We start from the raw sequence: 72,089 nt of genomic DNA, 5'->3' as shown, positions 1-72,089 counted from the left end.
AATAAATGGGCTTGGAAGGGTAATACTCTGCTTGGCAGTAGAAAGTAGCATGTCTTGGAACAGGCTAAGCTAAGTTACCAATTTTCTGAGTTGTTGGGTGTGTGGGCGGGGGGCGGGGGAGAGGAGCATTCAATCAAATGTATACCTGCCTGCAACTTTAAGTGGTACAGTCCAGATACCTCCCTTGGTGAGAACTAGGTCAAATACAACCTGTGAGCTCACCCTCATATTTATATATAGACAGTGACTAAACAGGCCATTCATGTCTTGCTACTCTAGCAACAATGGAAACAGAGATGCTTTAGCAGGTCAAATGTGTACCTCCTTACTTTGGCTGACTGATGTGGGTGGTGTCCCCATTCCCTGGGAGAACAAACACATTCTCTCTCTTCTCTTGCCAACAGACTTGAGAACTGAGTGATACAGTTAAACAGGTTTGGAGACTAACAACAACAAAGGTCTGAGATACTGTTTGAAATATTAGAATGATACTTTCATATTCTCTAGTGATAATTTTATTGGTTGCCTTACATTATGCACAGTGGCTGATGTCTCTGCACTTGTTAAAGAGGAAATTTTTCTGGAACACTGATAAATTTTTATATACTCATGAAGTGGGAATCTTTCTTGTAGAAGTCTCAGGACAGAGGCAGCAGGACGATGAGGAGTTATCACTTCCTTTTTGGATGTGGACTTTTCTAATGTACTTATATGATAAGCAGCACTATATCTAGCAAAGCAGACTACTATAGTGTATGTATGGAGCAGAATCTGTTTCCCCCCGAACGAAGACCATTGATGACAATGAAACCAGAAACACAGCTGAGCTAGCCCCTATGCTGTTTCTGACAGTGGCTGTTCTCAAATAATGTCAGAATGCTTAGGGGTAGAAGTAGTTCTGCAGCTCTTATTAGGACTTGTTTGTCATCAATTTTTGGGACGCTTTTGAGATCTACGTCCTTTAATCCATTTATGAGCTAAGGATGATCCCCAGAATCTGATCTGAAGAGCATGTGACCACACTTCTTGAATAGTTTGGTCTGCCCCAGATCTAGGCTTGACAAATCCAGGTTGGGGAATTCCTGGAGATTTGGGGGTGGAGACTGGGGAGGGCAGAGTTTGAGGAGGGGAGTGACCTCAGCAGGGTGTAATGCTATAGAATTCACCTGCTGAAGCCGCCATTTTCTTCAGAACAGATGCTGAAAGATCTTCAAGCTCTATCTGCAGGTTGGCAAGCCTGCCTAGATCCCCTGGAGGTCTGTTCCGCATTGAAACCAGAGTTGAGGGCTCTGGTTTCAATCCTTCCCACAAAGCAAGGAAATTTTAAGCGATATGTTTTCCTGGTCCTTCTATAAAAAAAAAATCTGGTGCTGCCATCCCTCTCATTTTGCTCTCAGATCTCAATTATGTCAACTCAATTAGGTGAGTTGCCACAAAGTTTATTACAAAATTATAAATTACATGCTGTATAGTTCTAAACGCTATGCAGGCTCAGGCCTAGATTCTAGATTTTCCCCTCTCTGGTTACATCCAAAGATCCAAACCCCATTGATTATAGGGCATACTGTATTTAAGAACCCCTGATCATAGCCCCTTCTTCCCCACAAGCATGAAATGGAACATGACTTCCTTTTTTCCCCTCTCGCTTCAGTCAAAATTTGCACACACACACCCCCAGCTGGTCCTGGGGACTGGGACCAGCACACCATGGGGAATTTAGAGGGCTGCAGTGGAAGGGTCATCCGAGAAAATCCCCCCCCCCACACACACACACACCCATCTGCAGAAATCCTTCAGTGGTTCCAAGCTATTGTCTGGTAGATTCAGAGATGACAGACATCCATAAGCATTTGGTAACAAAACCGAATTCAACAAATTGCAAACTCTGAACTAAAATTCTGAATATAAAAATGACTTCTGTGGATGTGAGGTTAGTAAATGTAATAAAAACTCAGCACAATTGCAAACCTATGCATATTTATTATTGAATGGGTTCAATGCAGATAGTGCAATTCTCACCTTGATTGTCTTCCCAGAAGTTATATATTTGTTCAGTGGTTTCATTTCCTGGATTGATCTCCCTAAACCTCTGTTACCTCTGTCCCATATCTGGGTGGTTCGGTAAGCAGCGTATTCTCTTTCACCAGTGCTAGCTGGGATGGGTGCATGGTATACTCCAGGGGCCTGGTATGAAAAATCTGACAAGGAGAAAAAAAACTAGAAAAATTAAATCATTACAAATAGGTGGGGAATCAGTAAATTCTGGGCTTCAGGGGCTTCAGTGGCTGGAATGGTCATTGGAGTCCAAGGTACCATCTGACCCTGTGAGATGTCTTCATCTCCTACCTTGCTGGGTTCTGAAATGAAACTTCATGGGCTTCTTGTGAGACAAACATTAACCAGGTCATTTCCAAGCTACTGGAGCAAGAAGCACTTGGGATTTTTCTTGTGTGAAAAAGTACATCCGATTCCTTAGAGTTATAATTCATGCGTCAAAGGGTGGGGTGAAGTGTGAGACAGCAAAGTTGTGATAATGGGGACTGGCTGTGAATTGAAATGTGACATCACACTCTGGTTTGTTTCAGAAACTCATTAATTTTAAAACAATGTTACATGGTGTTCATGGGCATATTTTCTGGTTTCTTGACACTCTCTCTGACTTAATCTAGTCTTTGCTTATGCTGTTAGTGTTAAATCTCAACTGCCTTCTGTCCCTGTGACCTGATTCTTTGCTATGCCTCTGATTCCCTGTCTCCAGCTGCCTCCGCACTCTGCTTTTTTAGATAATGTGTGGATCTCTGAACAGCCTTCTGGAGGAAATTAGAAAATGTGTGTCTTTCTTGGTGTTTGGAAGGTTATATAAAATGGAACTCTTTAAAAGGGCCTTTGGCTTTTCAAGATGATTGCCTTGTGGGTGTCTTGGGTTTTAAAAGCTTTTTAAAAATGACTGTCATTTTGTTTCTAAGTATTATGTTTTATACTGTTTTAATTGAAGTTATCCATCTTGGGTCTCAGTTATCTGGGTGAATGGTGGGTTTATAAATGTTTTAAATAATTAACAACAAATAAAAAATGAATGTGGAGGGGTAATTTTTGAAAGTATAAAAATTGTTTTTGTTAATTTTTAGAGCTTTGACTCTTGAAAGCTCATACCCCTTGAAATCTAGTTGGTGTTTAAGGTACTACTGGACCCCAATCTTGCTGTTCTGTTAGCTACAATACATTCCTTACATCAAATAAATGGTTATCCATCATAGGCATTGAAATGTGTGCTGCAGGAGAAAAGAAAGTGGTCTTGCTAGCCACTAAGTACCTTTTGCCTGCTCTTAAATGGTAAATTGTGATTCAGTGATTTTAACCTTGTTTTTTTTATAAGTGACATATTATTGGGTACTCTGACCTGGATATCCCAGGTGAACCTGATCTTGGCAGATCTCAGAAGCTAAGCAGCGTCGGCCTTGGTTAGTAATTGGACTGGAGACCTCCAACGAAGACCTGGGTTGCAGAGGCAGGCAATGGCAAACCACCTCTGTTAACCTTTTACCATGAAAGCCCCACCAGAGGTTGCCATAAGTCAGCTATGACTTGAGGACACTCTTCACCACCACCATATTATTGGGTAATTCCAACAGTCTCAGATATTTATCTCATCAGATATTTAGATATTTACTTTCAATCCGCAAAATGGCTTACAGCATAGCTCAAGCCCATAAAAATAATATCATAAATTGTAACTACACAGATTTTAAAAATCCAAATAATAAGCAAAAATAGCCTGTAGACTGTTGGTCAATTAATCATGAAGGCCCTCTGAGTTAAATTAACCTGCTATCTGAAACATATCAGGAAGAGAGCAAAACAGGCTACTTAAGAAACAGAGTTTTATAATCCTGTTGCCACCACTAAAAATACCCTGTCCTGGAGAAAGGTATGAATATGTAATTAAATATTTTATTGCTAATTGCTAAAATAGTTTGAAGATTTGGAAGCATTGATAACGTTAGGGACAAGTAGAGAGGATTGCTATATTAATCAGTTATATAAAGAGTTAAGATGAAATAGTGTAGCAATTACGGAATGAGGTTTATATATTGATAAATACTGAATATAAAGCTATGATAAGATGGAAATGGTCAAATATTGATAATGAGGTAGATTGCATAATGTATTTAGTTTGTGAAGGTAAAGGTGAAAATACTCAGTAGCTGGAATAGTATATGTATTCTTTATTTTAATATTGATTAACTCTGATTAAGATATGTTTTGAGTACTCTGTATTTCAATAGCTCTTGTAGTGCAAAATCCTACCCCTCCTTTGACCCTGTAACTCCCCCTCTTTTTTCTGTAGCCTCTTTATTTTGGAAATATTAAAAAATTTCAAACAAATAAAAAAAGAAAATACCCTGTCCTATGTAACCCCCCTGAGAACAGGAAAACATGAAGCCAGACCTCTATAGATGAGTATGTTCATACAAGAGACCCTCAAGAAATCCTCCTTTGAATGGGATTAGGGCTACAAAGGGCAAGTGCAGCACTTTGATTTATGGCATATTTGGAAGCTAAAAACAGGTAACTGTTACTTGGCAGGTTATCTGAATAGAAGACTGCTGTTAAAGACACAAGAGCAGTGACCAGTGGAAAAAGAGAGGATGCTCCGTGTTATGCATAGGATCAAGGCTGCAAGTGACTGTTTTACAGATAAACTGACTGCAAATGACTTGAACTTAGGTGTGGCTCTGACTTTATTAAGACTCAAAGTGGATTAATTGCTGAAACTAAAATGTGTGCAAATCTTTGAATTCTGCACATTTTATGGATACAAATAAAAAAATGCCTGGTTCTTTGTCATTTTACCAGAGCACAGATTTTTCATCATTTATTATTTCTAGTCCTATTCTGTAAACCCACAAGGTGGCACTGTGGAATATCATCTTTGGCTTATTTAACCTATGCTAGTGAAGCCAGGACAATGTCTTCGAAAAACTCTGCTGAATTTTCCCCCACTCCGTCCCACTGGGGCATGGTTGTAGGCACCTTGGACCTGCAGCCACAGTGAGATGAAAATTATTGAAGGGCTTTCTACTGGCATGAATGCAAAGATCTTGGACTTGGTACTGATGGAGATGTAGTGTGGTATTATTTTCTTCCTCCAGGTTTTATGCTAGTTAGCAAGATAATGTTAGCCGAATTGCCTCAAAGATGGAGAATTAATAGACAATGGACATATATTATGGGATCATAACCTATGTATACCAGGGTCAGAATTTCCGGAGCACGCACAATAACGGAGGAGACTAATACTTTGAAATGAATCACAGCTCTTACTTAATAACTTTTAAACTTACAGAGTCCAAGAGTCACACACACATTCAATACAAAAGATGGAAAGGGTACAGAGACGTTTGCATTAGCAGGAAAGATTGTTGGTGGGCAATACGCACCTGTCCATCGAGAAGCAGAGATTCAGCAGCGAGGAGAGGGGAGCCCAGCAGAGTGACCCACACTACACGGAGGGAGTAGGAGTTAGATCTCGAGCATCTCTCTCTGTGACCAGAAAGGGTCACCTCAAATAGCTAATTTCTATCCTGGGGAAGACCCGGGATGGGTTTCATGCCCTGTTAATGGTTCTCAGGAAATCTAACAAAAGTAATTAATGTGCCACTTTAGCGGGACATAAGAGATCCAGGGTGGACAATTTGAAATCTAATGTTTGCTTTTGTGACACCTCAAGAGGGACAAAAGGGTAGGGAGGAAAGGCAGATGGGAAATGATTGGGTTTTAGGGCGGGCCATGGCGACGCTTCAAGAGGGATGAAAGGACAGAGAGGAAGAGTGGATGGGGACTGATTGATTTTTATGATAGTCTCAGGCTTGATGGGTGGAAGTGATTATCTTGATGTAGGATTAGATCCAGAGGTGCCTTGCTTCACGGTCTTTGTTTCTGGCATCTACATATCAAGAGGCACATCTGGAAAACAGTTTGTGACAAGAGCGCTGGCATGTCATGGCTTCCACAGGAAAATAGTTGTCCTTTTAAACTGCTTCTGGAACATGGCTTCTCCCTTTCTCACTACTGGTCCTGGTTCCTTTAGGGATCTCAGCAGTCACTGGCATCTTGGCAGCAGGTACGTTGATCTGGGCACGTAGTAGCTGTTCCAGAGTGATTGCAGGGACAGTTGCTTGTGGGTACTGACCAAGGGGTTGCCTTGCCAGTCCCATCGAGTTCCCTTTTTAGTATTGGCCTCAGTACCAAGTCATGAACAGTCCATATATATATATATATATATATATATATATATATATATATATATATAACATATTTTGTGCTTGAGAAGAAACTTGTTGAGTCAAAGGGTTTTTGGACTAGGAAGGGGGACTAATAGTTGGTAATGAGGAGGATTTTGGCTAAGTGCTGCGGTGTGAATTTGTATAGGTTTCCCCACTGGGTTTGGGATGAATTTTATTGAGGGCAAGTGTTGGTTCCCACACCACTATTGGGTATGCGGACATAGCCTATTTCCCAACCACATCCTGCTGGTTCTTGGTTCGTTCCATGGCTCCCCAGCACAGGCAACCCTTAGACGGGAGCACTTCACTCTCCTTCCCTCAAGAAAGTTAAAACTATACACTTGATATGATGCTTAAAGGACAGAGTTTATTCTCTACAGAGGCTAAGACCACAAAACAATTCTATACAAAGATGAACACTTAACATTTTACTCTAAGTCAGAATACAACTTAACGCTTTAAACTTATGAATATAAGGCACACTTAAAGCTATAATACTTAACCTAAGTCATGACAAAAGCAAGGGTCCCCTTGGACTGAGCTCAGCCAGGCAGAGAGGCTTCCAAGCTGGAACCTCTCTAGCCGCTTGGCCAGGGCGTCAGCGAAGATCTAATGGCAAGCACCTTCTTTTAAAGGTGTCTTCCAGGCATTGTGCCGTCACTGCCAGAGTGTTCTCATGCCAAGGACTTCATGAATCCTACCTTCCCGCTTGTCAATTTTTCGTTGCGGGGCAGAGGCCTTTCGCACTCGTTCTAGCGTGCTCAGCAAAAAAAGCAAAAGGCTTCAGGCTGGAAAGAACCTGGTGTGCTCTGCAGGCAAAAAGCGAAAGGACCTTGGGGTGTCACGAGGTCCCAGTGTGCTACATTCTTTCACTAGCTTGCTTGTGGGGGAGTCAGAGGAAACTAAAGTTAAGAGAAAGGGAGGGCAGAGGTGAAAAGCCTCCACTTTAGGAGTTTTAAAAGCCTTTTTCGCATAGGCCTGGGTTGGGGAAAGCATTGAAGGATGCAACTAACAGCACAAAAAGCTACTATGACTACTACAAGAATTACAAATATGGCGGTCAGTACTGATTTGAGCCAATTAGGTATTCCAGGTATCCAATCCCATAAAGAGGGGAACCCTCCATCTTTGGTAATACTGTGGTATACCTGTACCGATTCTTTAAGGTCTTTCAGGTGGGTGGCAATTCTACCTGTTTTGTTAATATAGAAACAGCACTCTTCTTTAATTAAGGCACACACTCCACCTTGCTGAGCCAAAAGGATGTCTAAGGCTCTTCTGTTCTGTATGGCCATTCTAGCTACAGAATTAATTTCAGTTTGCATAAACTCTAAAATCGGGTGGTATACTTTTTTGAACAGTTCAGTGGTAAATCAACTTCAGGCATAGTCGTGATCATATACACATGCAATTCAGTGTGACAAGCAAGAGCAGGGTTAAAGGTAGTAGCATTATTTGTACCCAGGTCAACATAGCATACATTTCTTTGGTGTGTAGTGTATGAGTGGCATGTAGTGTACGAGGGGTCTGCAAGTGTAGGCTTCAGTACCCCTAAATGACCAGCTGTTATATCAATTATCTGAGCACATTTACACAACTCCAGGTTTCCTACCTTAAGGCCTGTGTTATTTTGAATACAGAAGGGATAAACACAATCTTCATGGGTTACACGTTTCTGGAATTACATTGTATTGCCCTATAACAGCCCATCTGGCTCCTGGCAGTCCCCATGTAACCTCAGGTGGATCACACCACAAGTGCGAATGGAGCCTCATTTCCTCCTCCCCCCTTGAAATGAACAGTGTATATGTGTACATAGCCACTCAACACTTGCCTTGACACCTTTTCACAAGCATCCTTTGGGGTCCATCAATACCAAAACTCATTGTTGTGTGTGTGTGTGCTCAAATGCAGTAGGTCGATGATTCAGAGGAAGGACTTTGTTCTGTGTCATTTTGTTGCTGTTAAGTACAAAAACAGCTGCCCCACAAACCCATTTCCCCAAGACCCATTGAAAAGAACAGCATATGTGCATGTGCAGCCAACATACACTTCAAGCGTGCAACAGGCCAAAACTCATGATAATGAACAAAACCAAGCAGATATGAACTGGCACTGGCCAACCATGAACAAACCTGAAAGGAGATTATTCAGAAACCCCAGATTCGAAACTGTGAAGGAATTTTTTTCAGTGTGCACCCCTATTGTGCTCTTCAAAGAAAATTGCATTAATTTCATTGTGGTATTTCGGGGAGAGCAAAATGCATTATCCTGAATTTTAAGGAGTGTTGTTGCTAATTCAGGATTCTGTTTTGTGTACATTTTCAGGATTGTGGAATTTGAGGACCATAATTTTTACTATCCTTCCATTCCCTCCCCAGGGGCAGCAGCGGGGGGGGGGGGGCAGATACACAAATGCCACAAAATAGCTCTTCAATAGAGATATTCTCTCTCTCCCTCCTCATTCCTGTGACTCTCCAAACTGGAAACAGTCCAAAATTCTGGGGGATAAATTATTGTTACTTCTGGAATTTCAGGAGCTTTGGGGTTGTTTTGATATCCCCCAGCCAACTTGAAACAGCTAATTTTTATATTAGTTTCTTTTTGAAATAAAAATGAAATCTTGCCCTCAAGTCATAGCTGACTCATGGCAACCCCTGGTGGGGTTTTCATGGTAAGAGACTAACCGCAGTGATTTGCCATTGCCTGCCTCTGCAACCCTGGTCTTCATTGGAGGTTTTCCATCCATTTACTAACCGAGGCCTACCCTGCTTAGCTTCTGAGACCTGATGAGATGAGGCTCTCCTGAGCAATCCAGGTCAGGACTTAAACAAAATTGTCTCTGGACACTATATTCCCTCCATTTGGGGGTTTGGTGGTAGAGAGTGCCCTCAAATCATAGCTGACTTATGATTACTCCTGGTGGGGTTTTCATGGCAATAGACTAACAGAGGTGGTTTGCCATTGCCTGGCTCTGCAACCCTAGTCTTCATTGTATGTAGGTCTCCCATCCAATTACTATCCAAGGCCAACCCTGCTTAGCTCCCGAGATCTAATGTGATCAGGCTTGCCTGGGCTATCCAGGTCAACACTTGGGTATATCCAAATGCACACCCTTAATGGCAAAGGCTGCTAATTCCTGAAGACACTCATGAATTGTTGTGTGCTGGATTCATTCATTTCAACATATTTCTTCCAGCCAATGAATAAATTTACTTGTTTCCCAACATCTTATTGAGAAGGTTGTGGGCTTCCTCTGAAGCAACTAAATGCTCCACATAGCAGAGCACAGCCAGAACTGGATTTATGCACGAGGCAAATAAGCTTCGTTTTGGTGTCCCAGATTATGAGGGGCCTCTCAATAAAAAATATACTAAAGTACCATTTTTGGTAGTGTTATGGGGCCTTTTAAACTCAGGCCTTGACATTTTTTAAAATCTGAGCACAGTGAGCTAATGCATGGGAGAGCATAAGTTTTATTTCCTTTCACATGTGTGCTCTGTTTCTGTTTTTAAAAAAACACCACCACCCTATATTCATCTCCCCCACTCCTCTTCATATGAACAGGCAGACTTATCCATTGCCCAAGAGTGCTTTTAGACAAAGAGAAAAACTTGACCCTTCTCTCATCTCACTGTGCCCTTGGGTGTGTATTTTCTGCTTATTTTTGTGAAGGTGCACACCTGGTAAAGCAGGAGGTCCACCCGGCAAAGCAGGAGGTCTGCCTTACAAGGAGGGAGAGAGAGTGGGGCACAGCAAGACATGCCTCCTTGGCTGACTGCTTCACAAGTGTGCAGTGCTTCTGCTTCTCAGAGCACACGAGCAATGCTTTCCCCCTTTCCCCAAGGTGCTGGGCATGAGGCAGGTTTCTTGGGATGAAGGGGATATTTTTATGCCCAAAGCTCTCTCTCTTTCTCTCTCTTTCACCTCCATTCAGCCTGCTTTCTGTCTTGCAAACAGAACACTTGTCTTATCCACCATCAAACTAAGGCCTGATCTCTGGAGTCAGGTGGGCAAGCAACACTCCTGCTTATGCACAGTGAGAGCTTGACCAGCATTGGGAGAAATGCTGTGTTCAAAAATGCACACAGGGGCAACAGTTCCTGAGAGCAGACTGTAGCTGCAGATATCACAGCAGTAGCTTGACAAGTCAGATTAGACCAAGGCAGTTCAGATCCAAAAATGGAAGGAAATGCCATCCAAAGGAATTACTCACCTGAAGTCAGTGAACAGGATGTGGCAGACCAGATTTTGATAGTTACATTTCAAGTGCATGTCCTTTGTTGGGGATAGGATCATTTGGTGAGACCCCTAAGCATTCATTTCTGTCCAAATGGCTACTGAGCTAGCCAGTGATCACATGCACCTTCCTCACCAAATATGTACATCCTGCGCAGCCAGAACAAGAGAATGAACATATTGGGAGAAATGGGATGCAGTTCTCAGGAGGCTGATATCAGCTGAGATGTCCACTCACTGGCGAAGCCTAGGTTGCCTGGATCTTCAGGTGTAGGAATGGGTCAATGGCAGTAATCAGAAACAGGACAAGACTGGTGGGACAGAGGAACAAGGGAAGTAGAAAATAATAGTAATATTTGCTATTCCATCTCTTGTCACCAGAGGTCCTTCTGGCTAGACTTTTAGCTAAGTGATGCTCCAGTAACCCAGTGCTTATTGCTATACTTCAAAGGAAATTGGGGCAGAGAAAAGAAGCAGATTGTTTGTTTGATGTGGTAAGAAGACCGCCTCTCAGATTCCATTATCCAAAATTCCAAGACTGCAGCTGAGAGGAGGTTACAAGGCTCAGTTCCTTCTACCTGGCCTTCCATAACAAACAATGTTTCTTGCATTAGACATAGCATGAACAGCTGGCAATGCTGCTGTGAATGTTTTTGTGAAGTTCTGAACTTGCAACAGGATGTGGGGAGAGTAATCATGAAGCCTAGTTCCTGTGAGAACTCGCTACCATGTAACTGTGATGACACGGGGCGGGGGTGGGGGGAGACCAGATGCAAACAGAGGCATGCTTTCTGAATCTTGAATGGTTGGACAGAAGAAGGAATTTGGGCAGCTGCAGTTTGTCAGTAACGATGCTGCTGGGGTGAAAAATGTTGCATCTTTTGGATTTCCCTTTTCATAACTATTGAAAGTGCAAGAGCCTAATCCACTCTTTTCCTGGTTCTGTAGTGCCAGAGAAATAATATTACTGGATGAGCTTAATTTCTATGACAATAGCTCAGATATGGATGCTCATGCCTCCCCAAAGGCACCCCAGCCTAGCTCAACATCACTCCGTATTTGGCACCGTGGATCACATTGCCACAGCGATTCTACCTACAGCAAGGACTCAGGAATTACTCAGTGTTCTCTTCCAAGCCTTCAAACCATATATTCGGTATCTGTCAGCGGAAGAGCTCCTTGCTTGCCCATCTCCTGGGGTGGCGGGGGCTTCATTCTGGGCTTTACCCTGTTCTCTTTTCTGTCACACACCAAAACTGATGTCATCTGATGTCATCTATATTCTGATAACACTAAAATACAATCTCTCCACTGTTGATCTGTTACCTTATATCTGAATCTTTGTCTACATGACTTAGGTAAAGGTCCTAAGTCATTATTGACCCACAGGGGGACGTTGCATCATGACATTTTCTTGGCAGACTTTTTACGGGGTGGTTTGCCATTGGCTTCCCCAGTCATCTACTCATTACCCCCAGGAACCTGGGTACTCATTTTACCAACCTTGGAAGGATGGAAGGCTGAGTCAACCTTGAGCCGGCTACCTGAACCTGGCTTCTGCCAGGATTGAACTCAGGTTGTGAGCAGAGCTTGGGCTGCAGTGCTGCAGCATACCACTCTGTGCCACGGGGCTCTCACTTGTATAAAGAGGCTACCAAAATCAAGAAAGTTCTCTCTGTTGTCTCCTCCCCTTTATAAAGAAAGTAGACACCCTGGGGAAAAGACCAGGATCATGGATCTTCCTGTCAAATCCACGTTGATTTTGCATTTTAATGTGATATTTTGTTCATGTTGTTTCATCTGACAGTGAACAGGAATAAACTCAGCATTCTAAAAACATGGAATGTCTACACTGTCTTTTCTGGATATGATGCCAAAGACTATAGCAGCACATCTGCCTTTTTAAAAAACAGACGTGTATTTGTTCAAATGTTTGAATATGTATTGCCTTGGGGTTCAAGAGACTGCATCTACTCCTCTACTCTCCAGAACAGTGTCATGCAGTAGAAGAAAGTTGTGTTCAGAGCTGGCTGCTGTGTAATAAATAAGGACAGTGGGCTGTTTGTAGACTTCATTATACATCGTGTCAACTCATTTCTCTTTTTTCGACCATAAGCGTGGTGAAAAGAAGAGAGGAGTCACATTATACTTGCATGCTTGTATAAAGAGGCTACCAAGATCAAGGAAGTTATCTTCTCTATTGTCTCCTCTCCTCTCCTTTATGAAGAAATTGCTTGCCAAGCCAGAGCCAAAACAGTGATATCTCAAAAAAGTAATACATCAAGCAAGCCAGGTTTTTAGTTGCAATTTGCAAATGTAGAGGTATCTAGAGATCACATACAAATACTGTAAACGTTTGAAAATGTTGTTCTTGAAGAGGATGTTTTGAGTCCAAAAAGTAAAACCTCTGTCAGACAAAAAGGGTCAGGGTAGTTAAACGTCACAGCAACAAGTCCCCTTAATGTCTCATCACATAAACCGCTGATAATTAGAGAGCAGTTTAAATGATGACACCGTCAAGCAGCTAACATTCAGCTGCAGTCAAAACATGAGTTGGCTATGTCTGATCACCCAGCACTCCAGTTTTTACAAGCATGAGGCCAGATGCAACGCCAGGAACACTCACACAGTTATGGAGGATACGAGGGCTGCGTAATATGGGGACCTGACCAGCGCACTTTTTCCAGAGTCACCTTGTTGGAAAGAGGGGCTTTATGAATCAACGCAGCCTTCAGCCACAGGAACATACAGCGACTCTCTACTGGTTTGGGCTTCTTGAACACATGATGAGGCCAATTTGTGTGATTGTCATTTGAAGGGCAGCAAATGTTACCATAAAAGTTGTGGAAAGCAAGTCCTTAGCCATGAATCTGAAGGTTACTCCAAGCGGTTTCATAAGCAGTACAGAACAAGATGCTACTGGAAGACAGAACGGTATTTCTTTTTAAGGGAGCAAAGAACTCCTGGGTCATGCTGCAGTTAAGCTGCATATTACTTCTCATCTCTTGATCACTTAAAGGTGGTAGAATCTGCTAGGCACTGTTCTGAAATCGTTCGATGTGCACCAGAATTTCCACAGCAAGCCAAAGCCTGATGTTTCCTCTGTGGGACGAGCATCAAAGGATCTGCTCTGCTGAGCCTCTGGCTGTGTGCATATGGATTCAAAACATCCTGAAACATTAGAGGTGAGTCATTGGGGAAATGTGCACCTATCTCACTAGGCATCTACCGTTTTGCACCCACAGAACCTTGTTGCTGTCAGCAGGCATTTGGTGTTGGCAAGAAAAGGGAACCCCAGGCTGTCTCCATGCAGGAACAGGCCACAAAAGGCCGTTGATACAGAGATCTGTTCCTGCAAGCACCAGTTACCTTCTCTCCAGTGTTGTGTTTCCCGTTCCTCGTTCAGGATTCAGGAAAGAACAGCTGCAGGGCAAGGAGTATGCCCATGCTTAACCTAGATCCCTGCAACGCCCAGTGCAGTGTTGGCATAGAGACATTCTTGATGACCTCCTAATCAGTGTGTGCATGTCCCCAAGGTCCCTCACAGTGAGAACTACGAGGAAGGAATTAAAATCTTGCTGATGCCTGTAGCACCAAGCTGCCTTCATTGTACACAGTGCACGCCTGTAGGTTAACAGCTTAATTATTCAGTTCCCAAAGACTCAGGATATAAAGAAGTGAAGGACTGTTACGCTGTCCCTCCCTGGTCTTAGGTTTCAGAGGGGGGCTATGAGAGAGGTAGAGAGGTAGAGAGGTCAAAGGTCTGTCTATCCTTCCTTGTCTACTATCCTGGAGCTATACCTTTGAAGTGTAGATTGTTTTCTCAGGGACTTCCTTCCTTCCTTCTTGCACCATACCTTCCTCTTTGTCCCTCTTTTCCATCTTGCTACCATGAGTGCAGAACATGCTGTCCTGAGTCTCCCAGCATCCTAGAATAGATTGACAGATAGAAAGAATCCTGTTTCTGCTTTTTTCTAGCTGCAATGGAGTTTCTGTAATAAAAGGACTCATATTTCTTTTATAAAACTTATACCAAACTCCATGTGCGAGTTTGTTCCTTTCCACACATGCACCCTGAAATGCACACACACACTCGCTTTGCTGCAACTACTATGATAATCTGTTAACACAGGTCGACTGTGTAACCAGCCATTGGGGGTGGGGATTTACACTGCCATCTTAACACCCATCTTATTGAATTCAATGGGCTTAGAAGCATGCAACTCTGCTTAGGATAGCATTGTTGGCAATGTATTGCACAATCGATGCCATTAAATCAGCCCATCTCTGGAGACTGAGTGCTTTTGGTGATTATTATCATAAGGAACATAACCTCCAATTTGCCACCTTTTGCATCACTTTTAAGAGATTGGTTTGTCAACAGAGAGGGTGATTGGGATCTAAAAAGAGAATCTCAAATATGAGTGAAGGATGTAAACTTTGTCATACAGCCAGACCAACCAAATAACTGACACTCCATTTAGAAGGGAGGGCTAGATTGTGAGGGAGCTGAAGATTCTCATAGCAAGGCTCTTTAGCTTTCATGTAAACATTATACAGTGCCTGTAGGCATGGATTGAAATCTCCCCTCCAGTTCCCCTTCGTGGGAGAGGGGCTGTGGCTCAGTAATAGATCATAAACTTTGCATTCGAAGGTCCCAGGTTCAGTCCTTGTATCTCCATTTAAAATGATTTCAGGTAAGGAGCATCATATGCTGTCCCATAAACCACTTCCAGATTAATGGAAGATTGTTAAGGTGCCTGCTGGAAAGCAAAGCAGTGCCTCGCAAGCTACAAAGCCTAGTGCACTCTTATAATTAGTAAAGGCAAAACATGCAATCTACGGTGCTTCTCTTCCAGTGGGTGCCTCACCTGATGTGCCTCTAGGGCATCTTTTCATAGGGCTGCAACTGGGGAGGGGGAGCGTTGCCATCTGAAAGAGAGGGGAGCAATGTTGGTGGCAGCAGAGGAAGTGGTTGCTAGTAGGGAATACTGAGAGTGGCACAGCTTAGCAGGTTTTACTCCCAGCTGCTTATATCATGTCCAGTCTCAACATGCCACCAGGTCACCTCTTCTACCACTTGGAGGGTTCTTCACCAAGGAGGGGTTGGATTTTCCCTGGCCAATGTGTACAGGAACAGGGTGGTGATGTGCCCCCAAGCAGCTTGACTGAACATGATTTGGCCAGGCAGAATAAGGCACCACTTCTTGCTTTCTGTGTTCTCTTACCCCATTCATGTCCACAGTCAGAGTATCACTTAAGCATGATAAAGCTGTCAGTCATCTTGGGGAAGGTTTTTGATTTCTACCAATGGGGAGGGGGTCAAGCAGCAGCAACTTTTTATAAAATCAGGGGTTTTTTTTCTTTTCTAAAAATAGGCATTTATTTAAATGGGGCGTTTTTTCACGTTACATGTGAAAAGTCTTCTTTTGGAACAGCTTTTGGGTGATGGAAACTGGCGCTCTTGGGTGGACCCATCCACCTGGAAGAAAGCACGGGGACTTCATCCAAGGCGGCAAAAGTAGTTAAGAACGTAAGAATAGCCTGCTGGATCACAGCTATGGTCCATGGGTATCCAGAAGTTTGCTGCCTCTGTAGATGGAGGCTCCTTTCAGTCACCCTGGCTAGTGTGGTGGAACTCTTCTCCATGAATCTGTCTAACTTACTTTTAAAGCTATATATGCTTACTGCCATCACTAACTTCCCTGGCAGTGAAGTCCACAGTTTAATTAATTACTGATTGAGTAAAGATTTCCTTTTCTTGGTTCAGAACCTATTTCGCAACAATTTCATAGGGTGTAATATTATGGGCCCCCTCTTGAATAACTCCTTAACGTGGTGAGGGGGGTTGAGTGTGTCAGTGAATCTGAGAGCAACACCGTCAAGAGAGCAGGCCTGGTCAAAACTTCTGGAAAAGTCACTCAAGGTGGAACAGCCGAAGCTGAGACACCAGAATCAGATTCCCTTCAGGAATCAACGGTCACATCAGCAGAGGAGAACTGACTATTCCAATGCTGATGGGAACAGAGAACTTCTTGAAGGCTAGCTACTGGGCAGCAGTCCCTCCCAGCCCCCCAGACTCTCCAGCCTTTCCTCATAGGAAAGGTGCTCCAGCTCTCTAATCGTATTGGTTGCTCTCTTCCATACTTCATGGAGGTCTGCAATGTCTTTTTTGAGATACTAGAACTGCGCACAGTATTCCAAATGAGGGTGCACAGGGACATTATAATACTGGCCATTTTATTTTCAATCCCTTTCCTGCTAATTCCTAACACGGAGTTTGACTTTTTCACTGCTGTCATACACTGTAGCAGGAGAAAAGAGCAAGAATCCAGTAGCACCTATAAGACTAACAAAATTTGCGGTAGGGTATGAGTTTTCGTGAGAAATGAGCTGTGACTCACGAAAGCTCATATGCTACCATAAATTTTGTTAGTCTTATAGATGCTACTGGACTCTTGCTCTTTTCCCATCTCAATCTGTCATACACTGTGTTAACATTTTCACTGACCTTTCTGTAACAACCTCAATATCTCTTTCAGTCTCCGTTTCAGCAAGTTCAGAACCAATTAGCATATACTTGAAGATGAGAGTTTTTTGTTCCAAAGTGCACCACCTTAAACTTGCCTACGCTGAAGTACATTTGCCACGTGGTTGCCCACTCACCCAGTTTAGAGAGTTACTCTTCACAATCCATCTTGGTTTTCATTCTTCTGAATAACATAGCATCACCTGCAAACTTTGCTACTGCACTGCTCAGACCCAATTCCAAATCATTTATGAACAAATAAAATAGCACCAATCCTAATACCAATCCTCGTGGGACTCCACTGCTCGTTTCACTCCATTGCAAGAACTGTATTGCTACTACCTTCTTCCTGTCATGTAACCAACTTTTATTTCGTAACAGGACTGGTCCTCTCATCCTGTGATTGCTTACTCAGGAGACTTTGGTAAGTACCTTGTCAAAAGCCTTTTATAAGTCCAAGTATATGGTGTCTATTGAATAGCTCTCCTTAACATGTTCCTTGTATGCTGCATGGGGAAAATAGGCATTCATTCTCTTCCATTACTTTACTCTCAGCCTCCACTAACTTGTGCAGATCAAAGAAGAGGGCTAAGCATAAATTAGGTCCAACCATCTGCTTTACCAACCAGCCCTGGTAAACCTGCCATCAACTGATGCTTTATCCCTTCCAGCCTGTCTGAGACCCATGACAAGGAAGCACTAATCTAGCCCTTTCCAGACCTATCCTTTGCTTAGGCAGTCTGGACAAAAATCCACCTCCAACCATCTGGTGGAAGATTCATCAGACAGCTTGTGGGCGTGGAGGTTGTAGGGTGCAGGTCTGGCTAGAGATCAGACTTGTTTTGCGCCAAGCTTTAAAAGAGAAGGAATTTTGGAACACATCTTCATCTACACCCCTCCCCACCCATAAAAACATAGGGATCTGCCCGCAGGACTAGAAAACCAGGCAAGTAAGTAGAACTAGATTATTATGCAAAGGGCCACAGAGCAGGTCAAATTGAGGAGTCTAATTATCTGGACTTCTTAGCGCACAAATACAAACTGTCTCTCACTACACTGAAGTCCTTTAAACTTCTTGCAATTGACAACATGAGCCTATCCACTGGAAAAAAAGAGTACAGTGAACTTCGCTTTTCCACCCAATTGCTGTAAATTGAAAATATGGACAAGGAGACCAACAGAGGAGGAAGAATATTCCCTGTGGTGTGTGTATGTATGTGTGCATCAGGGAGCAGGGATATTATCCATCATATTCCTTTAACTTGGTTCTCCTATTCATTTTCTATATCAAATCACCATTTGGTGACCCAGGCCCAGCAGAAAGAAAAGCTGACCCCTTTAATTGCCTGTCTTCAGTTACTTGATCTCATTTGTATCTGTAGTTGTCTCTTCATCATCTTTTAAAGTACTGGAACACTGCCAGTTTAGATGGGAAAGAGTGGCTGAAGGGATCTGGATGGAATGGTGGGAGGCAATTACAAAGCATAATCCCCAAAGACAATATATGATGCCAAGAGAGCTCTTGTGGGGCACCCATACTCATAGGAGAGCCAGTGTGGTGTAGAGATTGGAATGTCAGACTAGGATACGGGAGACAGCTTCAAAATCCCATTCTATCATGAAAGCTCACTGGGTGAACTTGGGCCAGTCTCTCTTTCTCAGCTTAACCTACCTCACAGGGTTCTTGTGAGGATAAAGGCAGGGTATAAATGAAGTAAGTAAAAAAAGCAAAGTAAATATGGACAAATGGCACAGCATGGGGCAGAGGCAGTTGTCTGAGGATGGCCACTCAGGACTGAGACCGCTGACACTGTAAGACAGCTACATGTGAGGCATTCCCTAGCATATTCTAGGTTAACTTATAAATAGAGATGGGCACGATCCACATTACGATTGGGAAAACCCCACAATAATGGTGATCGCGCAATTGTGAACCGGCAGAACATGGGCCGATTCCACACGGCCCCCTGCCTCGCGCGTCGTCGCGCGTCGTTGCGCAGAAAACGCGAAATATCGCGTTTTCTCGCGCGAGTTTTGCGCGACGTCGCGCAAAACTTACGCGAGAAAACACGATATTTCGTGTTTTCTGCGCGACGACGCGCGACGTTTCGCAAGGCAGGGGGCCGTCTGGAATCGGCCATGATCATCCATGGCCAACAATTCAGCGATCGGGAGGGGCCCGGATTGGGGCGATCGGGCTCAGATCGGGAAGCCAGACACTCAGGCGCCAGCAATCTATTCCCCTGGCAATGGAGCCAAGGGAATGCCTGTGCTGTGTTTGCCCTCCTTCTGTCACCCTGGAAACCCGAATGGAAACCCAGCTTTCCTTGATCAGCAGGGCTTCCTTCCAACCACGGAGCAGCAAAGCAGTCACCAGTTGGGAGAAGACACCCAGGGGAGGGAGGGGGAAGGGGGTGTTCTGTAGCCATGGGCACTCCAATCTCATTCCTGCAAACCCTGATAGGCAGCTCTGAGGGGAGGCGGCTTGTCACCATCTCCCCGTGCCCACCAGGCCCAGCTGCCACCGTCATCACCCACCATTCTTTTCTTGCCAGCGTGCTCCTCTTTGGCCTGACGGGCGGGCACATGGGGGGTGCCGCCATCGAGCGGCCAGACCCCCCGCCCCCTGAGGGGAGGTGGCTCGTCACCGTCTCCCCATGCCCGCCGGGCCCGGTGGCCGCTGCCACCACCCACCTTCCCACATAGCTGGGAATAGCAGCACGTCCCGCTTTGGCCTCCACGATCCACGATTCATGGATCGGGAACGGGAGATGATCGGTGTGGATTGTTAATTCGGGATTGTCGCTGGCGCCGATCCACGATCAGCTGGATCGTTAATTTTTTTTAGATCGTGCCCACCTCTACTTATAAACTCAGTGGCATCTTGTAACTTAATATTTCTTTAGTTGTTGTGGAGAGTGCTGTCAAGCCATAGCTGATTTATGGTGACCCCTGTTGGGGTTTTCAAGTCAACAGTGACAGAGGTGGTTTGTCATTGCTTGCTTCTGCAGCCCTGGTCTTCATTGGAGGTCTCCTATCCAATTACTAGCCAAGGTTGACCCTGCTTAGCTTCCATGATATGATGAGATCAGGTTTGCCTGGGTTATCCAGGTCAGGGCATTGCTTAAGTAAGGGGCAGGATAAGCCCGTGGAAATGACAGTTGGGGGGAGTTATCCCCACATAGTGAGATTTTGGAAGAAGAGGGAGAAAGAGAACCCCTTCTGATATGTTTGACTTGTTTCTTTACTTCATCTATACCCTGCTGTTCTCTCCATTGGGGACTCAAAGCAGCTTAAATCCTTCTCCTCTCCTACATTTTATCCTCACAACCCCGTGATGTAGGTTAGGCTGAGTATGACTATAGGTCGCTCAGCAAACTTCCGTAGCAGAATGGGTTTTTTAAGCTGGGTCTCTCTTGGAGAGGGCTGGAGTGATGATGTGTGCACATGTATGCACAGAACATCACCGCATCAGTGTGCCAAAATGGTGAAGACAATAATGTAGCTCACATCTTCCTCTTCCTACCCTGCAAACTGCCTTTTTCCTTAAATAAGTAGGAAATAAAAATTTTAATAAATAACCAAATAATTAAACTTCCAAAGCATCGTGTTCGCTTGGTGTCCAGCTTGTGATTTCCAGCAACAACCAAAGTAGGTTAGAGGGTTAATTTGCTTCCAAAATCTAGAACACTGAGTCAGCAGCACCTAACAAAGATGCTGATGGTGTTAACAAGGAGGTAGGAATAATTGGCAGTTGAGATTCCAGGGCTGTCTATCAGCACCGCCACCACCACCCATCTCTGTGCTTTTCTGCATCTGCAAATACGTATGTCCAATAAACACAATTTCTCCCACAAAGGTTTAGGAGGTGTTATCCCTGATTATATATCCGAGAGGTAATTTGTGCTTAACCCAGTATCTAATTTACCCCCGACAGGAACTCTCTAAGCAGCTCCAGTGCTTTAAAGCACAGGAGTAAATCGGATTATTCTTACTGTCAAGGAGGACTTGTCTGAGCATGATGCACCCCTCAGAGGCCATTTCTGCTTGTCTCAGCTCTTTATAGATTAATTGGCACACTGTTGCCTCTCCTCCCCCCACCCCTGCCATGACAGGCAGGGGGCTGTTGCTTCATAGCTACTTCTGTGTTCAGCAACATCCACTCCTGTTAGCTCTATTTTTTTCCTCTTTAGCAAACAAGCATCCAGAGTCTGCCATCCCTACCTGTATGAAGGCTATTCTCCTGATGGGACTGGGAGACTACAGACAGCTAATCTAAGTTTTAGACCTGAAACACCAAGTACTTGTTTGTAGTTTTGAGGAAATGTGGCATTAGTGGATCAATATCTAAAGGATGAGAATGTATGTAGGCTTTGAGATTAACAAAACCCGGGGGAGGTGTATACAGAACTTCGAGTGTACAGAAGCTCCAGTGTTCATAGCTTCTTTTTAAAAAAATCAAGCTAGTAGTAAATCTAAAATGTTAAATCCAGTCACTGCATGGGGATGGGACAGCAGTCAGATCCTTACCATATGAAGACACTGTTCAGCTAGAGAAGATAAAACAGCAGGAGAAAATGAGCAGATTCACAACAGTAGCCCAAGTGCAAGACTCCTGTAGGCTGGGTGCATTAAAATCTACAGTGTGTGTGTTCCTCTTTTGCTTACTAAGACAAGTTACCTGTTACGAGTGCACATCAACACTACAAACATAAAGCAATTTCAAACAAGTGCTTCTCTCTCAAGAAACTACAGGATTTGTAAAATAGCAGAGTCCAGTAGACTCTACTATTTCCACTAGAGTCCTAAACTGTAATTTCCAGTAGAGTCCCAAACTGAGTTATACCCTTATAAATTGGCTGAAGTCAATGGGCTTAGAAGTGCGTAACTCTCCTTAGAACAGCACTGTTAATGAAGAAGGTGTAAATCTTATCTAACAGAGTCTGTCCTCACCTTGCAGGGCTCCCTGGGAATAAGCCATCGTAGCTAAGCATTCGCCTGGGATAGCAGTAAGTGAAGCTACGGCTCAGCCCATCCTCCTCTTGTACGAGATGAAAAGATCATTTTGCACTGAAGCATACAGTGTATGAGAGGGGGTAATGTCTCCAAAGAGAAAGCAGCAGATGTTGCCAAGGGATGTGGCACAGACACCCAGAGGATGTAGTCGCACAGAGCGCTCAACAGAGAACAAAAGAGCATTTCAGCGGAAACAGACAGCATGAAGACCTCTCACTCAAAGTCTCTCTGAAATCTCTCCCTTGAAGAGGAATAAATGATGATGTTCCTGTGTGTGTTCCAATTGCTGTCTACTTCCAACCATAGTCACCTCTGTGACACCAAACTGATATCTGCCATTTCACACAGCAGAAACTGCACCAGGGATTGCTGTTTCTGACACGATTTGGACCCTTTCCTTTGCATGTGGATTGAGCTCGGTTATCCTGCAGCTCCTCCCCTTTCTGGCTTGATTGAGAAAAGGCAGGTTGGGCTTGATTGTTGGATCCCGTGCTCCAAAAAGTAATTCTCTTTTTTAAAAAAGAAAAAAGAAAAGAAAGAAAATTGTTACGCAGCAACAGGGAAGCTCATCTCTCTGGCAAAATCCCACGATCATTCCTTTGAGTCAATTTGCATCTGAAAAGTGAGCTTCCTTCCATTGCCTGAATATCAATGGCTGTGAGCCCATCACAGAGAGGTCCCTGTGCCTGGGAACTAGCACAGCAAGCTCTCCTGTTCCTTTGGTCTTATGGGCCAGCACTACTCCTACCATATGGTGGAAGAGGAACCACAGTTGAGAGTACAATAAACTGTTCATAGGCATTTCCTTTATGCCAATGCATCATAGAGGTGTGCAACGACTTCCTCTCCCACATAATTACCCAGGCATACACATCCAACTGGCATGTAGCCAGTGGCACTGGGAAGGTTGCAGCTTTCCTTGTCTTTCTTGGAAACTGCAAACTAGAATTAGAGGATACAAACAGCTACAGCAGAAGCCAGGCATGCCGCATGCAACTGGGTGTAATCCAGAGCTCATTAAGTGTGAGCCTAATGGTGACTTCATTTGCTATGTTCTGCATTCCAGTAAAGACACTCTAGGACAAAAGACACACACAGTGATAATTTAGATTTGACGCACATGTATGAATGACATCTAATTTTTAAAAAATACATTCATGTATTTTAAATAAATACTGAAAACACAAGCAAGACAAATCAGGATTTTGCCTGCATTTATTTTAAAGCCAAACGTTGGGGATTACACACATTGCAAATTTCAAGATTTCTGTATTTAAGCCTAACACTTTTTGCCTAACACTTTTAAATAAATTAGCACCTCATAAAGCTGAGCTAAAATGAATACATATAAAAAATCTGAAATTCAAAATTCATGTTGAATTTTTTCAAAGAGAATATTTATGGAAGTGATTGGAGCAAATTTCAAAGTTGGAAATCCAAATTTTAAAATTATAGTAATGACACCTGAGTTTTGCTTCCTCTCACCTGATTAAAAAAACAAACAAACAAAAATTTAATAGGTGTATTGCCGAAGGCAAAAATTTAATAGGCCTTATGAATTTACTCATTCTGAATAGGCAGCCTTGGTTTTGCCTCTAAAAGTTTTCATTTGAACAGTAATGGCATAAATGCTCATATGTTTTAGCCAATGATGTGATGTTTATTAAAAAGTGCTTCCTACCACAACAGTGACTTTAACAATATAAGCTTAATCTTCTTATGTCTGGAGCAACAAAATTAAACAGCCATCCCGTAGTACCTTAAAGACTAACAAAAGTTATTTGTGTGCGCTTTTGTGAACAATTTCATCCTGTATTAGACTTGATGATTATTGTGCTTTGCTGTAGTGGGCTGGAAGTGTGATGTCTTGTTTGCCTGAATATTGTTCTACATCTGCCTGTCTTTCTAACATTTGCCCCAGTTCTTCTTGATAAGTATTTAACTTCTGTGCATCTAAGGAAGCATTCTCTGACTCATGAAAACTGATGATGAAATAAATTTGCTAGTCTTTAATGTTCTACTAGACTCTTATGATAAGTCAATGGACTCAGAGGTACATAACTCTTCTTAGCTCTGTTGGCATCCTTTACATAGCATCAGTCAGTAGTGCTGCTGCTGTAAATAAAGGCCATTTCACATTTCCATTTTAACTTGGCTGTTATCCGTTGCTGCCCCAACTTTACGTAAAGTGATGTTGGGGTGGTGCCTTCAAACAGTATTTACATCCACTTATGAACAGTATGTGAATCACTGTTTGAAATGGCCGATCACTTCTGGTGCCAGAAGTGATTGCCCCCATCCCCTGGGCCAGTTTGCAATTTTTTAAAAAATTGACATAAAAATATTGCTATAGCACTACAGCATTGTAATGATAGGTGTAGCAGGTTCTCTGAATTCCCAGCTTTCATTTTAAAAAAGTCTCTAGCTGATACTGTTGCAGAGATATGCCTTTTTCCTTATATCTCTGCAGTGGAAGGGGCTAGCTGAGAATTCAGAGAACCTGCTACACCTATCATTACAATGTTATAGTGCTACAGTGCTATTCATGATCTATTTAAAAAAGATGTGCAAGAAATGGGCAGGAAAATAAAAAGGCAGTGCTGACTAAAGCACTGCCAACATTTCAAACAGGGAACTGCAGCAGTTCAGAAGCATATAGAAATTTGAAAATGGGATAAAACTTTTTTTTTAATGGTTCAACTCCACATTGCAAACAGGATAGAAGCAGCTTTGTCTGGAGATTAGAGGTGGGCACGGACTGAAAAACGGACCAAAATTTGACACAGACTGGCCCGGTTCAGCATTTGCAAACAGGCGGGTCATGGGACAGGCGTTTTTCACAGGTGCGACTACTTTTGGGCTGGTCTGTCGGTCTGTGAAACCAGACATGCCGGCACCGAGCAATCAATTCCCTAGGCAACACAGGGGACATCCGCAGACCTTCTCTGGTGGCCAAACAGAGAGCTCCAGTTCTTCTCTATGAGAGCAGAAGGAGTAAATTCCCCCACACACTCACACACCTCTCAGGCAAGTGGTTTCTGTTTCCAGCAAGCAATAAGACCTGGAGAAACTGCAGGGTGGACTTTTCAGTCACAGACGGAGGCATTTAAAGCTTTTGCTTGAGATTCTGGCTGCTTCTGTTCCACAGCCAGGCTCAGGGGCTAAGCCTGTGAGGACTCACAGAATACTTTTATATATTATACTTATTAACAGTATCATTATTATTTAGAGCACTTGTCCTGGCTGCTGCCCTCTGGCTGCATCCCAGCAGAGGGACTCATTGTTCATAGCTGGGTTAATTCCAGGAGGATTAGACACACACACCCCTTGTGAATTCCTTGCCACCAGACCATGAGGATCTGTGGTTTTGAAGCATGTTTTTGCATCGTGGTGGTGCAACAAAACTAGGAGTGCATGGGTTGTGGGGTGCAATTTGTGGCAATAGACATGATATGGGATTGTGTGGTGGATTTTGGGTGGCCCCATATGAAAATCAAGAGGATCCATGAGGATCATGCTTTTGAAGCATATTTTTGCGCCGTGGTGGCGCCATGGATCAGCAGATGCATGATTGTTTCGGTGCTGTCTGTAAACTAGGACATGATCTATAACAGAACGGCCTTTTTGTTTTGTTTCAATACAAAAATCATATGAATTCATGAGGATCCGTTTAAAATCATCTGGCTCCAACTTTTACCAACTCCCTTTGATCTGTTCCCAGAGACCGTCATTCCATTCTGATGGCTGTCATTCCAGCCCCTGAGCAGTTTAGCTGCTCCCAGGGACTGTAATTCCACTGGGGGGGGGACTTCATTCCAGGCCTAGATAGGGTTGCCAGTTCCAGGTTAAGAAATTCCTGGAGAATTTGGGGGTGGAGCCTGAAGAAGCCAGGGTTTGGGGAGGGGAGGAACCTTAGCAGGGTATAATGCCATAGAGATCTCCCTCCAAAGCAGCCATTTTCTCCAGATGAACTCATCTCTGTGGCCTGGAGATCAGTTCAAGGAGATTTCCAGCCACCACCTGGAGGCTGGCAACCCTAGGCCCATAGCAGAGCAGTGCATCTAAGCTTGTGAAGAAATAACAGAGAACAACGCCTCTGCAGAGCACTTTTCATTCTCAGAGGAAGATTCTCTAACTCCATTCCACATATTCATTGCAACTTTTTGGTGCAGCAATGTATCTCAATGGAGCCAGTGCAAGTCAATTGGCATTTGTGGCTCCTATTATATCTAATGGAACTTTCCTGGGGGCAGCCACTTTGGCTGTCTATAATTCAAACATCTGAAATCCAATCATCACTAAACTTGAAGGGTGGCTGGAGGAGAGCCTGTTGAAGACTCCCTGTGAGTTTGGCATCTTTGTGTGTGAAGGGGGCTGTCCTATGGACCCTGGAAGTGACAGACCACAAACTAACAAACTGGTCCATGAACCGGGGTGGGTCCATGAAAAGTTCGTGGTCAGTGATCTGTGAAACACAATGGACCATGGACCAATGGTCCATGTTTTTTTCCCAGTCTGTGCCCACTTCTACTGGAGAAGTTAAAAAATCCATTAGCAAATAATAGCTTTACAAAACAGCAAAGGACAATTAGTATACAATCCAAAAGATATAACTGACACCTTTAAGGAATTTTACAAAAAATTGTACACTTCAACAAGCCCAACCACAGATTTAATTATCCAGTATTTACACCAACATAAGCAAATTAAGAAACTCTCGGATACATCGGATAGGCAACTATTAGAAAATCCAATCACGACACAAGAAATCAGTGAAATCATACAGATATTGAAAAACAATAAAGCTGTGGGACCAGATGGTTACCCTCCAGAATTTTACAAGAAATTCTCCAATAACATCATGCACTTACTGACAGATGCATGCAAATACAGGTCAACAACCTCCTTCATGGAAAGCAGCCTCAATCATAGTGATACACAACAGGGAAGAAATCCAAAGGAACCAGCCTCATACCACCCAATATCCCTTCTAAATCAAGATTACAAAATTTATACAGCAATAATGGCCAAAAGAATTAATTCCTTCATTCAAGAATATATCCATCAGGGTTTATCCCAGGAAGAGACTTAATGGAAAATATCTATAAAACACCAAATATAATATCAGCTTGTAACAACCATAAATCAGAAGCCTTATTGCTATCATTGGATATAGAGAAAGCATTTGATTCAGTGGAGACAAAGTATTTAATTGAATTGCTAAAAGTCATGGAGTTTGGCACCAAATTTATAAATTCAATAAAAACAATATATACACAAGCATCGACACAGATTTCAGTAAATGGCATGTCATCTGAGACATTTACATTGTCTAGAGGAACAAGACAGGGTTGCCCCCTGTCACCAACACTCTTCGCACTTGCTATAGAACCATTAGCAGCCTTGATCCATCAGAATAAGCAAATACAAGGAATTGAGATTGAGTCTAAAGTTTACAAACTCAACCTCTTTGCTGATGATATGTTGCTTTTTATTACAAATCCAGAAAACTCTTTACTACAGTTACAGGAAGTACTACACCAGTTTGCCCAGGTGACCAGCTTAAAGATAAATCCATCAAAATCAAGTATACTACCTTTACATATCCTGACAAAACAAAACTTACTAAATTTAAATACTGCTGGATGGACAACACACTACCGTACTTGGGTATTAATATCACAGCAGACCTAGACTTGCTATTGAAATTCAATCATTTCCAAAATATAAAAGAAATCAAACAAGATCTAGAGTAGAAAAACAAGCAACCATATTCTTGATTGGGCAGATTCCACTTGATAAAATTCTTTATTCTTCCCAAAATTTTATTTCTATATAGAGCGATTCCCTTAACTCCGCCATTTACAATTATAAAACAATGGCAAAATATGATCAATAAATTCTTATGGAGCAATAAAAAATCTAGAATCTCATATAATACACTGAGGGTAAAAACCCATCAAGGTGGCTTAAACTACCTAGATTTGAAAACTTATGCAATAGCAGCTAGACTAGTGAATGCACTACAGCTGCTACAAACTACAGAAAACCATGACTGGATTCAGATACTAAGTCACCTATACCAACCATATACTATTCAAGAAATCATATGCAATAATAATAGGAGTCACCTTCCAAGAATAAAACAAAATAGATTTTTTAAGATATACTAAAGGTATGGGATATGCAAAGGAAACAATTTCTCCCTGAAATCTCACGGAACTCTGCATTCACAATGCAAGATTGGTTTCTACCAGGGAAAACACAACAAATAAATAGATTTTGGAAGTGAGTCAAATTAACAAGATTAATTGATATAACATCAAAAGAGAGAATCTCAACAAAAATAGAACTTGAAAAAAAGACTGCTCAGCATATCCCTTGGTTTACTTATTTTCACATCAGTTACATGGCATCACAAATACATCTTACAGACATTCTCAAAAAAACAAAGACAGATTTAGAAAAAATTCTAGATCAAGAAAAATACACACAGAAAGGACTGGTTTCAAAGGTCTATTCTATTCTACTGCCATCAGGTGTTGCAATAAAACACACATATCAAACAAAATGGGAACAAGATTGGGACCTAATAATCACTCCAGACCAATGGAAAGAAATCTGGAAATCAAAACTATTCAACTCCTCAGTAATAACTTCAAAACTACAAACTTTTAAAATCATAACTCACTGGTATCATACTCCTAAAAAACTGGCTAAAATAACAGCTAAATACTCCCCACTATGTTGGAGGCAGTGTGGAGAAACAGGCACATATATTCATCGCTGGTGGTGATGTAAAAAGATATCGAACTTTTGGAAAGCAGTAGCAGAAACCACTTATAAAATAACTAACTACCCATTGCAGATACAGCCGCTAATAATTTTTCTAGACCTATGGCTAGATAATAGCATTCCTACAATTAGAAGAGATCTCATTAGGAGTTTCCTTATAGCTGCGAAAACTACAATCACTTCAAAGCGGAAGGCTAAAACAACACCAACTATATGCCAGTGGTGTGACAAAATATGGGACCAAATTAGGGGTGCCAGCCAGCTGGAGATCTCCCGGAATTACAACTGATCTCCAGGCCACAAAGCACTGTTCACCTGGAGAAAATGGCTGCTTTGGTGGGTGGATTCTGTGGAATTATACCATGCTGAGGTCCTTTCCCTCCCCAAACCCCGACATCTCCAAGTTTCACCCCCTAAATCTCCAGGAATTTCCCAACTTAGAGATGGCAACCCTAGACCAAATTATCATGGAAAAAATCACAGAAGATATACATTGCTCTCTTAGAAAAGAAAAAACAATAGGATTTTATGAAAAATGGCAACCATTTATTGAATACATCATGGCACAAAATTTATATCCTACAGATACTACCTATCAGGCAATTCTTAATGCATAAATAATAGAATGATAGGTAGGGTTTATCTATGATTGTCAACTTTATTTCTAACCCCCTTCTTTATTGTAAACAGAAAACTGTATTGAAACGAGGAATAGACCCTCTTATTAAGGATAATTATAATTCTTGTTCAATGAGTGGTTAAAGCATTTGATTATTGTAATAGTAAGAATTCCATCTTCTTTGTTATACATTTATATCATTGTTTCTATGTTGTTGAATGCTCAATAAAAAGTTAATTTTTTAAAAAATCCATTATTAACCAGCAGCCAAAAGAGTTTATAAAGGCTGTGTGAAAAGCGCCTATTCTTGTTCAGTTCAAGATGAATCCTGCATTCTTGGAAGTTCAGAACATTCCTCACAAAAGTCTGGCAGAGTTACTAAACTTCACCATGCTTTTGTTGAATTGGTGATACTGTGACAGACTACACTTTTTAAAAGCTTAGAAGTGCTGTAAAAACAGCTGAAGGACCGTTAAAGGTTAATTCTTCACAGAAACAGAGAGCCTTGAGTGACAGGCTACTCCAAGAAATCTGATTGAGTAACATGAGCTGAACAGAAAAAGACTTCTGAACTGGATGCTTCAGAGAAAGGAGTCTGATTTCAGCCCTAGCTGAGAGGAGTCAAGTACCGACAGTTTGGAGATTCAGCCCTGATTAAGAGTAGTTTAAGACAGATGGGAGATCTGTGGGAAAGTTGGCAAGGAAGTTAGGGAAGTAGGCGCAGACTCCCATTTGGGCCACAGAAAGGGGATAGATCTTCTAGTGAGAGGAGAATTTCCCTGTCAAACCCTATCAAGCAGGGAGTTAGCTCCGAAGAGTGAAGAGCTCCCTAGTCTGGTGTGATTAGAAACTGCCTTTGGAGACCTTAGGAGTCAGTTAAAAACTGAAGATGAGTATTGGTGTTTCAAGAGAAGAGTGCTGGGTACTGGAAAGATGGTATCAGCCTTCTTAAAACCAAAACAGTAAGAGAATACTCAAAGAAAGTGTACTCAAATACTCAAAGAAAGTGATTGGAAAAACACTGGAACAGAAGCCTTTCAACATACAGATTTAAGTAACTGGAAGAGCTTAAGAAACTCTCATTAGTATGAAACCTAGAAAGTAAAGTCTGTGCATGTACTGATTTTATCTCAAAGTTATCTATATTGAGTTATCTCAGAATTTTTCAACCCCTGAATTCTCCCAACTTTTCACCTCTGTTAAATAAAATATTTTATTTTTGAATTTAGAAATGCCTCTAGTACCATTTAAGTTGTTTAAGAGTGATTCCGCATACGTTGGATAATGCACTTCCAATCCTCTTTATAGATCATTTGGAACGGATTTTCTTGTGTGCAGAACAAAAAATCCACCTGTAATGATTGATAAAGTGCATTGAAAGTGCATTATCCAACGTGTGCGGAATCAGCCTAAGTCAAAAAGGGGGGAGGTCATATAGATATATTCATCAAAGAAGAAACCAGGTTTTCAATATCTGCATTCTTACAAGAATATGAGTCCAGTGGCACCTTAGAGACCAAGAAGATTTTCAGGGCATAAGCTTTGACTCTCAAAAGCCACTGGACTCATATTTTGCTGTTCTATGGCAGACCAACATGGCTTGCCACCTAAAATTGCATTTTTACATATGCATGTGTAATATCCCATATCCCATTCTGTGATGCAGCTTTGAGGTTTGAAATTAGCACATATAACAAATACACAATAATGATTCTTTGAGTCAATATAACCTAGAAATCAAATGTTGTTGCATAAATAAGCAATGGGCGTCACACAACATTCCAATCTCAAGATTCCAACATGTCTAGAATTTCCAAGTCCTGTATACTGTAGCAAAGCTTTATGGTCAAGTTCCAAAATCAACTGCAGTATTAGGTAAAACTTTCATATGCATCCACAGCCAGTATAAAGTATGCAAAACAGTATGCAAAACAGGTACTATCCAGTACTTGTACAGGTACATTTGAAGAGATTGTGCCCAATGAAGTGTTAGCACTTAGCAAAGACACCTGTCTTCCCCTTCCCAGATTCACTTCTCCTTCTACAGTGCCCATCCCATATGTGCGCTCCACTGAGAGTGGGGGGCGGGTCTTGTGAGACTCCTGACCCTAACCTTCATGAGACAGTCTTTTGCCTCTGCTCTCAGGCCCCCTTGTGTTCCCCATCAACCCCACCCCATGAGACAGATCTCATTTCAATGGAATCCATTATGTCTCTTTTCTTTGGTCTGCTTTTCAATGAATGACTTGGTTCTGCCTGGGAAGCACAGCCCCATCGCGGCTAAAAGGGAGCACTGGCTGCTCGGTGTAGGAAAGAATTAATGCTAAGTGACTATGCCTTTGTGAGACCAAGGATTCAGAGCCTGCTGAGAATGCATGGGAACGGCTGCAGATTACAACAGGGTGCAAGCAAAAGAAAATAAAACCTCTTAAAACAAACATCGACTTTAAATCAGTGTTAACCAGACAGGCAGCCTCTAGAATGCAAGGCTGAAAACAAGGCCCCAACACTGTCTCTTTGTGAATTCTGTGAAAGCCTTGTCAGGAAAGGACAAAGACAAGTTTGCAAGGGATGTTGCCATGTGTCAGGTGCAGCAGCTAAAAAGGAAGAAGTGAAGGGAATAGTGAAGAGGTGCATCATTTTGATCTATTCACCCCTCAGGTGCTTCTGCCTGGAGTCCATTTTACAACTATACTCCTCTTGCACAAGATTATATTTACCCAGGGACAAATTACATGTGATGAACGCATGTGTTTGAGCAATAAAATCCATCAGGGGATTTGATGGTCTAGATGATCTAGACTGAGGCTACGGAACTGGGGAAAAGGAAATTTCAGGACTCCACTTCACATAATGCCATTGATGGAACTCCTAGCATTTTCTTTTCTTGAGAGGTCAGACATGCTGAGGTCATGGATGGATCAAATCAATACAGTGCTGTAAGAGGAGAGAGGCTTATACTTTTCCCCCATGCACCTTTCCTCTCATTTAAAAGAGCAGCCCAAGTGAGTTATTGCCTCATTGGAATAAACACAGATACCTTATCAGTGTCTGTATGTTTACCTAAAGGGACAAATAGTGGCTCTGTAGGGACCTGGCAGCTCAGGAAACAATGCAGAGAAGGCTTAAATCTCTTCTCTCCTGATGCCCCAGTTCGAATCTGAATCACTTGGGCCCTGGTGTACCTGATTTTTCAAGAAAACACTGGGAATCAAGTTGAAGTTTGTCACTCTCCTTACAGCATTTCCCCAGTTAAAATGTCCTCCCTAGTTGTTTTAAGCTCCAGTAGTTAAAATGAGACAGGGGTGTTAAGGACAGCATAGAAGTAGACTTAAAGGTAGGGATGAGAGTAGATAACAGAATACGTGATGGAATTTATAGTGGGAACAAAGAGGAATGAAGAGAGATTTGGGGATTATATGTGGAAAACATTAAACTCTAAGGACCCTGAAATGGATGTGTGTGTGTCCCAATCTTACTACGAACCGTACATTTCAGATAGCTGCACATAGGCTACTGGAAGATTCTGATGACAGTAAATCTATAAACATACCCTTTTCCTTCTCAGAAGCATATAACAGGAAGGCAAACCAGAAAGACAGCCTCTCCTTGTAGCCCCCCTGGCTCTCACCCTCTCCTCTTGCTCAAAAGTTAGTATTACTCACCTTTTAAAGCTAAAGCCCATATATCCTTCCTGACTCACTGCTGTTGGAATCCTTTGCTAATTATCCAGCTGGTCATCCTCTCCTCCCTAAAATATTGGGTTCTATTTCTATCATGCCTTGCTGCTTCTAAGCAATTAAACGCATGTGCTTCCTTCAATTGCTAGTGCTGCAAAATTATTGGCACAGATGACTTACAATCCAGTCTTGCCACACTTGCTTGAATGAAACCTGCTCAACTGTAAGACAGCATCATTGTGACATAGTTTTAGGCAAGGGACACAGAATTAAAAAAAAATAGATGAAGGACAAACAGAAAAATGCTGCAGCTGTGAAATGAGACAATATGGCCCGTTTTGGGGCTGTAAAAAGAGATGAAAAGATCTTGTAAATGCTGGAAAAAGGAGAAGCAGCAGGACTTGGCACCATCTCACATCTAAAGTAATGAAAATAGAAAGCATGGAAAATAAAACAGTGGCTACATGTCTTAGCACTTCCTCTCAATCTGTTCATTATTTGCTGTTTCTGTTTCTGACATGAACAGAAATGCCTCTCAGGAAGATCTCAAATAAGGGAGGAAATTCAGAAACAAAGATGATGGGCTGTGAGGCAGCTGTGAAAGGTTTCCTTTTGTCCCTGGGGTTTATAACTGTCCATACACTTTAACAAATACATCTTCCGCTTTCTTGGGTATTCTAACTTCCTGTTCTGCATTTCCTGTGGACAAGCCTGATTCTCCCAAATAGCTTGGTGAAAATCAGTTTCTGCTGCACTCACAGCAGCTTCTTTCATAAAATGCAGTTGTTCTCAAACTTTAGCAACCACATGAATCACATTTTAATTTTAAAAACATTGTAGAGCTCCCCTGTGAGCCCTCCCCTCCTCTCTTGCCAGCTCATGACACACATCCGACAGCTCAGATAGGCAAACTGAGTGTGCCCCATGGAAGCCTACATTCTTTCACATCCTCCAAAGAATGACAAAAGAATGACAAAGAATGACTAAAGTTAGTTATTTTTTAAATTTTAAAAAAGGCCTCTGGTGCCATTTCTGTTGCTTAAGGATGGGGAAATGTCATAATTTTTTTCACATCACCTACTACTGAGTCCTACTAAGTGGAGATGCTGGGGCTGAAACTTGGGATCTTCTGTATACCAAGCAGATGCTCTACCACTGAATCAGCCCCTCCTCTAATTTTTGGCTAGTGCAATGAGGTGATTTGGAAGCTAGCTGCTGCTCTATTAGATCTTGTTCTAGCCCCAATTCCTAAAGCAAAGAGCCTCTCTGCCACTAGAAAATGGACAGGGCTCCAGATGGGACAGGTAGGATTCAACCACTGTCTTTACAAAGGACCTGCAGACCTCAGAGGGTCCCAGGACAGTTTGAGAAACACATTTTCCCTGTGGAAAGAATTCTCAGAAACCTAGGGGGTCAGTCCTATGGCTGTCAGAATGTTTGGTTAAAAATGCAACATGTGCGGACACAATACCTTTGAAATACCAGTTAGGAGGTCCCGTGGTGCAGAGTGGTAAGTAGACATGGGCACGAACCAAAAAAAATTAACGATCGTGGTTCAGTGCCGCCGCCGATCCTGAATTAGAAAACCGCAACGAACATTTTCCGTTGCCGACCCGGTTCGTGGTTTGTGGAGGCCAAAGCGGGGCGTGCCGGTGTTTCCAGCGATACAGGAATGGTGGCTGCTGGCCGCGGCCGCCGGGCCTAGTGGGCACAGAGAGATGGCGATGAGCTGCCTCCCCTTTAGGGGGTGGGGGTCTGGCCGCTCGCCAGCGGCACCCCCCATGTGCCCGCCCGCCAGGCCAAAGTGGAGTGCGCTGGTATTCCCTGCGACTGCAGGAAGGTGGGTGATGACAGCGGCCACCGGACCTGGCGGGCATGGGGAGACAGCGATGAGCCGCCTCCCCTCAGGAGGCGGGGGGGGGGGGGGCTGGCTGCTCCCTGGCAAGAAAGGAAAGGTGTGTACTGGGGGCGGCCGCCGGGCCTGGCGGGCACGGGGAGATGGCGATGAGTGGGGGGGTCTGGCTGCCGGGCCTGGCAGGAGGCGGCAATGAGCGGGGGGGGGGGCTGCTGGGCCTGGCGGGCACAGGGAGATGGCGATGAGCCACCTCCCCTCAGGGGGCGGGGGGTCTGGCCGCTCGCTGGCAGCACCTCCCCATGTGCCCACCCGCCAGGCCAAACTGGAGCGCGCTGGTATTCCCGACAAGAAAGGAAAGGTGTGTACTGAGGGCGGCCGCGGGGCCTGGTGGGCACGGGGAGGTGGCAATGAGCCGCCTCCCCTCAGGGGGTGGGGGGTCTGGCCACTCACCGGCGGCACCCCCCATGTGCCCACCCGCCAGGCCAAACTGGAGCGCGCTGGTATTCCCGGAGTGGGTGGGAGAGGACCTGTCATCATGAGAAGGGGGAGGGGGAATATCCCCCAGCATCCGTGGGTCCTCACCCGAGGGTCCCACCAAGGAACAGTGTGGCAGAGGCAGCCAACAGTACACACCTTCCTGCCTTGCTGGGAGGGAGAGGAAGGACCTGTCATGTGGGGGTTAAGTGGGAAGATCCCATCCCCAACCTCCAGGCCAAAGAAGAGCGCACTGGTATTCCTGGAGTGGGTGGGAGAGGACCTGTCATCATGAGGAGGGGTGAGGGAAGATCCCCCAGCATCCGCGGGTTGTCACCCGAGGGTCCCACTGTGGAACAGTGAGGTGGCGGCAGCCAACAGTACACACCTTCCTGCCTTGCTGGAAAGGACGGGAGTTGCAGGAGACATTCCCACCCAGCTGAAAGAAGTCCCGTCAGTCCCGTTGACAGGGGTGCCACCACATTGTCAACCGACTGTATCCGTACACAATACAATTGGCTGTGTGAGCGCAACTGAGCTGTGTAACCAAGGAGGGAGAAGTAACAGGATAGTCCCTCATAAAGCAGGGGCTGACCTGATCCGCCGTCCTGCCTTTGCGGAAAGTAGGGGATGGGCAGGACAGGAGGCATTGTTTGGTTGGGTCAGAGTGGTTCCTGAGAGGGGGAGACGGGACAGCAGCAGCAGCAGCAGCCGCCAACATCGGCCACCTTCCTGCCTTCGCGGGAAGGACATCAGTAGAGTGACCCATTCCCCCCTGCTCAGAGGGCTCTGCATTTGCGATGGATGGGGGCACTGCGCGGCAGAACTATATGTGAAACAGTTCCTGAGCTGCTGCGCAAGTGCCCAAAGGAGGCTGCCATCAGCAGCATCACCCACCTTCCTGCCTTGCCGGAATGGATGGGAGGGAGAGGACCTGTCATGTGAGGGGTAAGTGGGAAGATCCCTCCGCAACCGCCAGGCCAAAGAGGAGCGCGCTGGTATTCCCGGTGTGGGAAGGAGAGGACGTGTCATTTGGACCGGGGGCCTGATCCCCCAGCCACCGTGGGTCCTCACCCGAGGGTCCCACTGAGGAATAGTGCGGCGGCAGCCGCCTCCTGAGCCATCAGCCTCGAGGTTGTAAGCGGCGCTGTCCCAGACCCCGAGGGGACAACCTCCGCCAGCATGGCCTGCCGGAGCGCTCTTCTCTCACCAGCATCCCCCTCAGGGCAAAGTGATCCTCCCACTGACCCCCGCTCAGAAGAGCTGGTGGGCCCCTTTCTCCCCCAATGGATGTTTCACTGGGTGAGGAGGAAGACAGGCTCAGGTGGTGCCTCTTCAGGTGCCGAGTCAGGGCCGTCGAAGACAGGTGCTTTGGGATTTTGCCCCTGCGCACCAGGACATCACAGGCACGGCACTGCACCACATGGGGGTCATCAGGAAGGACCAGAAAGTGCCTCCATATGGAGGCCTTGTAACGCCGACCGCTAACTGTCCCAGGGGGAGGAGGACAAACGGTTACAGGCTGCGCTGCAAGGCTGGACATGGACGACGGGGTGAGGGGTGGGATCTTTCATAACACACATTCCATTCCTCTAGGGATCCATCGCCCACCCACCCCTCCTCAAAATGTTGAGAGAGATTCTCTGCCTCCTGCACAAAGACCTCTTGGGCCTCCACAGCCCACATAGGTGAATTGGGGGGAGCGGCAGGACTCCCTGCAGCCCCCGAGCCACATCCAAAACTGCTTTCCACAAGTGAACCCAGAGGACTGCCATCGCACTTCATCCCACAACCACCCTTGGCAGCCAACACAGGAAGACTCATTGTGCCACCTAACTAGAATTAAGGAGGACAGGAAAGAAGTTGACTCTGTGTGCCCTCTGCCGCGGTAGCAGCCCTGACACCAGAGGGAGGGAGGGACTAGAGCCCTAGCCCACCGCTCCCACAGACCTGACCAGATCAGGCACTGATGAATAATCAATGTGAGCCCTCAGCCGAGGTACCCAGCGAGCTTGGCCCCAGGGCCTGGCAGCAGCCCTGGCACCAGAGGGAGGGAGGGACTAGAGCCCTAGCCCACCACTCCCACAGACCTGAACAGATCAGGCACTATTAACACTGTGTGAGCCCTCAGTTGAGGTGCCCACTGAGCTTGGCCACAGGGCCTGGCAGCAGCACTGGAACCAGAGGTTGGGGCTACAGCCATAGCCCAGCACACCAAGATGCCTGGACAGAACAGGTACAGTGACTAAGAATAATAATAGTAATAATAAGAATAATAATTAAAATTATTAGGGTTGTGATAATAATACGAATCATTTGGTGAGCCCTCAGCTGAGGTACCCACCGAGCTTGGCAACAGGGCCTGGCAGCAGCCCTGGCACCACAGGGAGGGAGGGAATAGAACCCTAGCCCACCGCTCCCACAGACCTGAACATATCAGGCACTGATTATTAATAATGTGAGCCCTCAGCCGAAGTACCCACCAAGCTTGGCTCCAGGGCCTGGAAGCAGCCCTGGCACCACAGGGAGGGAGGGACTAGAGCCCTAGCCCACCACTCCCACAGACCTGAACAGATCAGGCACTGATTAATAATCAATGTGAGCCCTCAGCTGAGGTACCCACCGAGCTTGGAAACAGGGTCTGGCAGCAGCCCTGGCACCACAGGGAGGGAGGGACTAGAGCTCTAGCCCACTGCTCCCACAGACCTGAACAGATCAGGCACTGATTAATAATCAATGTGAGCCCTCAGCCGAGGTACCCACCGAGCTTGGAAACTGGGCCTGGCAGCAGCCCTGGCACCAGAGGGAGGGAGGGACTAGAGCCCTAGCCCACCGCTCCCACAGACCTGACCAGATCATGCACTGATTAATAATCAATGTGAGCCCTCAGCCGAGGTACCCACTGAACTTGGCCCCAGAGCCAGGCAGCAGCCCTGGAACCAGAGGAGATAGATCCCTATCCCCCAAAGCCAAGCTCAATTGTACTCTCAGTCTCTCTCCCCAAAGGCTAGCACAAGTGGCAAGCAAGAGCTCTGTCCCACTCCACTGCTCGCTGAAAGTGAAACCCAGCCTGGGAGCCCACGGCTATTTATAAGCACAGGTCCCATTCAGCAACACAGGAGGTCTGTGTTTTGCCATCAGAGTTGCCTAGCAGGGTTTGCAGGGATGAGATTGGAGTGCCCATGGCTACAGAACACCCCATTCCCCCTCCCTTCCCTGGGTGTCTTCTCCCAACTTGTAACTGCTTTGCAGCTCCGTGGTTGGAAGGAAGCCCTGCTGATCAAGGAAAGCTGCCCATTCAGGTTTCCAGGGCGAGAGAAGGAGGGCAGACAGAGCTCAGGCATTCCTCTGGCTCCGTTACCAGGGGAATAGATTGCTGGCGCCTGAGTGTCTGGCTTCCCAAACCGTGCCCGAACGCCCCGAACCAGGCCTCTCCTGACCGCTGGTTCGTTGCCCGTGGACAAGCACGAACCGCGGAGTCATGATAGCGCGATCGCCATTTTTGTGGGATTTTGAGGTTCGTAATGTGGTTCATGCCCATCTCTAGTGGTAAGCTGCAGCACTGCAGCCTCAGTTCTGCTCACGACCTGAGTTTGATTCTGGTGGAAGCCAGGTTCAGGTAGCTGGCTCAAGGTTGACTTAGCCTCCATCCTTCTGAGGTCAGTAAAATGAGTACCCAGTTTCCTGGGGGTAAAGTGTAGATGACTGGGGAAGGCAATGGCAAACAAGTCCACCAAGAAAACATCATGATGTGATGTCCCCCCATGGGTCAGTAATGACTCAGTGCTTGCACAGGAGACTACCTTTACCTTTTTACCAGTTAGAAACATTTATTTACTATATTTATAGTCCACCTTTCTCCCCCCTGGGAACGCACAGTGGCATACATCTCACTTCCATTTTTCTCCTTACAACAACCCTGTGAGGTAGGTTAGGCTGAGAGTGTGTGACTGGCTTAAAATCACCCAGCAAGCTTCAATGGCAGAGAGGGGATTCAAACCAGGGTCTCCCATATCCTAGTCCAGGGGTGGTCAAACTGTGGCTCGGGAGCCACATGTGGCTCTTCTAAACATATTGTGCGGCTCCTGAAGATCTCTGAGTATCGCTGTGGCCATACATTTTATTTTAGTCTAGTTTATTTCCCTCCCTCCCTTTCCTCCTTTCTTTCCATGTCTCTCCCTTCATTCCTTCTTTCTTTCCATGTCTTTCATATTTTCAATAAAAATGTTGGGGTTGCCAGGTCTGACTCAGAAAATATCTAGGGACTTTGGGGGGTGAAGCCTAGCAAGGAAGTGATGTCACTTTGTGATGTCACTTCCAAGTCAAAGGTTAGGTGATGGCTCTTCCCAAGCTCCACCCCTTCCAATGATGTCACTTCCAGCATACTGCACCAAAACCCTACCCCTTTCTGTAGTGTTACTTTCAGGACACTCCCCCAAACCCACCTTCTCATCTGAAGTCATTTCAATGCATCATGTCTTGCGGCTCTCAAGCATCTGACGTTTATTCTATGTGGCACTTACATTAAGCAAGTTTGGCCACCCCTGTCCTAGTCCAATACTCTAACCACTACATCATACTGAAAACAATGCAGTGGAACTTACATTCTAATAAGCATGTTTAGGATTGCAGCTATTGAGCTAAGTATTTCTAAGTGAACACATTTAGATTAGGCTATAAAAATATGGTCTTCCTCACAACTTCAGAGTATGGCAGGAAAACAAGAAAACTATTGTACATCAACTTCAAATATGGCAAGAAAAATAATAAATAGCTAATAATGTTAAGCCCTGACGTGGATAGTCCAGGCAGGCCAGATTTCAGAAGCTAAGCAGAGTCAGATTTGGTTAGTAATTGGATGGGAGATCTCCAGAGAAGACCAAGGTTGCTATGCAGAGGTAGGCAATGGCAAACCACCTCTGTTAGTCTCTTGCGTTGACAACCCCAGCAGGGGCCACCATAAGTCAGTTATAACTTGACAGCACTTTCTACCACAATAATGTTAATGTAGTAATAACTGTATTGTAGTTGGGCTCACCTATTTCTTATTTTAAGAAGCTGTTTCTTATTTATTTCAGAAAAATGAGTGAAAAAGAAGATATACACCATAACTACAAAAGCTACTGCAATTTAATACATTAGGAGAACGTATGTTAATAAAGAACTGTGAATGCTCTGCTGCATGTAACACATTTTAATACACATAGTGTATTCTTTATTTTTGAACTTTTCAAGGGTGTAGTAGCTAAAAAGTGCTGGGCTATAAACGTCCCCACTAAGCATGGAACTCACTGGCAGTGTAATCCTAAGAAGAGTTACTCCAATTTAAGCCATTGCTTTCAATGATCTTAGACTGGAGTAACTCTTCTTAGGATTGTAGTGTTGGTGATCTCAGGCCAGCAATTCTCTCAGACTAACCTAGCTCACAGGGTTGTTTTGATAAAATGGGGAGGGGGGAGACCCAAGTATGTTGCCTTGAGCTCCTTGGAGGAAGCATGGGATAAAAATATGATAACTAGATATATAATTTTAAAACACTTTATTTTTACAATTCTGGATAAATATTTGTATGGGAATGGTTTTGGTAGCAACACAGGTAATAAAAGATTGGCCACATAAAAAGGACAGAAGGTAAAGGAGTGCCAGTCTCAGGCATGGGTAACGTCCAAATTTTTTAAAAAAATTTTATTGGGTGAGTAATAAAAGACAGGAAAAAAACCAGATTTTCCATTAATCTCCATTTTCTTATTCCCCCGCCCTTTCTCCCCCCCTTATCTTAGACTTCCAACAGTTTTCCAACCCACTGTCCACCTCTACATCTCTCTATTTAACTTCTATAATTAATTCTTAAAGCCTTAATTACCTTCTTTAAATGCTTTCCATATTAAAATACATTTCTAAACCATAAATTACATTTCTAACTTATCTATATTTCTTGTAAAGATCAACATCTCCTCTCTAGTTATTCAGTTAATAATTATCTAGCCCCCATAACTCCCCCTTCACGTCCCATTTCTTCTCTAAATACTGTTTCAATTTTCCCGTCATTAAAAAATTCTTCTGAATTCTGTTCTCTTAGCTTCCTCGTTAGTTTGTCCATTTCTGCCATGTACAGCAATTTTTGTATCCAATTTTCTATGGATGCTATTTCTTGCATCTTCCAGAGCTGAGCATATAAAATCCTTGCCGCCGTTGTCATATAAAATACTAGTGTTCTGTCTTGTACGGGAACCCTTTCTAAATCCAAATTTAGCAATAGCAATTCTGGGTTTTTACTTACTTGCCTTTGTAAAATTTCTGACATAGCTTCTATAATATTCCCCCAGAACTGCTTTGCCATTTTGCAAGTCCACCACATGTGATAAAACGATCCTTCATGTTTCTTACATTTCCAGCAGTTATCTGACATTTGATTATTCCCATTTGCTATCTTCTTTGGCGTTAAATACCATCTGTACATCATCTTATAGATATTTTCTTTAAGATTGGTACACGTAGATATCTTCGGTAACGTCCAAATTTGAAGTTACAATTCTTCTGTCTAATAATTGGGTGACATAGATGACATTCTACAAAAAACTTCTTAGCCTTAAAGGTTCAAATTGATTTTCTTCATATTATTACCAATCTATAACAAACTCTTGTTAACATCAAAAATTAGAATAAAGCTGAAGAGAAACACTAAAAGAATCACACTGCCAAAATATAATCTAAATAAAATTCCTGAAGAATTTAAATGTAATTTAATTTAATTTATTCAATTTATCCTCCGCCCTCCCCACACCAGCGGGCTCAGGGTGGATCACAACAAGGCTTAAAACATATTGCACAATTCAACCATTATTACCATTAAAAACACAAAATACTACATACCACAATTTAGACCATGTAAAGAACAAATTTGTATTACTAAATTGATTGTGAACTGGGCTGAAACCAGAGATGCTATCAAGGAAGAATGTGCAGACTATTCCTGTAGCCAAGAGAAAGGAGAAACCCCGATATACGACTGATGAAACTCTTAAAATTGCTGAAGACAGATGAGAAACAACAGGTGACAGAAATAGTATCAGAACTCTAATGCAGCTTTTCAGCAACTGGAGCGCAGGATTACAGGTGAACATCAAAGTAATGACTACTGAGGAATTACACAGTTTTGAGGCTGACAATGAAGACAGTGAAATTGTTAAAGATTTCTTATTCCTTGGCTCAAACATCAACCAAAAAGGAGACTGAAACCAAGAAACCAGAAGAAGATTGAGACTTGCAAGGGCAGTTGTGAAAGAACTGGAAAAGATCCTTAAAGATAAGGAAGTGTTGGGGACCAAGAGCGAAACAATTCACACTATAGTATTCCCTGTTACTCTATATAGATGGGAAAGTAGGACAATGAGAAAGCTAGCAGGAAGAAAATTGATTCATTTGAAATGTGGTGTTGGAGCAGCCAAAAAGACAAATAAGTGGGTTCTGGATCAAATCAAGCCTGAATTCTCCCTAGAAGCTAAAATGACAAGATTAAGGCTATCATACTTCAGTCACATCGTGAGAAGACAAGGCTCTCTGGAAAAGTGAACTATACTAGAAAAAGGGGAAGCCCCAAAATGACTCAAGTCGAAGGCGACTTGATTGTACATGGTATATAATAACACACGCACGAACTCCTGAAGAAGGGGGGGGGGGAACAGGGAAAACCTCACACGAGCCAAAGGCGAACAATTCGCCTCAGCGAACAACCCCACCTCTGCCGTAGCGCCTCGGAGGGAGTGGGCGTGCCCTAATTTGCATGCCACGCCCAATCTCCCACCAGACCTCGTCAGGTCCGTGCACTAGTCCGGCCCCTCCAGGGGTTGTACTCGTCTCATCAAGGGCCTTCCCACCTTCTATGACGTTTCCTAGAGCGTGGGTTCCCGGATGAGGCAGGGTTAGGAGACGAGTCAGCGGCTGAGGTGATGAGGCGACGTTGGTGGCGGTAGCAGCAGGAGTGGCTGTGACAGACATAGAACGCTGTACGGGTGAGCGGCTGGAGGAACCAGAGTGGGCCGAGCGGGTACGTGTTCGCGTGTATTGGGGAGCCTAAATTGAGGCTGAGGTGCTGTTGAAGCCGGGTGCATCATCCCCCCCCCCGCCGCTTCACTTCTTCCCCGCAAGATTGTGCTGATTGGTTGCGAACTGACAACGGGGCAGATCCCGCCCCTGCCGACTTCCTATTTGCAGGAAGTGGAGCGGTTGTCGCCTCTGATTGGGTCAGAAGATGTCAGTCACCGAGCAGGCAGGGACTGGACAGGGCGGGGCGGGTCTGCCCCTGCCCTTCCCTGAGGGAACGAGCGGGCGAGGGGCTGTCGGTGCGGTTCTTTTCGGGCGGGCGGTGGAACTGGGAAGGCCGGTGTTTGTGGTTTCTGTCGGAGAAAGCCCCAGCGCTGCCACCAGTCTTGTTCCCTGCCCTTCGTCGCCTGCTACATTTTTCTGCCCTTAGTGCCGAGCCCTGTGCCCCTTTCAGCGCCGGCTCAGGCCGTGTCCTTGCCTCGGGCCTATCTGCCATCCGATCCAGCCAGTGATCGACGAACGGCCCCGCCTGCCTGGCCTCCCCTCCCCCCGCCGGCTCGAGGAATGAAATGCAGGTTGCCTCCGGCTTTGCCTTTTGCTTCACGCAAGCATGAAGAGCTTGCTTGTTGTGCCCGCGTTGTGCTTAAGATGGGGCAGCCTGTTTAGCTGCTCCATTTCGCTCTCCAGGTCTCTCAACTAACTCTGTTGCTAGTACATCTGTCTGCTGATTTCATGACAACCCTGTAGCCATCCTAGGTAAGGGTTACTGGTAACTTCAAGCCGTTCTTCGAGAATGTAGGCATTACAACCCCCCCTCCCCCCTGGTCCATTACAGATAAGTGCATACGTTTGTAGTTCTTGCATTCCTTCCATCACAGGGGCCTCCTTACATGTAGTAATTCCAGGCAATCTCCTGTAGTGACCTCTTTTTGAGGAAATTATCTCCATGGACTACATCTATGAATTGTAGTATGGTGCAGCAACTCTAGAACAAGAGAGAGAATACCATTTCCTTTTCAATTGTAGTGGTGGGGTGAATTTATTTTAAACCAGTATCCTGTAAGCCTGTTAGTTTTATCCTCTTAAAGGGCAAATAGATATAATGGGGCAGCCATGTACGTTTGTGTTTCGGTCTTCTTCATGTAAGAAACGAGTGGCTCAACTTTTACTTTTCTTAAAAGTACAAATGGATGAGGGAAACGGCATCTTGCTTTCGTTCCCTTGTTGCACTCTATTGTTTTGTGCAGTTCTCTTCCCTGGTCTGACTCACCTCCAGCATTGGGACACTGCTGCTGTGGGGAAAAGCCTGCTGTGGTCTGAGAACAGGAAGATAAAGGGAGAAAGTGTGTTTCAGCTCCTTTCATCTGCATGCACCTTTTACTGTACAAATTAGCCCTGCTCCATACACATTTTAAATGTGTAAAGGGGCATGCCTAGTCCTTACTGAAACTAAGCTTAAGTACATTCAGATGAATGTATATTTTCCCCTGTTACTCCTGCTTCTGCCTGACATGGATAGTTCAGGTAAGCCTGATCTTGTCAGATCTGAGAAGCTAAGCAGGGCCAGCCTTGGTTGGTAATTGGGTGGTAGACTGCTAAAGAAGAGCAGAGTTGCAGAGGTAGCAGTGGCAAACCACCCCCATTAGTCTCTGCCTTGAAGACCACAGCAGGGGTCACCATAAGTCAAATATAACTTGATGGCACTTTCCACCATCAATCTTGCCTCTGTATTTCCTCTGCCTTTTGTAGATTCCCCCATGTCAACCTTTAGATAGCTTCTTGAGGCAGTGATTTTCTTTTTTAGTTTTGTTCTGAAATGTGCCTTGCATATTTATGCTGCTGTATAAATAATAACCATGCTGTAATAACTCCTTTGCCATGTTGATTTTTTCTGTCTAATCCTTTTAACTGCCAGCCATGTTTGGGTAAAGGGAAACGGCTGTGAGACATTTGCTGTCAGGTGGTTGCTAAGATACACAAATATACTGATGATGTCAGTGCACTAAATTCCCATGAGTCACTCAAAATATTTTCCTATTACTCAGTTCATGGAAGTGGCAGGTACGGGTATAGATGTTACATGTTGTGATGAGACTATCAAGTTGCTGTAAGAATACTATTTTGCATCACAAATATTATAGTATGGAAACTTCAAGCTGTGGATTCTTCCTTAAAGTATTTAACTTCTGATAGACTTGGGAGATGAATTCATTGAAAATATATAGTTGGGTGAACCTGAAGAGGTTTTTCTCTACATTTTCATATGATTATTTGAAGAAGGTTAGAAAGACCTTTTAACTGATCATTTGGGGAAGATACTTAGTGAAACATATAGCTACTGCAGTTCTTGTTGCACTTCATGGAGTGCTATTTCCCTTGATATGTTTTTAAGCCCCCGATTTGCTGTGAACGTACACATATAACTTCTACAGGGCTGTATACAAGTGGCTTGTGTTTAGTTGCTTCATATTCCCTCTATATGATATGAGACATTTTGTCTAATAGTTCCTAACTTTTTAAAATGAAAGGAGTGGTTGGATGTCGCAGTGAAGAATATAACATAAGAAGAGGAGTAGAAAAGGGGCTCCTGAGAACAGGTGCTCTTTCCTGGCTGGTAATTTATCCTCTACACTACCATCAAGCTGCTTTTCTGGGGTTGGGGAGATACTAGAATATGTATCTTTTTCTGTTTGGGGGGAGCAATGGGATGAGAAGGTGGCTTTGAAAGAAAAACACCAGCATGGAAAGAATTAACCACCCTGTGTTGTGTATCCAGCCTTTTCTCCACTCATGGTTGCAGCCTCCAGCAACTTTTCATTTAGAAAAAAATGGTTGGGAGTTCTGTGTAAAAGTGTAGTTTTGCCCTCTGTATGGATTCAAAGTACCTTCTCAAGTGAAAAACTTTGTAATAAGAAGTTCAGAGTTTTGCTCAGTAGGCTTGTAACTCGGAAATAATTGGAGCAAAGGGGAGGGAGTGACTGACTCACTTCTGGTGGAGGAGAGTGGAGAGTGTGCACAGTAGCTCTGAGGATATGTGAACAGTGACTTCATAAACTTGCATCACTTAGGAAACACGTGCCTTCCTATTTATGTCTGGAATCTATTCATTTTTTTTTAAATGAGGAAATAGCATATATAGAGTAAGCTGATGAACTGAAGCTTTCACTGGAACTGAAATATCTATAGAGAGATAGAGTAAGCTGATGAACTGAAGCTTTCTTTTCCTCATTACTTTTAATAAGGTCAGAGGTAACAATAGACTTGCATATTCTGCCGCATACATGTCATGGGAATTTTTCCTTGTTTAAGGGGTTTCTATAAGTAGGTCAAGGTATATTGGAGAATACAATGGTTATAGGTTATGAAGTTCATTAGCCTGAAAGTAAAGCTCCAGATTTTCACTCTGGTTTAAATTGTTTAAAAGAGACCACGTCAGAGCCTCCCATCAAACCAGTATTATCCTTCATAATTTCAGGAAAGCCTTTACATCTGTTCAGTTTCAGGCCAACAGGTTTGCTTGATAGTAACTATTCCCAAAACCCTTTACTTCACATTTTTGTATATGTAGAACTCCAGTTCTGGAGAATTTATGCCGTTATATTCTGTCTTTCTGTTTACACACAGCATAAAACCAAATTTCTTGCAATATTTTTGAAGGGCTCAGACTCTTCCTCAGAAACAGAGAAACTGATTTTTCTTTTTTTGGATACTGACTTACTCATGTCATACATAGCAGCATTGTTTGCTTTGGCAGCCAAGCAAATATGAGCAAAAGCCTGTTTCTGAAGGGACAAATGTTTTTAAATGATGACTATTTATAGATCTGGTTATTTTAGCAATGTCATTTAAAATTTATGTTTTATGTTCTTTGTGTTTGATTGTAATGCCCTCTATACACAATAAATGCTATTTGCACCCATTGAACACACTGCTTTTCCTTCCTGCTTTTCCTGGGGGAGAAGGGCCCCCTAGCAACAGTATTGCAGTGTGCTGCAGGATGGGAGAATCAGAATCTTGGTGAACCACAGATTTATGGCAGCTAGGTGGGAGAGGATGTTAGCATATCTAGAGGATCATTATTTATGCTTCTCAGATACTGCCCTGGAGTCTGCAGAACACTAAGGGCTGCAGAGAGATTACAGACTGAAAGACCTCCATGTTTTTAAAAATACCAGTTTTCATAAAAGAAAGGAAGAAACTGACATGGGTGTGAAGTAGTGTTTGGAGTACTGAATGTGGAAAAGGGAGATCCAGATTCATTTACCCTTCTCTCAGTCTGTCAGCAAACTCACTGAGTGGTTTGGGGCCAATCACGTACACTCAATCTACCTCACTGGGTTGTTGTGAGGGTTAAAACAGAGGTAGGTGTGTCATGTGTATGACACCTGGAGTTTTATGGAGAAAAGGCAGTCTAAGAATATGGTAAAAAAAACCCTGAAACCACCAATCATCCTTCACTGGTATTTGCTGCCCAATATGACCAGAAAAGGGAATAGCAACATTGCAGGTCCTAGGAGAATAAATTAAAATCCCACATGAGAACAGAAAATCCTGATACAAGATGGTAACCAAGATACAGTATTTGGAACTTGGATCTAACTGAGGAAATCACTCTTGATTTGGTTTTATTACCTGCTCCAATGAAAGGAAAAGCAGCGCTCACAAGGCTGAGTAGAACATGTAAAGAAAATTTGCCCAATAAGAATTCTAGGTTTATAACAAATAATAATTACTAGGGAAACAAGTTTGTGCAGAAAGAATAATTGATGGGATTAGTTTTACAGAACAATGTCCTTCCTTGAAGAGACACCAAAAATATAAAATATAAAATTAAATTTTACATTGCCATTTTACCCAATAGGAAGTTACTTAACATTCCTGTGGCAAGTACATAAGTCTTAAACAGGAGACTGCCTGAATTGCAAATTGTCTCAAGTGCACATTTATTTCAAGGTAATAAACTAGGTGTTCAATGGATGGTATCTTGAACTTGAATCTAACTGAGCAATAACATTCCCCAGGCTTCCCCCTCATCCAAATCTCCAGTCACAGCTCCACTCCAGAAATGCCAGATGTACTGTGTCTGAACACTTTAACCTGTTCTGGTTGTGTGAACTAAGCCTGCCCCAAATAGATCTTAAATATTAGTTGCTTGTTGGCCTTCCTTAAAGGACATATTAGTGCAGGAGTGTTAACTATGTCTCAGAGGGCGCTTAAGGATCTGAGAAAGACAGGCTATGATAAAATAAATAATAACATGAGATAATAATAAAGTAAATAATAGCATGAGATGAAACTAGCTTTGGGGATTCCTAGAAGCAAGCAACTTTTAGGTCCTTTATGATGCTTCCAGTCTTCCATTTTCTGTAATCACTTAATTTGTTGCTACTACTGACTGTTTGATTTATGGCTGAAAATATTGGTGGTGGACTTGCATACGTTTTTCAGTTTGGCCCTTTGCCACTGTGCTATAATAGCTCATTATATGAAACATAGGAGAGACGAGCTGCCAGTTGAGGATTCCCTATTCCGAGCTCTATATATTGCAAGAGTGTGAGTGCTGCTGATGTGTAAGCTATGAGTTGGAAAGCCCAGGATTTTTAAAAATGTACATAAGGAAGTAACACCAAGTAGAGAGAGGTACGAACCGAAATACGAACCAAAGTTTGTGACGAATCGGGCCAGTTTGCGGTTCGCGAACCAGCGGTTCATCAGAGCCCATTTCTGACGAACCACCACGAACTTTATGATAGTTCATTTCGTTTGTTTTTTGGTTTGTCACTGCAGACAGCCTGGCACTGATAAGTCAGTTTCCTAGGCAACAGGGGATGGACTTCCTGCAGACCTTCTACTGGCCAGGAAGTGACATTCTGCTGGCCTGGAAGTAACGATTTGCTGACCTGGATGTGACATTTTCACAAACCAAATGAACCGGTTTGTGAACTGGGGCAGGTTCATGAAAGTTTGTGGTTCGTGAAATGCGACGAACCATGAACCGCATGGTTCGTGCCCATCTCTAACACCAAGTAATGCCAAGGATGATGTGGAAAGAAAAAGATTATTTTTCTGCTGTATCCAGGCCCTGTTGAGGTATGGCTCTTGTGCCATCTTTGGCTTAGTGTTTCTTGCTAGAGAAAAGAAATGGAACATAGTCTGATATACTAGTCAGCTAAAACTCCCAGTTGTGTTAGTTGATGAGTCCTTTTAATTGATAAAGGTTTGCTTTGATGTTCTATAAAGCACCTGCTGAAGGCCTTAATTTCTATTTCTTTTTTATTTTCTAGGTAGCACCAATGAGTTATTTTATTTTTGGGTGTTCTGCTTATGTCTGTTTCACATGCTCTTATGCTTCTATTGCCTTTGTCTGAGTTTTTGCCGTACTGAGGGCTAGAATTGATTTACAAGACTGCTGCTTAGATTCTGGTTTTCTGAAGGGGAGAGGATTATTGCTTTCAGAATCCTTTTTCTGTGATCCCTGCTAATTCATTTTTTGCTTAACATTGCGATGTACTGTTATTTTATAATCTCTACCTTCTTAGTTGAATGTGGGCAAGCCCCCATCAGTCTTCCTTCTAGGGCATATGAGTCAGACTGGCTATCATTCTCTCCCCCTGCCCTGCCCCCAAGTTTCATTGCTACAAAGAGCAACCTAACATTGCACCTTAATATGTGGAGCTTCTTGTGGTGCCAGTTTGGTGTTTTAACAGTAAATTGTAAGTGCAAGATAATTCTTTACGGGAAAAACAGACTGTATCGTCGAAAAACCTGGGTATCCACTCCTGGAATGATACAACTGTTTCAAACAATATTTTGGTGCTTAGCATTGATATTGTTACCAGAATAGGAAAGTGGGGTCTGCCATGTCTAAAGATGCCACTTAACAACTCGGTCCACCTCTGTGAGTTACTTTGCAATACTCTTTCATTTATATGCAAAAAGGAGAATGAAACTCTGTACCCTAGTGCAGATTTATATTGGATTGTTTGTGTTAGGGATGATCCAATCCAGTGACCACTTGGTGGAGGGTGGGGTGGGGACATGGAGGAATAGAAAAAATGATAATGCTCATATTCCTCAAGTACTGTTCTCCAGTAAAGATTTTCACATTTTTTTCTTTGCCATTTTCAGTACAGAATCAGGTGTGATCTAAATGAACATCTCAGAATGAGTGGGTCAGAGGTGTGGGATGCCTGAATGAAAAGAAGGGGCTGTTCTCAAAAACTGACAGTAAACTTCAGCTAAAATTAGCATTTGTTCATGTGTGGGCAGTGAACAAATGCATATTTGTTCTCTTCAAGGCAGTGGCAAGTCCTTTATTCCTGTAAAGTGTGGCGTTGGGTGGAAGAAGTGCCCTCCCAGTTTGGAAATTAAATACAGTTTGTAGTAAAGCAGCCCTGATGCTAACACAGTTGCTTATTCTGATTGCTTGATGTGGCTGCATCTTTGTGGTGAGGGCATTTTTAAAACAGGGCTGGGGCAGACTTTGATTATGGAAGCTACTTCAGTTCTTTTGCCAAATGCCTGGACTCACAAAGTGGTAGCTCAAGAGGGTAGAGCCAGTCACAAATGGTGGCTTGTAAAAAATTAGTTTCAAAGCAGGTGGGCAGTACATGGGTGGGGAAACCTTTTCTCTGCTGTTTTCTGAAAGCAAACTCAAATTGTAACTTGTGCTGTAGAGGAAAAATGGTGTGCCCTGTTTTCCCTGGAAGAGGCAAATAGCAACTTTGGTAAAAGGGAAAAAGTTGTTAACATGCTCCTTTCCCATACAGAGCAAGCATGCATGTGTGCATGCATGAAGGAGGCAGATGGGAAATGGTGTTAGTGCTGTCATTTCGCTACCCACCTACCTGCTGTAAAGGGCTGTGCGTGTGTATGCATTACAGAGAAGCTGTTCTAGTAGCTTTAAAAGGAGGGATAAAGAAGTGATTACAGCAGCACTGGAGGAGGGCTACTCCCCAGTGACCTTCTACCCACCCATTCAAAACATGAAACTAAGTTAACTGGATGTGCAACCTTTTCATTTCTTGCAGAGCAAACCAAACTGTTGCTGGCCTAAAATAGGACCAGAATTTAACATTTACTAATGATAACCTTGTGAGTGTTTGATGTGTTTAGGTACCTGTGCCTTTGGCTAGAAAGCTTCAGGACTGTGGGAAATGTGGAACATCAGTTTGCATATCCCTTAGCCAGATTTGTCTTGATATTGTTAACTCTTTTGTACGTTCCAGAGTTAAGCCTCGCTTTTTAAAACATTTAAAGCAGATAACTTATGGTGATGAGCCCAAAATATAATGGAGTATCTTCTGAAGTTTTTTCAGGTCTTGTTCCAAATTAGTTTTGAAAACCTTGTCTGGTTGCTTTTTCATTGCCAATTATAACATGCCAGTGTGTCATATTAATCTTTTCTGGTGATGCAAAGTGAGGTGTATATCATACTTGCCTTACACTTGAGCTTAACTTTGGAAAGCTGCTGTGTGATTTGTCCAGCACAAGATGTCTTGAACATTCTCTTAAGCTTTGTGGCCTTACATGGTCTGTGATCTGTTTTGCAGTTTCCCCTGATCATGGACTGTGGAGAAATCCCAGAGTTTTCAAGTCCAGAGGAAGAAACTGCATACTGGAAGGAGCTTTCTTTGAAGTACAAGCAAAGGTATGGGTCTCTATGACAGTTCAGTCTTGTAGAGGCATATAGTAAATTTCACTTTGAAAGATGCGTTGAAGTTGCTTTCTTTAAATTTTTTTTAAATTTTCAGAATCTTTTTGCAAAAGCAGGAATTCTGCCTTTGGAAGCCACGTGTCTCTAGCATAGCTGTAAGCTCTATGCTCTGGGAAGCAGGAACTGTCTTTGTCTGGGAGTGCTCTTTTGCTATTTGAAATCTGCCTTTACAAACAATGGGGTCCTTTATCCTCTCAAGAATGCTGTTGCTTGCTACCCTTGGCAGATTCAGTCTCATGTCTCGTTGATGGATTAATACTGTATCTAATTTACTTTGAAGTGCCTCTTCAAAGTTTTAGTTAAACTGAACTTTAAATACAGTTTAAGTGTAGGGCTGGCTAATTTTGATGAAGAAGGTCACTCCTAGCTTATGAGTTGTAGGACTTTCTGACTAAGTGTATCTTATCACTGATTAAATTGCCATCTCAGTCCCTCCCTCTTTATTTTGTGTGAGTGCAACCCAGTAAATACATGATCCGAATTAATTCAGTCTTCTGTTTGAATGCAGAGTATGCCTGATGTGAAGTGAAAGACAAAGGCAGCTGTTATGTGTCACCAGAAAGCACACCCCCTTAGAGACCAGATAGTAGCTTCATTGTCCTGACTGGTAATGTTCCTTTTGTATGGCTTCTGTTCTGCAGTTTGTCCAGAGCAGAGTTGCTTAAAAAGCAACAAAGATAAGCAAAGTGTGCTTTTTTTTTTAGCACCCTAATGTTTTTCAGGATCCACAAATAAATATTTGCTGCAGTCATATCCAAGTGGTTAACATATTGTGAGATATGAATGTTCAAAGCCCAGCCATTCTTTCTTCTAAGGGCCTAACATATCTAGGGATGAATAAACCCCCTTGTATTTTTTTCAAACTCTTATTAGCACTTAGGAGGTGGGGAGAATAGGATTTAGAACTGGGGAAGGGTATATATATATATATATATATATATATATATATATTTGGTTCAGATCTTTTCTTTCCTCTGGAGCTGCTATTTGTTCCTTTTGGAGGAAAGCACATAGATATTACAGTGCTGTGCACAAAAATCTGAATAGTAGATCTGTGTGTTTATTATTAATACTGTTCTAAAAATGGAGAGATCTGTGCATTGAGAAACCTCTCTGAAGATACAAATTATGAAAGATACTGAGATCCAAAGACTGACTTTAGGTGCGCTCTGTAGAATTTTTCACTTTTGAATGATAGACCCTATGCCATACCATGCAGTACTGCTTTTAACCTACCACAGGATCAAACTAAGGTTGTCATATGATGAAACCCTTACAGAAAGAATGAGCAGGTCCAGGTGATAGAATGAACAAGCCTGTAAACTTGTATGTCTCCTGGTTACTTCAATGCATGAAATTATATCTGAATTTTCTTGATTAAATGATCTTGCATGATCATTTTAAAATTATTTTAAAATTTATATTCTGCCAGCATGGTTCTAAGGAGCCCCCAAGCTAATTAACGTATTATAATACAACAATTACATTGATTTTTAAAATACACAATTTCATAAGCTACAAATTAGCAGCAGCACAGAATAGGAAAACCCTATTTGAAAGATTTCAGATAACATCCAAACATACATTTGCTTGTGTTAATTAACAAAGCCTACCTTTCCTTCACAGAAACAAATTTGGCAGTCCTCTAAACATGAAACTCAAACTAGCCTAACTGGCATTTTTAGAGAGAGTGTTGCTATAGAAAAGCTTATGCCTCTTGCTGTCCTGGTTCCAGGGCTGATTCCAGATTTTGAGGGGGCCCTAGGCAGAGACTTACCAGACAGCCTTTCATACCCACTCACCCATGTGTCTCATTACCTGCCTGTGCTGCATCCTTTTCATGCCCTGCTCACAAGCCCTCCCACTGCCCATGCTCACAGACATCTGCACTGCCCTCAGTCCTTTCTCTGATGGCACTGGGCAGTGTGTGCAGCTTGGGACATGAATGGCAGAGCACTCATAAGTGAGTAGGCAGGGAAACAGCATATTTGGAGGTTAGCAGTGGGCCCTGCCAGAAGCCGTGGGCCCTGGCTACTGCCCCACCAGAGGATACGTTGATACCAGCCCTGCCTGGTTTTCTGAATAAGGGCTTCTCAGATGACTTCAGGAGGATTCATATGAAAGGACTTATCCCTAAGACCAACTCAACAGTGGCTGCGTAAGATTTTAAAGGTTAAGATCAGCACTTTGAATTGTGCTTGGAAACGAATTGAGGGCCACTTTCTGTGGTATCTGAATAAAGCTTCAGTTAGTCTCCCCTCCTGGCTTGGAGATAATTCCATGTAGGTTAGATGCCACTTTTTCACCCTTATTAAATCCGACATTAAACCTAAGCCTGTTTATGGCATCCACCAACTCACATGGCGTGGTTGAAAAGTAGAATAGTTGTTGTTATTATTAGCTTAATTTATAATCCCCCTTTCTCATTGAGATGCAAGGTGGATTACCGATATGATAAAAACTATTTAGTCAGTCAGCAAATGAATTACAAAGGGTGATGATAAAATCTGAAACTAACAGCCAAGATTTCCAGGAAAACAGAATAATGCGGTGGGGCAGGGTGGATTACAGGTATGAGAGACTATTTGTTCAGCCAGTCAGTGACTAGAGTCCAAATATGATAAAAAGTAACACCTCACCCCAAATATCTAGAAAACCAATCTCAGCAATTTTAGGCAGATGTTAAATGGCATGGAGGACAAGGTAGAGCCATGAGGCACTCTGCAGTGTAGAGCAGCTGCCTCCCCATCACCATGTTTGAGGGATGCCTGACAGGAATTGAACTACTATAGTGCAGTACTGTTATCTCTCAGCCTTATTAGTGGACTAAATAAGAGTATTGCGGTAAATTGTATCAAAACCAGCTTAAAAATTCAGGAGAACATAGGGTCATACATGCTTGGAAAAATTCGATACTGGCCTTATACAGGAGCTGTCTATAAGATAATGCAAACAATCATATCAGTATGTTTTTACAGATATTAAATTCTCATGAAAATCTACATGTAATTGGTGTAGCAATAAATGCTTTCGGACAGCAGAGTGGTGGGAGACTGGCCATGGTTAAAGCTGACAAGTTAAGAACTTGGCTGGTCTGGAGTAACATTCCTCATATAGTTTCCAGGAGGCACGTGAAGAGCTGGCTGAATTCCAGGAGGGCAGCAGAGAACTGGAAGCAGAATTGGAAGCCCAGCTGGTGCAAGCTGAACAGAGAAATCGGGACTTGCAAGCAGACAACCAAAGACTGAAGCAGGAAGTGGAAACGTTAAAGGTAATATTGCTGTTGAGAATAGATGTGAAGTAAGGACATAAGTTTGCAGGACAGCATGAGTGTCGGCGAAAGATTTGGGGCTTTGGATCTTTTGAGTGTGCTGTGTTTAGTCCAAACCTTGGCAGTGAATATTTGAAAATTCTAATGGCTTTCCCTGTGATAATTTAGTTTTCTTAGTACATCTTACCTTAGAGCTCTTTTCTGTGCCCTGGTTATGGGGTTATAAGCCTGAGTTCAAGGGTAGAGTAATTTGACTTCTGCTACGCTGACATAATAATTTCTCAGTTACTAGTTTACTGTTGAAAATATGACAAGACCTTGCAAGATGCTGGAAGGTCTGTGAGTGAATCTTCCCAGAATTTTAAAAAAGTGAAATAGGCAATTACTCGTGGCCTCAGGTCAGACTAGGACCACAGGGGAGAGGCTTAGCCATTCCTACCCTATGTAGTTTCACCATTCAGGATTGGTCTCCTGCACTATTGTTAGCTCAGAAAGGGGAGAAAGACAGATTACTTCTCTTTTTCCATTTCCAGGGCTAATAACAGTGCAGGGGGCTGAAGGTGGTTCCAGTTGGTGAAATTACATGGTGGGGTGAAGGGTTTAACTTCCTCTCCCCCTGCTCAGCAGCCTCACTCAAAATTGCAGGACACTGTGGATGCTGTTCCCATTGAAAGATGGTAGGAGGATTGGATCATGGATTGCGCAGGTTGAACTGGGACAGGATTTTTCTTGCATTATAAAAGCTAATTTTCTGCACTTTGCACCCATGCCCTATAAAGCCAATTACACCATGTGTTAGAGCTAGCTTCCTGACGCTCTAATTTACAATACCCCTCCTGCCCTCTGCCTGAATTATAAGAACCTCGTCCTTTTTCTACTCCTTGTATCTGACAAAGGGAGCTCTGATTCTCAAGATCTCATGCCCTGGAAATCTAGTTGGTCTTATGGTGCTACTGGACCTGAATCTTGCTTCTACAAATAACCATAGCTACTCACCAGAAACTAACAACATCATACTTGTTTTGGTCCTTAATGTCTTTGTAGAATGGCAAGCCCTTCCCTCCTACAGAGCGATAGTCCAGAGGTACATTTTTCCTGGGTATCTCTGTAGTAACACTGTAGTGCATCCTCAGAATATCACCCAATCCAATTGTTTAATATGTCTGTTAACAAGTCCGTGCCTCTAGTGGAGCTGCATGACTCAGCCCAGTGTTGTGATGCTTTTGCTAGATACTTTGAGAGTAAATACTCTCAAAGCAGGCTTGGATAGAGTTCAGATACCAGAGGTTCCGAACAATTAGAGTACAAAAAGGAAGGGGTCCTTATTGAGAGCTGCTGTAGCAGAGTGGTTAAGTGATTTGGCTGAGGCACTAATATGTCTAGAAGAGCAGTATATAAGTGCAATTATTATTATTACTACTAATTGGTCTGATGCCCTCTTCCTCAGCACTTCCCCAGGACTTTGTGTTTTGGAATGGGTTGGCAGAAGCACTATGGAAAGCACCAACATAGCTGGCCTTTTTAAAGACTTGTAAGATTGTTCTTTGTCAGCTGTCTTCTTAATGAAGGGGCATTTTGCTAATATTGGAATATATTGTTTTTTGCTGGCAGTTGACTAATGTAGTCTTGCTTTTGTTGGAGAGCTATATAACTCTGTTTGTTTGTTTGTTTGTTTGTTTGTTTGTTTGTTTGTTTGTTTGTGTGTGTGTGTGTGTGTGTGTGTGTGTGTGTGTGCATGCATACATAGTATGTTTGTTTTTATGGCCTTTGGTCATTCTGTAGACTGTCTTAAACTATATAGGAAAATAACTGCTTCTTGGTTAGCAGCCAATAACTGGACAATGGAGGTAAAATAGTTTGACGGTTATATGAGATGTGGGCTTGGACACAGTGTCTGCTGCATCACTGAAGCTTAGCCATGGCAATATGTGTTTTTTGTACCTGACCCTCTCAAAGGATGTTTGAATTTGCAATTCACAAATGTAGCAGATTTCTTCTCTATGACTTTTTTTCCTTCACTTGGCTAGAATGGTGTATGGGAAGGAAGGAATGCCTTGAAGTTGCTTGATCTGGTTTCATAGGGACTGTTTTCATTAATTATTGTGCTTTCAGGAGAAGCTGGAGCACCAGTACGCACAGAGCTACAAGCAAGTATCCTTGTTGGAGGATGACCTGAGTCAGACCCGGGCAATTAAAGACCAGTTGCATAAATATGTAAGAGAACTAGAGCAAGCCAATGATGACCTTGAACGTGCTAAGAGGTAATGAACTTAATGTTGGTGGTAGCTGGATAATCTGTTTTCTGCCTGTGGCAAATAGTTCCCTAGATGCTGTCTTGCTACTCAGCTGGTGTTTCTGGTAGCTTCTAAAGCACTCTACACTACAAACAGCAACTTGGTATTCACTTGGTAACTTCACAATTCAGCAAAAAATATAAACAAATTTTGTTGGTGTTTCTGTCATCCCCCAGTGTTATTCCTGGGCACAAAAGAGTTTGCCACTATGGTGTATGCCCTGGTAACATCTATATTAGACTACTGCATTGTGCTCTGTGGGGCTGCCCTTAAAGATTGAAAGTTACAGATGGTACAGAATGCTGCAGCCATTTACTGCAGTGGGTCAGAGGGACTGTATCACTCCAGTCATGTTCCATTTACACTGGCTCCCCATTTGCTTCCAAACCCAGTTCAAGAAGTTGGTATTATTGACCATTAAGGCCATATATGGTTTGGGGCAGGCATCCTTAAGGACCACTTGCTCCTGTATGAACTACCTGACCACTCTGGTCATCTTCAGAGGAGCTGTTTCAGGTGCCCTCCGACATCTGAGGCTAGACAGGTGGCATCCTGAGAAAGGGCCTCCTTTGTTGTGGCTCCAAAATGTTGGAATCCTCTTCCCAGGAAGATTTGTCTGTCTCTAACATTATCTTCGCCAGTTAATGCATATTTTTGTTTTGTTTGGCACCTCCCCCCCAAACTTCTTTTTAGCTCTCCTCTCTGTTTCTGTGCCTATGTGTTTGCTTTATTTATTTGTTTTAAATATTATCTGTATATTTGTGCATTAAATGTTGTTTGAACGTTTGATATGTTTGCTGCCTTGTGGACCCTGAGTTAGGTGGAAAGGTGACATAAAAATGTTTTTAACAAATAAAACTAAAACCAGAATTTTCCCTTTAATTCAGTCACAGCCTGCACTCTTTAGTAAATATATCTTGGCCTCCTTTTGAATAGCCTGTGGCTAGCATTGGACTGATTTTCCCCTGGGATGTAGACTGGCCTAGAGAATTTTCTGTAGAAAAATAATTGGCCATTTTTGCTCTGATAGAGTCCACAGAAACAAGGCAACATCTAAATTTAGTAGCCTACTTTGGTACATCTCTCCTAGATATAAGTGTCTCTCAGGCACTGGGCTTACTTGCCAAATATGTACAAAAATACATATCTATGTATGTTTGATTTGTTGCCTTGAGAAGTAGGTCTGACTATTTACTTGGCAGGAATTGTTTATTTTGGCAAGAGGCTAACTTCCTGTTTAGTTTTGGACCCATGTGAATTCATGCATATTCCAAGAATGGAGTTATGCTTTTCCATTTTGTTTTTGTCCCTAGATTTTAGATTTGCTTATTTGAGTGGATTACCGCACTTGCTTCTATAGTATCTTCTCAAGTGTACCATCTCATTGTCAAATATTAGCTTTGCTGCTTTTCTAACTTTCAACTGTGTACTGAAGATTTATATATTCTGGATTTTTGTCTCTAGGGCCACAATAGTTTCCTTGGAAGACTTTGAACAAAGGTTGAATCAGGCCATTGAAAGAAATGCCTTTTTGGAAAGTGAGCTGGATGACAAGGAATCTTTGCTAGTTTCTGTGCAAAGACTGAAGGATGAAGCAAGAGGTACTGCTTGATTTACAGCTGCTTGCTAGCTTAAGATATGTGAAATTTAATGATTAAAGGTTGCAAGTTCATTCTTGACTGCAGGGAATGTTTAAGACCTCATACAAATATGAACCATGTCCAGTGCATGCATAATCTTTTTGTGTTTGTGATTGTTTTGTGTAAATGGCAAGAACAGTTATTTGAATAACTCTCAAAGTAAGACTAAGCAGTCTTCTGTTTGGGATGCTGTAGATAGTGGGTATCATTCTCCAGAGCAGAGGCTGAATTGTCCTTTCTGTCTGTGCCAGATATGCCCAGGTAGAAGGTGCGTGGAAGCACATACATGTTGTGAATGAGTGCACAGATAGGATTTGAAATGGAAATAAAGGCTTAAATAATTTGGAAAGTCATATGTGCCTCTGCGGCTCTCATTGGGAAATCCAGATTTATGCAACACTTCTTGAAATGAGCTGCAGAAATGAGGAGATTTATGGTATTAGACTACAAAATGCTGTATTCTTGTTGTAGCTTGTCGGGCAAATGTAGCTGGAAAACATGTTATCCAGGCATACACAGCTGAGGACAGCAAGATATACCTACTGTTCTCTAAAGCAGGCTGGTGAAGGTTTGTACGGTGTGGAAGAGATTGGGTCGTAGGGGAGAGAGGTAGAAATAAATCTTTCTAATCCTCCCAGTCTGGCTCTCAGGATGAAGTATGTAAAATACCTTGAATGCATTCTATAAATGCTAGATAACATTATTATTGATTAAAATAATTAACAATAATATTCCCAATGAAGGATTTCTGTACTTGAGAAGAAATCGCTATTATGATGCTAAAAAACTATCATATTATTCTGGTATTTTTTGTGCCTCCTTGTTGAAACATACATCCTGGTTGTATGTGCGTTTTAGAATTGAGTTATTTGCGAATGTCAGAAAAAACTTTCCTTTTCTGCAAAGTAAATGGAAGATGCCATTTAGAACAAGTGTGTTGCATAGGGTAGGTAAGCAGATGAAAAACGTGTGTGAATATGCTCCTTTGGCATTCTTGATGTCAGTGCTGCAAAGCAGGGTAGATACAAATCAGTGTTTTTAAAAAAAAAAATTAAAATGGATTTTTTAAATTTAAATTGGATTTTTTTAATAAAATGTTTTTGGAGGAAAAATCTATCTAGTTTTCTATTTAAGATACATTATAGTCCAAAGGTTATCATCATGAAATAAGGATTTGTTTTTAATTATGTAGCATGAGGCCATATATTCATGCAATGCTTAATTTTTTTGGTAAACAAATTCCATTAATCCATTCACAATGTCATGCTCTTCCAGAGGTTTCTGTAAGATTATTGGGCAGTTTTTCTAACTAGAAGATATTATCACAGATGCTTGGTTTTACAGTTCTCAAAACTGTGAATTTGTGTCTGCAGAGATCATGTCTCTTCTTCACAGCAAAAAGGTTATAAAATAAACATACACAGTTGAGAAAAAGACCTTAATCCCATTGTTCCTTTGCAAATCTTTGTACACAAAACCAACCCTTTACCTTTTAAGTGCTAAGTTTAAAAAAATTCATTGAATAGAAGATTGTTGGGAGTAAAATAGATCTGCACAAGTCTCATTTGGCTCTAGGATTTGGTCTTGTACATGTTTTAGGGGAGAATTGTAGAGAATTTCCAGGTGCTCTGGTTATTTCTGTATATGATGTCAAGAGATAAGTCTGCAATATTTTCTTCAAATCCTACAGACTTAAGACAAGAACTAGCAGTGAGGGAAAGGCAACAGGAAGTAACCCGGAAGTCAGCCCCAAGTTCTCCTACTCTGGATTGTGAGAAGATGGATTCAGCTGTCCAGGCCTCTCTATCTCTGCCAGCAACACCTGTTGGGAAAGGCTGTGAGAACAGCTTTCCTTCGCCAAAAGGTAGACTAAACAAACACATGTGTGCTGTGAAAGCTGTGAAAGAGCCTTATACATTTATACCCCAGTTGTACTGCAATCAAAAAGCTCTTGCGTGGTTTCAGCTGTAATACTCTTGAAATGCTGTGCCAGTTTTAACCAGAGAAGGACTTGGGGGGAACTTTTGAGTCATACTTGCTATTTTGTGCATTGTGTAGCTTGTTCACATTTTATCTCTGTTGTTCTTGTTACAAAATCTTACCTCATATAATAACAATGTAGAGATTGAGAGTATGTGGGATAAACATTCAGGGGACTGATAGTATAAGACAGCTTTGTATAGCCTTGCTCTTGGCTTGTATAGGCAGAGATGTTATTGAGATGGCCTAATGGCTTTTATCTAGAAGGTGATTTGATAACTAATTATTATGAAGAGAAGCTGGATCTGTTGCTATGCACAGAAATGCATTGCTGCTATCTTCAAAATTCAGTTGGAGGACAGCTACCCTGGAGGCTTACTATGGGCCAAACTACAAGTGACGAATGACACAGGTTGGACACTTGTCAGCTTCCCTCAAGTTTTGATGGGAAATGTAGGCAGCTTGGCGGAATGTTGGACAAGTGACAGTTGAAAAGTCCATTGGACAGCAGTCGGAGAGCCAAGCTGCAAGATCAGGATGCCTACATTTCCCATCAAAACTTGAGGGAAGCTGACAAGTGTCCAGCCTGTGTCGGGTGTCACTTGTAGCTTGGCCCTGTGTCAGCTGTCCCTTGGGGCATAGGATCAGAGTTGGAGTAGTCTCCATTTCTGTTCTTCAGAAGTGAGTTCCTCATGAGTGCTGGGATATTTACATATATAAAAAGTACATGGGTTGGATTCAGTGCAAGAATCACAGATCTTCTTCACTTCCCCCAGCAGTCTTTCTAATCCCAAGAAAGTTTATTCCTGGGGTCACAGGACTTTAGTGGCCAAACTACCCCATGAGTCTGGAGGATCTGGAGGCTGCAATGAGGAGAGAGAAGGGGACAAAATTGTCTTTCCTGCCCCTTCTGTCAGCAGAGCTCCATTTACAGAGCAGGGAGCAGTTTTGAGATCTTCCGTCTCCTCACTACAGCTTCCAAATCCACCTGGCTCTTAGTTCTCATGGGTTCCACTGCTCTGGTATTAAACTTTCTTGGGGTCAGAAAGTACTATTGTGGGGAGGGGAAAGCAGGGAAGATCTGCAATTGTCAGAACCTTCCACTGAATCCAATCCACGGTGACTATCGTGATTCTCCCCCCACCCTTGGTTTTGTTTTGCAGCTATTCCCAATGGTTTTGGTACCAGTCCCCTCACTCCATCTGCCAGGATATCTGCGCTCAACATTGTGGGTGATCTCCTAAGAAAAGTGGGGGTAAGAACTATTCAGAGTTCTGACTTAGATATGTTGAAATATGGCCTAACACTCTCCCTAAATGCTATCACATGATTGGACATTCTTAGTATGAGCTGGAAGCTAAATGGCTTTCATCTGATATGACAGTAAACAATAATGCTAAGTTTCAGTGGTATAAGTGTGATACTAAATAGCACTGAGAAATGAAGGCAAATGGGCAGTTTTCAAAGGGTTTTGCATCAGAAAATATTTGTGGGACCGGAAGGGATCTTTGTGAATTTGTTTATCAGGACAGTTCTCTCCCATATGTATTAAGAAGGCTTGGTAAAGTATGTACTACTTCATTATGGGTTCTGTGAATTGATGTGTGAGGGTTACTTTTGCATTCATTTCCTTCTTGTGGGCTTCCCAGAGACATCTGGGTGGTGACTGTGAAAAATGGAGTACTGGACTAAATGGACTTTTAGTCCAATCCAGCAGGGCTTTTCTTTTACCATATGTTTTAAAGAAATTCCTCTAGGGCTGCTGTTTTGCTAGCTGTTCCCTGTTTTTTTCCCCAAGTTGTTTGTTGAAGGAGTGCAAAGAGCTGTTTCAGCTACTGTTCTAAAAGTTCTGAGGGATAGTGAAAAAGATTGGCTGCAGTGTTCTGTGTTGCACAATCTGATCTGACCAGGCATTTGGAAAACCAATTTTTCCTTAATGGCCTGCTGTAAAACTTGGCAATTTTTGTTGAGAGTGTGGTGTGAATGGCAGCCAATACTTGACTGCAATTAGTCTGGCTCTGATAGTTTGCTCAGACTTTTATTGTGTTGACACTTCTAATGCTGATTCTAGTTTCCTTATTCCTCATTAAGACTAGTTAATATAGAGGTGTTTCTTTCACTCTTTTCTCAGGCCTTGGAATCCAAATTAGCTGCTTGCAGAAACTTCGCAAAAGACCAGGCATCGCGGAAATCTTATGTTTCAGGGAACATAAACAGCAGCATGATCAACAGCAATGGCATGAAGTTCTGTCATTCAGGACATACAACATTTTACGATAAAACGTAAGTTTACTCTGACCTTGAAACTAAGAGGTGGATTACAGAATTGCATTCTAATAGGCAGAAACTTTCATTGTTTAACCTGTAGGCATCTTGCCCTTGAATGTAGGTTGCGGCCTGTAGGAGGTGCTCTTCCTTTTGTATTCTGCTAAGCCAGGAAATATAAAAGTTTGTGTCTCTAGGATGATGACCTGAGCTGCTGTAGAAGACCAACACAAATTGTGCTGAGTCCTTTGTAGTGTTTGCAGTATTCTGCTAAGGAGGCATGGAGTATTGGTGGCAAATAGGGTCACTTTCCTCAAAGTAAGCAATGCATAGTGCAGTCACAATTGCTAGGCCTGGACTGCATCATTTAGTGCTTTAATTCTCCATCCCCTTGACACATAAAAATGGGACTGACCCCTTCAGTGAGGGACAACTGTGTCTTCAGTTGTCATTGGTCAAACCCAAAGAGCAGTCATTTCTCTCCTCCATGAACTTCTCATAGAATGTTTGACTAAGTTTGGCTAGGCTGGGTGGTTGCAGATGCTGTTTTCTGGGCTGGTAAGGTTCTGTAAGTGGAGTTGGAGCAGTCAGCCATGTTCCTTCTCTTTCTTGCACTTTGGTCACTAACCTTGTGAATAACATTGGATCCAGACAGTGTGCCTTGCATAGTGCAACTCTTGAGTCATTCAGGGGCAAGCTTGCATAGAAGCTCCGCTGACTGGCTTTGAGCCTGGCTGAATAGTGTTTTCTGTATAGCTTGTAGACCAAGCTTGTATCTAAGATTTGCACCCAGATAGGATTTTTTTTTCAATTTATATACTGCCCTTCAGGACAATTTAATGCCCACTCAGAGCAGTTTACAAACTATGTTATTATTATCTTCACAACGATCACCTTGTGAGGTGGGTGGGGCTCAGAGAGCTCTGAAAGAGTTCTGACTGATTCAAGGTCAGTCAGTCGGCTGCTTCAAGTGGAGGAGCAGGGAATCAAACCTCGTTCTTCAGAACGAGGTTAAGTCCTGCTGCTTTTAACCACTACACTAAAATGGTCTACAGATCCACGATCCCATGTGTAGGTCTGCCCTTGGTTCTTGATGTGCAGCCAAGCACTACAGCAGTGAAATTCCAATTGAACTGCTGCTTGTAGTTCATGATGTCAAATCCTACAAGCTTCTTAAGGCCCACATTTGCTATCTTGAGCCACGCTCTGAACAATAAGCAGATTATGAGTTAGGATAGGATCATTCTTGATGAGTCAGCTTCCTGCTCTGTCTGCATCCTGGGCTGCGTTGTGTTGTGTAAGGTGTAATTGATCCACAAGAACCATTCAAGGCTTTTTGTGTTATCCCTTCCCTCCATTCTCCATTGTATGTAAGCCCAATTTGCCTAACTTCTTTTACCTCTGTTTGCAATAGCCAAACTCCTCCTTTAGATCTCTCTGCCACGGCCCTTTTCTTTAGCAATGCAGTTCCTGAACAAGTATAGTGCACTTGGCTTGTATTTCTGCAACCAACAGACTCCCTTCATTTGATCCTTATTATTCATTTATCTGTCCCCGAATGCCAGTTTATATCCCATTTAATGCAGATAAGACCTCTATATTGTGTGCAGTAACTGCATACACACTGTAAAAAAATATTGAACTGTAGTAGTAGACAGCTGTATGCCATTTCTAAGCAGCAGTTAGGTGATCTCTGTGCCTTTGTGTAGTCTATGATGAGAGGCTATCTTTTAAAAATGTTGTCTAAAGGTAGAACTAGCTGCTTTTCATATGTACCATAAAAACAGGCAGACAGATTCTTCTTGGGCAGTAAAGACTAGAGGTATCTAAACAACCGAGAAGCGTGCAGGCAACATCAACGGGCACTTTTTCCTCTCATTTCTGCCCTCGGCCCTGACATTCTGTGGCTCTTGCAAAATGTTCCCCTTCCGTTGCTGCTGCTGCTTTTCTTCTCCTTTCCCCCCATTCTGTCAAACTATGAACTATTTCCATAGACTTGGGCACCCATTGGCTTCTTGCTTTTTGGCTGCCTTTTCCTCCATTCTAATGATGCTGGCTGGGGCTGAGCTATAGCTTGTTGTGGCACAGAAAGTGAGTTCAGGCATGCCCTTTCTTCTCCTCTTCCCCTCTTTTTTTTCTTTCTCTAGCCCCTGTACTCTTCTCCCTGTCCCTACTTGTCGCTGGATGCTGAATCAGCCACGTATGCTTGTGGACCCGACCCAGTCTGCTGCTGCTGCCTTATGAAAAACCTGTGGTTGGGTGGTGGGACTGACTGAGGTAACTTGCTCATTGCTGTACTGCTGGCTTTGCTGCTGATGTGCTAGTTACTTTGCGCAGTTTTGCTTTCCAATATGTGGTAGAACTGGGTGACCCACCAAATCAGTGTGGTAGGAAGGGCACTGTCCTGCTGAGGATTACAGGAAAACTTGTTAAGTGTTATGTATACATAATATGTGTACATGAGGTTCACTAAAGCCAGCATAATTCATAGTTGGAGCTAGGAAGTTTAAGGGGAGACAGACTAGATTGGAGAAAGCTTGTTCACTAAGCTGATTTCCTTCAAGGAGAAGAACACCTCTGGTAGATTGACAAGCAAGGATTACTTTGTGTGAAGTCCTTTCTGAGCTCTTCTTTAGGCTTCCTTGCCCAGCTGAGTTGAGCAACTTTTCTTGTTTTCAGTGTAGTTCAGATCAAGCCAGAGTATGCCTGGTTCTGTCTCAAAATAATAGCATCATCAGTAGAGCATGCTTTGGTTATAACTGAGAATTGCTTGATCTGCTTTGTACCTTCTGTTAGCTTATCACTAATGACTTTTAAAAAATTCTAAACACTACTGTTTTTATAATATTGTATTCAGCTACTCAGTCCTTCAAGAATCACTAGCTTTGGTTCCAGCATGTCTCTGCGTTCATGTTTATTTGAAGGCCCAATCCTGTTTATTAGCTGTTAGTAAAGCAGGAAATAAAATGCCTTTTGTTTTAAACATGTTCCCAAGATATAGTTGTAAATGGCAAACTAGATACATTGTAAGTAACCCTAACCTTGCTGTTGCAGCTCTATATATTATGTTCAGCAGGATTTGAATCCAGTGGCACCCAGTGGAACAAAAAGATTTTCAGTGTATAAGCTTTCGAGAGTCAGAGCTCCCTTCTATGGTATCTGAAGAAGGGAGCTCTTACTCCTGAAAACGTATACCCTGAAAATCTTGCCACTGGTCTCAAATCTTGCTTTCTACCGTACACCAACATGGCTACCATCCTAATATTACATTCAGTAGAACTTAGATTTTCCCTGTATGCTTAGGGGTTGTATTTAAGAATCAGTTCTGTTTGTCTCCCAGAATTCACTGGTAGCTTTCAGTTTTGTGGCTTCCGAAGATGTTTGTTGTTACTGGTATGTTTACTTGAATTGTTTCCATCTCTTTTGTTTTGCTAGGTCAGATTCCCTGCAAATGTCATGGGTAACTGCATCTGCTTGCCATGATGTGTTTGGTCAGTGCTTGGAGATGAGTCTTGGCTATTGAGGGCATGGGGCTAAGATACTAACCTTGTGCAGTACTTTTCAGTTGATTTTTGCCATGTGACTAGATCAGTTGGTTGACCACATGACAGATTGTCAACCCTGGAGTAGTGCCACTTCTTTGTTGGACTGTCTTCTTCCTGGCATGCCTCATGGAGTGGGTGGCTTGAACATAGGTGTGCTTTTGCTTTTTGAGTGGGATGAAGTGAGCTTCTCGAGCAGAGAGAAGTTTGCTATCCCTGTATTGATGCAGGCCAGATAGGAGACTGTAATGGATCACCAACCCTGGCCAATTCCCAAGAAAACTGAGGAACCAACGTTATGTATTCCAGCGTTTAGCTGTTACCTAGCACTCCCTTGTGTGCCTAGCCTCGCATTTTCCAAAAGGTTTTAGAAGGGGTGAGCAGGCTGGTTGCATCAGACTCGTTGATATTCCCAGTCTATTCTCTCCACTCTACCCCAGCTACTCTAGGAATCCAATAGAGTTGGTGACCTGGAAGCCAAGGTCATAACAGTTGGCCAAGATAGGCTCTCCATATTGATTCTGCTCTGTCCAGTTCTTAAACAGTCATAACTGTGGTGCATCTTGTGTCAGCAATGTAGACAGGAATAAACTGTAGCCAACATATGACCAGGCATGTGACTGGGAGAATTTTTGAGCTGATACCTTGGATTTCACTTCAACAGCCAAATGGTATCTTTACTTCCTGGCCAAGCTGAATTCTTAGAATCAAACCAAACTAGAAAAAAAACATAAGACACAGTTATTTGTGTCTTATTTGGGAAGTCATCAAATTTCAGGCTCTGTAGGAATCGAGGGCGTGGTAGTGATCATACTGCAAATGCCTGAACCCAGATTCCCATCCCCAGTATGACATCTGACTCTTCTCTTAAAAATAGGCTTAGCTCATTTGGATAGTAGAAAACAAAATGCCAAGATGACAGCCAGTTTGTGTTGACCTGACTTGATCTGTTCAGTGTGTAATGTTCATGTAGTTTGACTTCTCTCTCAGCACATGATCTTTCCCCATGAATCCCAATTCATTCTTGCTGTATCTCTTCTGTTTACTGTTAGCCAGTTTCTCTGTTCCCTTTTTTACTCCCTCCTAGGAGTGACAAAGACTGCAAGCACTAAAAGCAAATTCAGTTACTATGGGAGCCGTGACTGAGCTTCCCGACTTAAAACTATAGATGCTGACTTTTAGAATCACGAAGTATAAACATCCTCAGTACTAGTGGTATTACGCCATGGTTTACCTCCCCCAGTATGAGACATCTCTCTCCCTGATCTGTTTAGTTCTAGGTGTCTGTCTTGGCTTTTGTTCTAAGATGTAGCAACAGAAGGGGAGAGTATTACTTTTCTATATAGCCATAGCAGTTAATTCATCAGTTATGTCAGAGTCTCTGCTAAATGGAGATTGGATCGGAGTCTCAGTGGTAGAAACAGGTGGGTTTGGTGTGTGCATGTGGCGCCGTGGCAGAATGCAAAGTAAAGGGTAAATTATTACATGGCAGCGTCCTATTTTTAGAGGACTACAACAGGTTATCAAAATATTTTTTTATGTGGTAAGGCTAGAGTCATAATGGGAACCACTTCCAGAACCCTGTGTTTGGAGGATCTCTGGATCAGCATGTAATTCTGTTTCCTTGTGACAGCCCAAGAGCTGAGCTTCCTAAGCTTGAAACTTTTCTGCTGGCTTGAAGTCTTCAAAGAAGAGATGGAAAGATCTGCCACGTGGATTCCTGGAGCTATGTCATTGATTCACAGCAGATCGACTAACAGTTTTTGGATTCTCTCATTTCAGCTGTGTGCATTGATAAGCATGTCTGCCTTTAGCTGTTATCATGGCAGAGGGAACTGCAATATTGTGTGAGGGGGTAGTCCTTTGGAGATGGGTTCAGTTTTGTACTCAGTGCTAAAATGTAACTGGGGATGCAAGTTTCACCCGTTTGCTTCTTGGTGACTGATTTCTCTGGTTTTCTACAGGGCAGTCAATGGCTTTGACCAAGGCCCACCGCCAGGTCTAGGAGCTTCCAGACCATCATCAGCACCGGGCATGCTCCCTCTGAGTGTATGAACAGTGCAAGGCCACATTGTGACTTGAAATTGGTTCTTGAAGGAACAAGGCAAGAGCTGCTTGCAATACTTTTCCGTTAGTGCCCCCTGCTGGAGCTGAGTGGGTGCTTCAGCACTCACAAGCTGCCCGGAGAAGATCCCAGCACATGTTCAGCACTCCTTATGTCAATACAGTCTATTTTCTTCGATTTTCATCGTGGACATTCTTTAACGTGGTCACCGCTGATGTCTCTCTGTCTTACAGGATGCTGGAGTTGCACTTGCTTAAATCACCCTCTTCTGTTCGCGCCCCCCCCCCCTCCAATTTTGTAACCTTGTTAACATGGGTCCGCATTGATGCTGGCTTGTCCCTTAGCAACCCCTCTCTCCCACCACATTGCTCTCCTTTCCTCCAAACCTTGCACTTAAGCACACAAGATCCCTGTGTGCTTATTCCCAGAATAAGTCAATTCATGTTCAAAAGCATTTGAGGAAGGCCTAGACTTCCCTGGTCAGCTGGGGCACTTGGGATGCAGTATGGACTTGTATGTACAGAATGGATCTTCCACACCCCCAGTGAAAGTAATGTACCTGAGTGGTCTTGGGACCTGACACAGCACCCATTCTGATGAGCTGGGATGTGAGCCATGGAAAACATTTAAGAGTGACTGCATCTCCTCTACGGATCTATGGAGTACAAGAAATGTAGGTGTTGTGCAATTATGTCTCTTTGCCAAAGCTGATAGTTTTTAAAATGGAGAATTCTCCCCCCAGTTTTGCAATTCTTGTCCAGTCAGCTTCATCCTGTTCATCTGGCTTTACCTATTTTAAGAAACTAGTGGATTGGACTTGGCCTAATTAATGAGAATTGCCCAAGAGCAAGGGAAAGGAGAAGGGATACAAAGCCAAGGCAGGTTATGAGGGGAGGGGGCTCAGATTTACCACTCACTGTTTTGGATTTTGTCAGCCCTTTTCCTTTGTATCCTTTGCTGCATTGACTGTTTACATTTGTTTTACTGTACATAGGTTTGTAAACATGATATCTTTGCCTGAGATATTTGTACATAACTTGGGCTTTGTAGCTTTATTTATTCAGAATCTCTGAGGCATGTTTTCCCTAGGACAGTGTATCAGATTTCTGTGGTGACTGCCATCCTGTGGTTCAATGAGAGATGGTCCAAAAATAAAGATCTTTTAATGTGGAGACACTGGCTTTTGCAGAAAAGGTGTCTGCCTTTACTTTGTGCTCTGATTCCTTGTGTTTTGGAGGGGGCAGGGATTCATACTGCATGAATAAGTCTAGTTTACACCCATCAGTGATGTTTCGACTGTGATAATATTTTATTTATATACCGTGTTTCAGGACAACTTAACGCCCCCTCAGAGTAGTTAACAAAGTATGCTATTATTATCCCAACAATCACCCTATGAGGTGGGTGGGGCTGAGAGAGCTCTGGAGAGCTGTAACTGACCCAAGGTCACCCAGCTGGCTTCAAGTGGAGGAGTGGGGAATCAAACCCGGTTCTCCAGATTAGAGTCGTGCTGCTCTTAACCACTACACCAAACTGATGAAGGCACTCTTCTTTGGGGTTGCTTTGGATAAATGTTTGCCTAACGCTGCGCACTTGCCAGATTTTGAAGAGAAGTTGTACATGCTTCCCCCCTACAATATGATGGTGAAAGCTGTATTATTTTTTGCATGCCAAGTATGCAGGAGACAGCCCCTCTTCCCTGGCCTAGTCATGCATGGATGCTGGAGCACAGTTTGTATTTGCAAATTGTTGGCGGCAGGCAAGTATTTTGCATAAGCTTTCAAATATCCTTCAAACATTTAATGGCTTTGTGGATAAATGGATTCAAGCTTAGTATTTTAGAATGTGAGAGAGAACTAACAAAATCATATTGTTGTTCCAACAAGAATAACCTCCGCAGGTGTTCCTGGCCAAGCATGTGCCACCCCCACACTAACCTGCCTCAGAAGGTATCAGCAGCTGGTTTTGAGAATGTAGAGCGGTAAAAATTACATGAACGCTTAAGAGTTTAATGCGTTTTCAAAATACTTATCTATGTGCTTATCTATGTGCAGATGGTCCCAAACTGAAGTTCTTCTTGCATAGTGAGGAAATCAAGAGTCTCTATCAGTTGATTTATAAGGCCATCAAAACATGTATTCTCATAAATAGCTGAGGTAACATCCATGCAGTCTTCCCTCCTGCGAGGCCCCAGATCCCACCGGGGAACTCTTCCATGTAACCAGGGCTTTTTTCCAGCCGGAACAGTGTCTGGCACCTCTTAATACCCTCATGACTGGATATTTTTAAGAATTTTGGGGGCCGTTTGGGCCCCAAATGGCCAGGATTGGGTCACTGCTGAGCGGGGGAGGATTCCCTTGTGTGGCAGTGGCCCGATCTGAGCCATTTCAGGCCCATTTCAGCCTAACTTGGGCCCAAAATGGCCAGGATCGGGCCGCTGCAAGGTGCAGAGGGTTCCCTTACATGGCAGCGGCCTGCTCCATGCCAATTGGGACCTGATCCAGACGGTTAAGGGCCTGTTTTGGCCTTTTGGGGCCCATTTTGGGCCCGAAACGGCCAGGATGGGCCTGCTGCTGGGTAGAGGAGTGCTGTCCTACATGGCAGCGGTGCATTGCAGGCCAATTTGGGCCCCCTGTGGAGCGCGGGAGTGCTCCCAAGGCGGCCACGGCCTGTATGATGATGTAATTTCATATGTGCGTGCGTATGGTAACGTGAGTTCCACCACCTCTCTTTCCAGAAAAAAGCCCTGCATGTAGCTTTTGACATGAAAGTACTAAAT

General features: G+C 43.2%; 1 protein-coding gene across 7 annotated transcripts; it reads left to right on the top strand.

The window, feature by feature from the left end:
- Positions 1–43,406: 43,406 nt before the first annotated feature.
- On the top strand, positions 43,407–70,482 carry NDEL1 (nudE neurodevelopment protein 1 like 1). 7 transcript variants are annotated; one of them, XR_008596877.1, is made up of 11 exons: positions 43,407–43,506; positions 52,090–52,187; positions 55,371–55,524; positions 57,637–57,785; positions 59,283–59,419; positions 61,149–61,322; positions 62,602–62,693; positions 63,570–63,721; positions 65,851–65,980; positions 67,139–67,163; positions 69,210–69,272. XR_008596877.1 is itself a non-coding variant. In XM_054977493.1 (10 exons), the coding sequence occupies exons 2-10, from the start codon at positions 52,102–52,104 to the stop codon at positions 69,225–69,227; spliced, it is 987 nt and encodes a 328-aa protein (XP_054833468.1). In that variant the 5' UTR covers positions 43,407–43,541; positions 52,090–52,101; the 3' UTR covers positions 69,228–70,482. The 7 variants fall into 7 exon arrangements, 4 of the variants coding, with proteins under 4 accessions (XP_054833468.1, XP_054833466.1, XP_054833465.1 ...); XR_008596876.1 differs by having other exon boundaries at positions 43,407–43,541; XR_008596878.1 differs by lacking the exon at positions 43,407–43,506 and adding an exon at positions 43,823–44,293.
- The last annotated feature ends 1,607 nt before the right edge of the window (positions 70,483–72,089 follow it).

This window comes from Eublepharis macularius, chromosome 4 (genome assembly GCF_028583425.1).
Source record: "Eublepharis macularius isolate TG4126 chromosome 4, MPM_Emac_v1.0, whole genome shotgun sequence".
Classification (NCBI taxonomy): Eukaryota; Metazoa; Chordata; class Lepidosauria; order Squamata; family Eublepharidae; genus Eublepharis; species Eublepharis macularius.
The sequence above is the reverse complement of the archived record's forward strand: the minus strand, read 5'-3'. Positions and strand labels throughout refer to the sequence as shown.

What these genes read in the sequence shown, in the direction of transcription:
- NDEL1 (XM_054977491.1), top strand. Translation starts at nt 52,102, where the DNA reads ATGGACTGTGGAGAAATCCCAGAGTTTTCAAGTCCAGAGGAAGAAACT. An exon ending in TCTTTGAAGTACAAGCAAAG is followed by an intron (nt 52,188 to 55,370) that starts GTATGGGTCTCT and finishes TTCCTCATATAG; the next exon opens with TTTCCAGGAGGCACGTGAAG. An exon ending in TGCTTGCCATGATGTGTTTG is followed by an intron (nt 67,195 to 69,209) that starts GTCAGTGCTTGG and finishes GGTTTTCTACAG; the next exon opens with GGCAGTCAATGGCTTTGACC.